Source organism: Papaver somniferum, chromosome 1 (genome assembly GCF_003573695.1).
Source record: "Papaver somniferum cultivar HN1 chromosome 1, ASM357369v1, whole genome shotgun sequence".
NCBI lineage: Eukaryota > Viridiplantae > Streptophyta > Magnoliopsida > Ranunculales > Papaveraceae > Papaver > Papaver somniferum.
The window spans coordinates 33,485,631-33,557,719 of NC_039358.1; the positions used below are offsets into that span (position 1 = coordinate 33,485,631).

General features: G+C 36.6%; 6 protein-coding genes across 7 annotated transcripts; 2 read left to right on the forward strand and 4 right to left on the reverse strand.

Moving 5' to 3' along the window:
- The first annotated feature begins 13,848 nt into the window (after positions 1 to 13,848).
- LOC113282718 (exopolygalacturonase-like) lies at positions 13,849 to 15,661 on the forward strand. Its single transcript, XM_026531778.1, has 4 exons — positions 13,849 to 14,415; positions 14,507 to 14,796; positions 14,882 to 15,107; positions 15,205 to 15,661. Exons 1-4 carry the CDS (start codon positions 13,930 to 13,932, stop codon positions 15,445 to 15,447), a joined length of 1,245 nt encoding a protein of 414 aa, XP_026387563.1. The 5' UTR covers positions 13,849 to 13,929; the 3' UTR covers positions 15,448 to 15,661.
- A 212-nt stretch (positions 15,662 to 15,873) lies between these two features.
- Positions 15,874 to 16,446, reverse strand: LOC113280625 (dirigent protein 2-like). The gene has a single exon (XM_026529250.1). It carries the CDS (start codon positions 16,444 to 16,446, stop codon positions 15,874 to 15,876), a length of 573 nt encoding a protein of 190 aa, XP_026385035.1.
- Positions 16,447 to 17,040: 594 nt separating this feature from the next.
- LOC113282725 (sphinganine C4-monooxygenase 1-like) lies at positions 17,041 to 19,964 on the reverse strand. Its single transcript, XM_026531792.1, has 2 exons — positions 19,392 to 19,964; positions 17,041 to 18,050 (listed from the first exon to the last, which is right to left on the reverse strand). The coding sequence occupies exons 1-2, from the start codon at positions 19,620 to 19,622 to the stop codon at positions 17,499 to 17,501; spliced, it is 783 nt and encodes a 260-aa protein (XP_026387577.1). The 5' UTR covers positions 19,623 to 19,964; the 3' UTR covers positions 17,041 to 17,498.
- A 1,289-nt stretch (positions 19,965 to 21,253) lies between these two features.
- LOC113282732 lies at positions 21,254 to 25,851 on the reverse strand. 2 transcript variants are annotated; one of them, XM_026531802.1, is made up of 3 exons: positions 25,688 to 25,851; positions 25,181 to 25,241; positions 21,254 to 23,967 (listed from the first exon to the last, which is right to left on the reverse strand). In XM_026531802.1, exon 3 carries the CDS (start codon positions 23,582 to 23,584, stop codon positions 21,674 to 21,676), a length of 1,911 nt encoding a protein of 636 aa, XP_026387587.1. In that variant the 5' UTR covers positions 23,585 to 23,967; positions 25,181 to 25,241; positions 25,688 to 25,851; the 3' UTR covers positions 21,254 to 21,673. The 2 variants fall into 2 exon arrangements, with proteins under 2 accessions (XP_026387587.1, XP_026387585.1); XM_026531800.1 differs by lacking the exon at positions 25,181 to 25,241.
- Positions 23,743 to 38,344, forward strand: LOC113280700. The gene is made up of 5 exons (XM_026529316.1): positions 23,743 to 23,809; positions 35,877 to 36,767; positions 37,052 to 37,541; positions 37,640 to 37,807; positions 37,960 to 38,344. Exons 1-5 carry the CDS (start codon positions 23,743 to 23,745, stop codon positions 38,342 to 38,344), a joined length of 2,001 nt encoding a protein of 666 aa, XP_026385101.1.
- Positions 38,345 to 39,041: 697 nt separating this feature from the next.
- On the reverse strand, positions 39,042 to 40,835 carry LOC113280789. Its single transcript, XM_026529395.1, has 4 exons — positions 40,773 to 40,835; positions 40,001 to 40,530; positions 39,698 to 39,902; positions 39,042 to 39,509 (listed from the first exon to the last, which is right to left on the reverse strand). Exons 1-4 carry the CDS (start codon positions 40,833 to 40,835, stop codon positions 39,042 to 39,044), a joined length of 1,266 nt encoding a protein of 421 aa, XP_026385180.1.
- Positions 40,836 to 72,089: the final 31,254 nt, after the last annotated feature.

Consider the following 72,089-nt stretch of genomic DNA (forward strand, 5'->3'; position numbering starts at 1 on the left):
ACTAGCATGGATGGAGTTTGCTCAATGGAACATTTAAGAGAAGTAGCTAATGTGCTATCAATAAAACTTGTTGTGCTACCTGAATCAATGAGAATGGATACCTTTCTCTTATGGAGTAGACCTAGAATCCTGATGGTGTCACCAGTTGCACTGCCTGTAAGAGCATGTAAAGATACCTCTATATCAGATTGGACTGGTGACTCGGTTTTTTCCTCAAAAACTTCCTCCTCCTCCTCAGTTTCTGTGGAATCAGTACTTTCAACTTGAAGCATAAATATCTTTTGTTTCCCTTTACAAAAGTGGCCTTGCTTGTACACCTCATCACAATTATAACACAACCCTTGTGCTCTTCTTCTATTCATTTTCTCCTGATTTAGGCGTTTAATAGTAGGAGAAGTACTGGTGGGTTTGGATTGGGAAGTGAAAAGTGACTTTGGGGTGGTAGGTACAGAGTTAGGTGAAGTTAGAATAGGCTTTGGTGGGAAAGTTGGGGATGAGTACTTCCTATTGGAGTGAAATGAATTGGTAAATGATCTAGTAAATGGCTTGGTAGCTGAAGCAGCAAGGTTAACTTTCTGTTATTGCAGTCTAGCTAGAGAAAAAGCTTCAGAAAGTGTAGCTGGTTGAAACATTGAAACAGACTTACCAATTTCTTCTTTGATACCACTAAGAAAGCTCATGACAAAATATGTTTCAGTAAGAGAAGGATTCATGTTAAGCATTAAGGCTTTCAATGATTCAAATTCCTCATAATAATCATCCACCGTTGAGCTTTGAATAAGTTTATTAAAACTACCCACAAAATTTTCTTCAATAAGATTTTTAAATTTAGCATACAAATGAAGAACTAGATCTGACCATGTAATACAAGGTCTATTAACTTGAAAATTTAAAAACCACTTCTCAGCTTTACCTTCCAAGTAGATTGCAACAATATTCACTTTCAGATGTTCCTCAATATTGTTGAGGTGAAAGTATCTTTCGCTCTTCTGAATCCATCCCCTTGGGTTATCTCCATCAAAGCGTGTAAAATCCAATTTAGGGACTCTGTGATGTTGAGGCGGAAAAAATTGGTGTTGGGTATGAAAGAAATTATGATCAGTATGAATATCATTGTGAGAACCACTGGCTCTCTCAGGGTTTGGTTGGGTTTGATGTTGTTCAAACAGCTTGAACAGTGAATCAAATTTCGATCTCATTGTATCAAATTTACTGTGAAGATTCGTGAGCTTAGATTTAATTATATCGTTAGCACCTTTGAGTTTCTCCACCTCTCATTCAACTTCTTTTAATATCATGATGAAAAAAAATTGGAGCAATTTGAGCTGAATCGAAACGGCTCTGATGTCAATTTTTGTGGTGTAACAACAAATAACAATCAGGATGAATTAGAAATGATGCTAATAGTAAGATAAATCTCAAATCCACAAGGGATTGAGACAAATCTTGTTCTGAAAGAACTCAGCCACAGGTTTTTTCTTATTGACTTTCTATCTCAGAAGATAATACTCTTCTCTTACAAATTAAATACCAATAATCGAACTCAGCCAAGGACCAATAGATTGGACACACGCGTCGCAATCTAGCTGGTTGACTAATTAACTAATCAAGTAATAAGGGAATCTAATGAAGGCACCCCTAAGAATTACTAGCAGCAGACCCTTCAGTGTGAGTGTAGCAGTCACATTGTGACACTAACTTCCTATATTGCCTAAGAGTTGCTTCAACTTAATTGAAGACTTTAAACCAATCTTCCTCCCACAGATAATCTTATATGTGATTTCCGTTCTGATCAAAGATCAAGGTGAGGTAGGAAATCGATTACAGTAGACAAAGTCTAGAAAACCTCAAAATTCGGTCTTATGACTCCCGAAGAGCGGCCTAGATTATTATTCACCTCACAAGTTGAAACTTATGGAATCACATAGTCTGAGACGAAGATACTTTGTGATTTCTATATATTGTTGTGATTACAGAACAGATTGACAAACAAATAATGAAAAGAGGGATAAATTGGTTATTAACACCTCTTGGATCGAAGAACCAAGCCAATTATCTGGGCAAAATAGCCGCAGCCAAAGATAAACACTTCATTAATTTTCAGATAACAACCAACAGAGTTTTCTTACAGCTTAAAAGAACAATTATTGGCCTAACCCTAAGCAATGGGTCACAAAAACGTGTCCATAATCAAGCGGCTAGTAATCATCCAGTAATAGAATTGTTAAATACACCCAAGACAACGCTAAAGGCAGACTAAAGAGATAGCCCCTATTATGCATACTGTGACATTACCTTCCCCTGAAAAACATCCTTGTCCTCAAGGATGAACTTTGGATAGTGAGTGTGAATGTTGGACGAGTGTTCCCATGTTGCATTCTCTGGGGAAGAATTAGTCCATTGAATCAATACCTGCTTTCTTTTTCTCTGAGCTATGTGCTTTTATGAATAGACTCTTTAGATGTTTCCATCTAATCAGATTGGTTCCTCAACTCCAACAACCAAGATGTTCCCATCCACTTAGATTGGTTAGTGCCGACCTTAATAAGCATAAATTTCTAGGTTCTGGAGTTTATTTATTGCAGCAAAAAGTTTCTTCCCCACCCTCAAACTTAAATCTAACATTGTCCTCAATGTTTATAATCAAAGAGCAATACCAAAAAGTAAAGTAACATGAGGAATCAGTAAAGAGAGAAGTCGGAAAGATAGTACCTGGGTGAAAAGAGAAATCAAAGACTAATATACAACATACAATCGCCTCGATGGTCAATCAAGGGTAAACAGGGTCCTCCAGAGGGACCTCCTCAACATCACCTGTAGGAAAGGGCTCTAAAAAGGGTTTCAACCTCTGACCGTTAAATTTCGAAGAACTACTACCATCCGGTGTCTCAATTTCAACAGCTCCATGAGGAAAGACAGTGCGACAATAAAAGGACCCATCCACCGAGAACGTAACTTCCCAGGGAAAAGATGCAAGCGGGTATCATACAGAAGAACTTTTTGACCTGGAGAAAATTACTTCCGTAAAATATTTCTATCATGCACAAGTTTCATTTTGTTCTTATACTCCTTCGCACTATCGTAAGCATTTATACGAATCTCGTCCAACTCATTGAGCTGGAGTTTCCTATGGGCTCCTGCCTTGTTAAGTGAAAAGTTTAGTTGCTTAACATCCCAATAAGCTCTATGTTCTAACTCAACAGGTAAATGACATGCCTTTCCATACACAAGCCGATAAGGAGACATTCCAATGGGGGTCTTAAACGCAGTACGGTAAGCCCATAAGGTATCAGTAAGCCTAGACGACCAGTCTTTCCGATTAGGATTAACTGTTTTCTTTAATATACGTTTTATATCCCTATTGGAAACCTCAACCTGACCACTAGTCTGAGGATGATACGGGGTAGCTACCTTATGTGTAATACCATATTTCTTCATCAGAAGCCTAAAAGGCCCATTACAAAAGTGCGACCCTCCATCACTAATTATAGCTCGCGGTGTACCAAAACGTGTAAGTATATTATTTTTCAAGAACTCAATCACAAACCTATGGTCGTTGGTTTTACACGCAACCGCCTCAATCCACTTAGAGACATAGTCTACAACGACAAGGATGTATAGGTTACCAAAAGAATTAGGAAACAAACCCATAAAGTCAATACCCCACACATCAAAGACCTCAACAATTAGAATCGGGTTCAAGTGCATCATGTTCCTACGGGAAATGGTTCCTAATTTCTGGCAACGTTCACAAGTAATACAGTAACTATGGGAGTATTTAAACAACGAAGGCCAATAGAATCCACACTGCAATATCTTAGCAGCAGTCTTCTTAGCACTAAAGTGACCCCACAAGCATGATCATGACAAAAGGAAATAATACTGGACTGGTCACTCTCAGGTATACATCTCCTAATAATATGGTCTGGACAATACTTAAACAAATAAGGATCATCCCAAAAGAAGTGCTTAACCTTGGCTAAAGACCTAGAACGATCTTGTTTACCCCAATGTTGGGGCATTTGACCAGTAACAAGATAATTCAATATATTCGCATACCAAGGTGCTTGGTAACAAAGAAAAGTTGTTCATCAGGAAAACTATCCCTTATAGGAAGGGAATCATCAGGGGAATCAACAACTAGCCTAGACAAGTGGTCTGCTACTACATTTTCGGCACCCTTTTTGTCTCTAATGTCTGGAGAGAACTCTTTCAACAAAAGGATCCACCTAACCAATCTAGGTTTCGTATCCCTCTTAGACAAAAGATATTTCAAAGCAGCATGATCAATATATATGACGATCTTAGAACCTAAGAGATAGGGTCTAAACTTGTCTAAGGCAAACACAATGGCTAACACTTCCTTCTCGGTAGTGGTATAGTTCAACTGGGCATCATTCAGAGTTTTCCTAGCATAGTAAATCACATGAAGTAATCTGTTTTCTCGCTGACCTAGCACAACACCAATAGCATAATCTGAAGCATCACACATGATCTCAAAGGGTAAGTTCCAGTTGGGTGCCTGGACTATGGGGGCGGTAGTGAGTAAAGTCTTAAGCTTCTCAAAAGCCTCTAAAAAATCATCATCAAAGACAAACTTAACATCTTTTGCAAGCAAGTTGCAAAGAGGTCTAGAAATCAAGCTAAAATCCTTAATGAATCGACGATAAAAACCTGCATGCCCTAAGAATGACCTAATATCTCTTACGGTTTTTGGGACCTTTAAAGTCTTGATAAGGTCAACTTTGGCTTTTTCTACCTCTATACCCTTAGAAGATATGATATGCCATAAAACAATTCCTGATCGAACCATGAAATGACATTTTTCCCAATTAAGCACTAAATTCTTTTCCTTACACCTAGTCAACACTAATGAGAAATGATGCAAGCACTCATCGAAAGACGAACCAAACACTGAAAAATCATCCATAAAGACCTCTAAAAACTTTTCTACCATATCGGAAAATATGTTCATCATGCAACGCTGAAAAGTCGCAGGGGCGTTACATAGCCCGAAAGGCATGCGTCTATACGCAAAGGTACCAAAGGGACAGGTAAAAGTAGTTTTTTCTTGGTCTTCTGGGGCAATAACGATCTGATTGTAGCCTGAGTAGCTATCTAGAAAACAGTAATGACTATGTCAAGCTAATCTCTCTAGGATTTGGTCGATAAAGGGAAGGGAAAAGTGGTCCATCCTAGTGACCTTGTTCAATTTCCTATAATCAATACAAACACGCCAACCCGTGGTCACTCGGGTCGGGATTAACTCATTGTTATCATTTTGGACTACAGTAATACCGGAATTTCTTGGGAACAACCTGAACGGGGCTGACCCACTTACTGTCTGAAATGGGGTAGATAATGCCTGCATCTAACAGATTAAGAACCTCGGTTCGAACTACTTCTTTCATATTAGGGTTTAGTCTTCGTTGCATATCCCTAGAAGGTTTGGTATCTTCCTATAAATAGATCTGATGCATACAAACAGTAGAACTTATACCCTTAATGTCTGCTATGGTCCACCCTAAAGATTCCTTGTTGTTTTGAAGGACGGTCACTAGCCTACTTTCCTGATCACTATCCAAGTCGGAAGCAACAATCACAGGTGAAGTCTCAGACGGGCCTAAAAACACATACTTCAGGGTATCTGGCAATGGTTTTAGGTCCAACTTAGGAGGCTCTTCTAACGAAGGAACTAGGGTAGACTTAGAAACTGGTAGTGGTTCGAACTTAGGTTTTCATCCGTTACTAGTTTCTGACAAATGGGTTGAATCTAACAAAGCATTCACATCATTAATCACATTATCATCATCGAAATCAATCCCAAAGTAAGCTAGGCATTTCTCTAACGGATCTTCTAACAAAGTGTTTGGTAATGACTCCTCGACTAATGTTCCTATCATGTTTACCTCTTCTATGCTCGAGTCATCTAGTTCAGAGGGTAGCTTACTAATATGAAAGACGTTCAGCTCAATAGTCATATTACCAAAATACAAATTCATAATACCAGTTCAATAATTAATGATCGCATTGGATGTTGCTAAAAATGGGCGACCTAAAATCACTCGTATCTAGTTCTCTAGGTCAGGGACAGGTTATGTATCTAGGATAACAAAATCCACTGGATAAATAAACTTGTCGAACTCAATAAGAACATCCTCGATCACACCACGATGAATTTTAACGGACCTATCAGCTAACTGAAGTGTCATCTGGGTAGGTTTCATATCACCAAGTCATAGCTTGAGGTACACATGGTATGGAAGTAAATTCACACTGGCTCCTAAGTCAAGCAAATCTTTCTCAACACGGTATTTACCTATTGTGCAAGAAATGGTAGGGGACCCTAGGTCTTTATATTTAGGAGTAGTGGTATTCTGAATAATGGAACTCACGTGACTAGCTAGGAAGGCTTTCTTTTGGACACTAAGCTTACGCTTTCGTGTAAACAAGTCCTTAAGAAACTTGGCATAAGCGGGAATCTGCTTAATTGCATCCAACAATGGTAGGTTGATAGTTACCTCCTTAAAAACCTCCAATATATCATTAAAGTTGGACTCCCTCTTAGTTGGAACTAGCAGCTGGGGGAACGGGGCTCTGGGAACAAAGCCGGGCTCAACAGGACCCTCATTGGTCTCTTTAGATACTCTATCAGTCTCCTCATTTTCTGGCTCAGAAGGGTGAACTACAGCATGTTCACTTTCAGGCATGGTGACCTTATTGTCAACTTTCTTCCCACTCCTAAGGGTTGTAACAGAATTCACATGATTGTACGATTTCCCTCCTTTTGGATTAGGATCAGTATGACTAGGGAACCTTCCATCTTCTCTCTCATTGAGAAACTTAGCTATTTGGCCAACTTGAAGTTCTAATTTAGCAAGAGACTGGGAATTATTCTTAAAATTCTGCTTGGTTTCCTCTTGAAAACTAACCTGGCTCTTTATTAACATTTCCTGGCTTTGTGATAACATATCCTGGCTCTTTTTTAATATACTAAGAGATTCCTCTAAGCTAGTCATTTTATTCTCAGAAGGGTTCTGGAACTGGGCTTGACCTGAAGAGTTCTTAGCATAACCAAAACCTGGGGGAGGCTGAGAATTACTAGACTGACCTTGATTCTGTCCCTTAGACCAAGAAAAATTATGATGGTTTCTCCAACCAGGATTGTAGGTCTTTGAGTATGGGTCAAACTTCTGACGGTTCTCAAACCTAGCATTGTTATAGACAGCATGGGCTTGCTCTTCACTGACCTGACCTTCCCAAAATGAGTTATCTGGCTCTATTCCACAACTATAGACTTGAGAGGCTTTATTGGGTTCAACAAGAGACCTATGTTTAGGCTGATTTAATTCCAAAGCTTCTAACCTTCTAGACAAAGCAGCTAACTTAGCATCTGACCCGAAGCTTGTATCTACTACATTGGTGCTACTGTTATTGACCAAGATTCTTTTAGGGGGTTCAACACAAGACTCCCATTGTTGGGATTTTTCAGCAATAGCTCCTAAGAAGGTAAAAGCATCATCAACATTTTTACTGGTGAACTCACCAGCGCACATAGACTCGACCATGGCTTTGGTCGAATAGTCTAAAACATTATAAATAATCTCTACAAGTTTCATCTTATCAAATCCATGGTGAGGACACTGGGATAGGAGATCATTGAATCTCTCTAAAAACCTATAAAGAGACTCTCCCAGCAGGATGCTGATGTGATTTTCAATTGAGTTGTAGTAAAAAGGTTCGTTGAGACTTGTGAAAGAAAAAGAATTTAGACTTAAAAATTAAAGAAAACTTAACTCAAAATTTGGTTTCAAGATATGAGAAAATAACCAAGACACTGATTCCACTATTACACGTGAATGAATGATGGTAAATAACCCAAAACTCTAATTATCTTTAAGTCCCTTATTTTCCTAACTCACAAATAATCAGGCAAATTCTCAAAAATTAATTGTATCCCCTAAGCATAGATTATCTAATCAAAGCATAACCTATCTAATTGAATCACAACTAATGAAAAAAATTATGCAAACAATTAAAAACTCTGCAAAAGCAGTGATTGAGTGAATTATAATTAAATATTAGAGAAATATAATACTTACCAAATTATTCATGCGTAAATAGATTCCTCATTGCCTTGGTTGTGAGAGAATTAGCACATCATCATGTTGGAAACACGCTCGAAATTCATTATTATTGCTCAAAAATGGTTTACAAATGATGAAAAGGGAGAAATATAATGAAAACCGGGTCTGTAACAATTATATGTGTTACAAACCAGAACGACACACAGTATGTGTCACTGATATTGTAGCAAATAAGTCTACCTCTGATGTACGACCCTCGGATGTGAGTCGTTATCACTGTAGAAAAACGACTGTCTTTACTGGTCTGTTCTTCGTGTTCTTCAGCTATGCAGCAGCAGAAATGGTGACTCTCTGCAACTTTCAATTTCTCGCCTCTGAGATGTTATAAATCCTCCCAATTCTCCCTCCTTTCTTCTTTGCTACCCCAAGACGCTATTTATACACAACAGGCGATGAAAATCTCTTGTAATAACTCGCAATAATTCTCCTTAACTCTGCCAGCCTCGGAGATATTTTTATTTCCTTTTTCTTCTTCTTCACGCGTCTGTTACTGTAAACTATCCTTATTTTTTTTCTACACGTTTCTGCTCTAGTTTGGCATAATCCAAGCACAAGCATTACACGTCTAAATCTTGCGTAATCCCGTGATATACTCCTGCAAAACTCGTGCTTCTCTGTTTTCTTCCATGCGTGATTCTAGCTTAAGTTAGACGAAACAAAACACATTACCATCCCTGTTTGGTACGTCCAAGTCAGCCCAGAAAATCCCAGCCATTGAATCTTTCTCTAACTCTTCCAAAATTCCAACCCTAAATGTTTCCGGTAACTGGACAAAATTCCGGTGAACTCCATGGAATTCTGTTCCCATCACCGGTGAGTATCCATCCCAGTTTTTTCCATTAAAATGACTATACCAAGCTTGTTTAGTGTTAAAAGGTCCAACCAAGCTGAATTTGGCGATTGAATCTCCACCAATCAGCTCCGAAAATCCAATCCTAATCTGTTGTTCGTGATTATCAACTTTTCCCGCCAAAAACGTTTTCAAACGAAGGAGAAAGGGTTGCCCCTTATCCAACAGTCGGGGGTGCGAATATCAGGTGTGTGCCCCTTAGTAATTGGGATGCCCCTTAACCACAGTAGGGGTCCGAATAACACGTGTTCTCCGGGGTGCTCCGAGCAACTTTTCGAGCCGAATTTTCCAACAATATTTATTTCCAAAAAATACCTACAAACACACAAAACACCATAATAAGGACAAAAATGAGCACTAACAATACAAAACATTAAGGACAAATTAGACACATAAATGCGTCTATCAGATGCTACGCACTTGATTCCCTTAGCTGATCTCACCCACAACCAAGAGTTGCTACGACCCAAAGTCGATGACTTTAATAAACAAATCTGTATCACGCAGAAAAGTCTATGATAATAGATAAATCTGTCTGCCACAGATAAACCTAAGAGTTTTGTTCCGTCTTTTGATAAAATCAAGGTGAACAGGAACCAATCGATAACTCGAACTTATATTCCCGAAGAACAACATAGAATTATCAATCACCTCACAATAATCTAAATCGTATGGTAGCGAAACTAGATATTGCGGAATCACAAACGATGAGACGAAGATGTTTGTAATTGTTTTTTATCTTGCCCTATCAGAGATATAATCTTAAGTCAATTATTCAATTTAACTTGTACGATAGAAAATGCCAAGATCAGATCGCTCAACTACAAGAGAAGTAGTTTCGTCTGGCTTCACAATCCCAATGAAGTCTTTCAGTCGTTAACCTACAGGGTCTCGAGAAGAAACCTAAGGTTAAAGGAGAACCGACTCTAGCAAAACCAACTAGTATCACACAGGAGGTGTGGGGATTAGTTTTTCCAGTTGCTAGATGTCTCCTTTATATAGTTTTCAAACCTGGGTTTGCAATCTAAGTTACCTTGGTAACAAAGCATTCAATATTCACCATTAGATGAAAAACCTGATTTAACCAATCTAATATCTTTCAACCATTAGATCAAAACTGAGCTTGTCACACACAAATGAAATGTATTTCATTTAGGTTTGAGTAATTGTACCTAAACGTGTACACTTAGTTGGTTCACAAATAGTTAACCAATGGTATCCATATGAGCACTTTCATATTAACCGTATTCATCTTCTTCAAAACTAGTTCAAATGACTTCAAAAGAAATAGTTGAAGATTTGTTCAATTGCTTAGGTCTTTATGAATAGACACAATTGAAACAAAATCGATTTGATTCACTTGAATCAATTCATGAACAATATAGCCAGGGTTTGCAAAGATTGCATTCCTTATTGATTTATTGTTTAAGTTCATGAACTTCCGATTTGATAAATATAACCAGCTTGGGTACGCGTACGGGTACGTGTACCATAGCTACCGGATTTGAGTTTAGAAACTCAGCAGAAATTTTCGGTCGAAAACTTTCGTGGGTACGCATACGGGTACGCGTACCTAAGGTGACTAGTTTAACAGTTTGCAAACTTACAAGCTCAGCAGAAATTTTTGGTTCGAAAACTTCCACTCTCCTTCACCAATACCGTATGCACACATGTGCACACACTTGGTTTCCGGCACATGGATTTATACACTAATGTGCGAACACACTATATATGCTTATATCCATAGTTGGTTACGTAATCTGAACTCTACATTTCAATCATTGAAACATTCTTCTATAATGTTATAACAGTCGTTATTCACAACTATCGTCATTAAAGTTATTTTCAAGATTGAAACGTCACCATGACTTTCGTCACGGGTTAAGATGAAAAGTGATTAAAGCGAAAGCTTACCAACACATATTTCGAGAAAAAAATAGGCGAGTAAACTCGGCTCGAAATAGCAAATGTGTATGTATGAAAACTATCATACTTATACGACTTTGACTCAAGAATAGGAGATAGAGAGATAGTCTTTTGAGTGATAAATAAGTTCAAGTCTCCACATACCTTTTAGTCGGATGAAGTTCCACTGGTTCCTTGAGTAGTTATTCGTCTTCGTAAGAGGATCGCCGTGGAGTCTGGAGCTCAACTACACTTAACTTTCCTAGTCCAAGACTTAGCTATAAGTAGTCTAGAAATCAAGACAAATAGTTTTGACAACTAAACTTGACAAGCATGCTTGAGATGGCAACGCATGCGAGTTCGACCGAGCAATGCTCTAACAATAAAGATAAAATAAATATTAATGTTGAAAATAAATGTAAAGTAAGATACAAGAAATTTTGTTAACGAGGAAACCTACAAGCTAGCAATCCTGGGACCTCCTCTAGTTTGAACACGCACTTTACTAAGCCGCTACAAACACTAGCCTAAGACTTCAGTCTGATATATAGTTAAGACACAATAAACACTCCAAGCTACTCTAGTGCAAGTTGCGCCCCTTGATTCTCTCAAGAATGTATGCTTTTTTTTTGGTAAGTTCTCAAGAATGTATGCACTTAATTACTCTATTTGATGTCCTTTACATCCCTAGGAGTTTCTCCATAGTCCTTCGTAAATGCCAGCGTCACCTTGCCTCAAACGCGATGCTCAAAGATTTCCTTTTGATACTACATCAAGGATAGAAATCACTTCCCTAATTTTAGGAGAATATAAATCCAAGACTAAGAATTATACTCTTCAAGACTTATAAAGATATCTAATCTTCTATCTACACAAGAAACAACTAGAACTTAATCTAGAATAAATTTATATGTTTAACACACAAACATGATTTCAATAAATAAGAGTTATACTCAGTCTAATTTGTGGTTTTCTATCAAATCTGGATTTGATATGTAAATTCTTGATTGCAGGGCCGTCTTTACCATTTTATAAGTTTGGCACGAGCTTTCAAATGTATGAATAATCCATTTATGCATGCTCACACCATCGTAAAGGAAAAAAAAATGGCCGAAGGGCTCCCATATTTTTTAGCATTTTTATCTTCCTTTTTTCTTTAAAAAAAAGCCTCGCATCAGAAAAGAAGAAACTTAGAATAGATAACAATTATTAAGCATCACAAATACATATACATTTTTGAAACTATCCTTCTTTCGAGATAGGTGAACCTGTGCTTCATGAATCCCAAGTCGAACCTTCAATCATGAAGATCTTTTAGGTTTGGAGGACAACTTTATAACAAAACACACTGGAATGTAGGGATTAAGTTTTCTGTGATGCTAATGTCTCCAATTTATAGTGATCATTCAAGGCTAGGTAAGTTAGGATCTAAGCGATGAATTTTTTTCAACCCAAGATAATTATTAGTGGCCTAAACCAAGTCGTTTTTAAAATTATTTCGCTGGAAGGGATTGGGCTTGTAATTAATTTTTTTTCATGGTTTGAAGTATTTTGACAGGTATAAGCCCAAGTAAATTCTTACGAAAAGAATTACTATAAAAGATAATTTCAAACTTTCGTGCAGAGAAAATAGACTTTCCAGCCAAAGAAATTAACTACGAATTAAAATTCGTAAGACTGTAGAAAGTTTTCCTTGGGATATGAAGAATAATGAATGAGCCTAAAGATATAAATGTTAAGGATTTGGCTCAGTAAGCTTTTAAGTTTATGGAATCACAGTTGAGTCTTTAGAGCAAAAGAAAGAAAATATAAATTATTATCCTTGTAAATTCGCGAACTCAAATAGGTAGTTCACGAACTCATATGCAAACAAAGTTACAGGAGAAATCAAAACTTGTTAGGCTCGTGAATTCACCGTAATAGGTTTGCAAACTCAAAGTGAAAATAATCTTATTTGAAAACATATACATATGTTAGGTTTGCAAATTCACCATGTTAGGTTCGAGAACTCAAATGCTTTTAAAGTCTCAATAAAATTCTCTTGTACTAGGTTCGCGGACTCACCGTAATGGATTCGAGAACTCAAAGTGATATTAAAGCTCATGAGAAGTTTTTCTTCATATGTTCGTGAACTCAAATGAGAAAACGTCCTTAGAGAATTTCTCTACAATAGGTTAGTGAACTCACCACAATAGGTTCGCGAACTAAAAGACCTTCTTTTCCTTTAGTTTTGAGTTCTATAAGCTTTTAAATAGATTCACAAAACTATTGACAAACTACACCAAATGATGGCATATTCTAGAAACAGGATACTCTATGGACAAAAGGGTACAAACTTGGTAGCGCCTAAAGAGATATCATGACTGAAAGTTATTGATGAACTACACCAAGCAATGGCATTTCAAGGCATCACGTTGCTGATCATCCAATAATTCCGATAATTTCTCACTAAGGAAAGCTTCAAGACCCCATGTACACATTTTGTCTATAGTGGTATTTCTCGTTTTCCTGATATATGATTTGGTCGCAGAGGCTTGAAACTTTTTTTTGGTGGTCTAATTAATACTTGTAATCAAATTTCAAGTTATGCTTCCCATGTCAAGAAATACATAGAGAAGGGCCTTAATTGTACCTCACTATGTATATGAATCAGCTTCTTGTTAGCTGAGGGCTTAAGGTAAGCTCCCAAACTAAATTAGGTCTTGTATAATTGACCATGGGCATGGATGAGAGAGTTTTGAGGAGAGGACTTCTATAATTAGGAACTAAATTTGGGCACGGTACAAAACAAGGGCAATTGTTAGGACATGGTGATAGCCATATTTAGGGGATATAACCAAATGTGTTCATTTATAGATTAACATGTGATAATTATAGGCGGATCCATTGTTAACCGAAAACAAAAAGTGAGAATTTATAAATGATCAAATTGATAGACAACAACGGTACTCACAAGATCTTTTTTTTTCCTTTTTGTGAGTTTTTCTTTATATTTTCTCATTTCAATTCTCGGGTTGCAGGGTCACAATGGCCAACGTTAGAATAAATGCCGCTGTGATTCTCTTGTTTCTACCTTTAGTTTTTTCTAACGTGGCCGACGCCTTAGGTTTTGGAAGTAAGCTGGGCGGCCCTCCTCCTACTGTTTTTAACGTTTTAAAATACGGTGCTGTGCCTAATGGTCACGACGATTGCGCCGAGGCATTTGTGCAAGCATGGCAGGCCGCATGCCACCATCCGGGAGGCAACGCCAGACTTCTTGTCCCAGCAGGACACTATAAACTTCTCCCAGTTGTATTCCAGGGGCCATGCACTACCTCACCCATTGTTGTTCAGGTGCAAGGAATTGTTACAGGATCAGATCAGGTAAGTGATTACGAAGAAAACCAATGGATCCTATTCGAAAATATTAACGGCTTGGTTCTTACCGGCGGAGGAACTTTTGATGGTAGCGGTGACAAAACATGGAAATACAACGACTGTCACGTGAATCCCGATTGCCAACTTCTTGCTGTTGTAAGTATACGTACATACCACAAAAATTCATTCCAAAAACGTATATGTTTTTTGCGGATATTTAATGCTCTCTCTTTTTTTTGCTTCAAAGGGGTTGAAATTCAGCCATGTAACCAAGGGAGTCGTTCGACAACTCAATTCTCTCAACCCTCAAGGATTTCACATGTCACTCTACAAATGCGATGATTTTAAGATACATAGCATGCACATTACTGCCCCAATGACTAGCCCTAACACTGATGGAATTCATGTCAGTACATCAAACAACATCAGAATTTCCAGAAGCATTATTGCAACTGGTGACGATTGCGTCTCCGTTGGCCAGGGTTCCACCAATGTGTCTGTCTCCAAAGTCACCTGTGGCCCAGGACATGGAATCAGGTAATAATCTGCGAAACCACAAAATCTCTTGTATCACTTGCTAATATCCGGATTCATCCAATTTATTAATTTTTTTTGTGAACAGCGTTGGAAGTCTTGGAAAACAACAAGATGAATTGGATGTGAGGGGTCTTATTGTGAGGAACTGTACTTTGAGTGGAACGGAAAACGGTCTTCGAATCAAAACCTGGCCTGCCTCACCTGCAATCAAGGCTTCTCACTTCATTTACCAAGATATAATCATGAACAATGTCAAGAACCCAATCATCATTGATCAGTGTTACGGAAGCAAGAAGAAGTGCGTTTCACAGGTATACACCGATCCGTCATTGACTTAATTAGTACAATATTTTTTACTGATTTGCTCGCAACATACTGAATTGTGTGTTTATGTTTATGACTGAACAGCCTTCTAAAGTGGCCGTTAGCGATGTTCACTTCATAAACGTTCATGGAACCTCAGTTTCAAATGTTGCTATAAACATTGGATGCAGCCCAATGGTTCCTTGCCAAAATGTAGACTTGTTCAACGTCAATTTGAAGTACACTGGTCCTGCTAACCATGGGTCAGAATCATCTTCCGTGTGTACAAACGCGAAAGTTGGTTTCCGAGGAATCAATTATCCTGCACTTTGCAAGGCTGTCGCTTAAAAAAAAGAAAAAAAAAACATGATATTTCATCATTTCTAGGCGGTGCTTAGTCCTCTACTGCTGGATTGCCATTGATGGTGTATTTTATGAGAAATGCTTGCTGCGTTGCCATTAATTAAATTTATAAGATAACTTAGAGAAAGTCGGTGTCTTTAACAATTACACAAAACATTGTAACTTATTACACAAGAAAAAACAGAAGCAAATTAATGATGTCAGGTGAGTAATTTTAAGTGTGCAAACATCAACTGCTAAGAAGAAACAATTCATGGAAGATTTGGATCTTCAGTAAGCCAATGGCCAAACATTTCTGACACATTCTCCAACGACTGGAACTAATATGGTTGCTACAGGGGTTACTAATCCGGTAATACGGATTGTTTTATTTTATATAGATTTGATAACCCCGTGTAGCAGCGTTGTGAATCAATAGTGAACAACATTACAACTATATTCAACGATAGCATTTTTACCACTAGCCCAGTATGTCTTTGCAGTTACAAACCCCCGGGCAAATTTGAAATACCCAGTTCCACCAACAATCGCAAATTCACGGTCTGTATTAGCGATCGGATTGCGAGTAAAAATATTGATGGTAGAACCATTAAACTTCTTGTTCCCTGTAAAAACAAGACTTAATCCCATGATCAAAGACAAATCTTTCTGTGCAGAAAATCCAAAAAGACCTTGAGCTCGACCGATAAGTCTGGAATTTGGGTCAGGTCCTACCGTTAATGGATCATCCGCCATGTACAATTCCCCGAAAAACGTCGATGAAGTATTTGATACTCCGGGTGCTTCGGCAATCTTGAAAGTGGTTGGATAATCGCCGGTGATGTTGTCGTGGAAGTAAAAATGTAACTTCGTCATCTTTTCTATACCCATTTTGTATGGAACAGTTTCACTGCACCAACTCTTTTTCTTACTAGCTTGTGCATGAGTCATGGATAAAACCATAACAACAAGAAGAACAAATGAGAAATACTTCATGACACCCATGATAATATTTTGATGATTTCTCTCTAGCTTTTCCTGAACTATTTGCAACTATCTGTTTCAAGTTTATATAGATAAACTGCTCATAGCTGGATGTACAGAAGAATAATTGATTTGAGAATGACTATTAAATTAAGAGCACTTGGGGACAACTACTAGTGAATAAGACTTGCATGATCACAGGGATATGTCAGATCAAGGAATTGGAAAAATGGTATAGTTGACCATAATTTAGAAATGGCCACGAGTGTTGCGTGTTAGAACTTTTAATTCAGAACTGTTATAGGATATGCCATGTTATGCGAGAAATTTGCTCCCATACTATAATTGAATTGCATTATTGTAGATGTCGACAAATTGAATCCAACTGAAACATGTGATTGATTTACTCGGCGAATACTCAGGAGTACAGTTTAGGACATCTTGCTGCATAACAGGACTTCATTAGCACACTTCACGAAACTAGGACCATAGGTTGGGGGAAGAGAACAGACTGCATAATCTATGGAAGACTTGCGGAACTAAAAATCTGGCAGGCAGGCTTACTAAAAAGAAAAAGGGAAAAAATAACTGCCAGAAAAATCTTGAAAGCAACAGTAAAGCACCTACCATGAATACATGAATAATTTTAATCTGACAATGTCCAGTAAGTCTTCAAAAGTTACACATTATCAAATCCATGAAAAGAAACGATTCTACATACACGAAACATAGATCAGAGGTAATGAAGAAGATACACAATTCCTTGGTGGTTGATGAAATACAATAGGCAACATACACAGGAAAAACCAGGAACGAAACAATGTTGTCAGGTGAATAAATTAATTGTTCAACATCAATTGCCAAACCTCAACTGCTACAAAGAACCAATTCTTAAAAGTTTTGGATCTCTGGAAAGTCGATGGCTGAACAAATATTCTAACATAGCGCAGCATAATCCGACTCGGGTCATGTCAATGAAGATTACTGGATCTTCTATTGAGCAGTATGCATTTTTCTGGTTGATGATACAATGACTGACCCTAAAAACATTCACAAATCAATGGTAAAGATCACTAATCTTTATAATCCTTGATTGGCCTTGCCTCGAAGCCTCCTTCTGGTCGCTTCACAAGATTGTAAGGCATGTGGGTCCCAAGTAGTTTATCCCAAATTGGGAAAAATGGTTGTGAATAATTAAATTTTGTTCCCTGTAATTGATGATGGATATCATGGTAAGCAGTGTTGTTCTGGAATAAAAGATGGAAGATGTTACCAGGCAGCCAGAGACCACAATGATCATCGACAGTTTTCACCACAGCAAGGCAGAAGAAGATCACAGCTGTCCGTGCAGTCATTCCCGAAATCAAGAATGAGAAGACCCCACCAAATGTGTCGAGCAAAAGCCCCTCTAGAGGGTGGTTATAAAGAGCCCCAATTGCATAGGGAACAACCAGTTTGTGATGTTGAGAGTGAACATGTCGATAGAGGAACTTGTTTTGGTGCATGTAGCGGTGTACAAAGTACTGCCATGTATCCATGACCAACATGGCCACAAAAATCTGCAAAAGCTGAATAGGAAGAGAGGGCTGAACCACAACTTCAGACGAGCTCAACATAGAGGTTATCTGTACAAAAAGAGCCAATTCAATGCAGGAGTACTATCAGAGCATGGGAAATATGAGGTACAACAATCAAATATTTACATCATAGACATATTTTCTAAGTGCAAATTTTTTGAGTGGACTCTGCAAGATTGGACATTTTCCTGACACCTAATAGTTTAATTTACATGATGTAGGATCAATTCGAACTCAAATATAGAGCTTCCTTCATAACAGTACTCTTTTCACATTTGAACTCCATGAGATATCAAGATAGCTTTAGTCACTAAGGAACTGGGATCTAGCTGAAATAAGTTCAACATATCAAACAACAACCTATCTACTCTGGATTAAGAGAAGAAACCCACCTTAACACTTTGTTGTGGGTTACCTTAAATAAGACCCCATGCAATGGAAATATGCACACCCCTGTCAAGGATCTATATATGCTGAGGTGACGGAGACATTTTCCTAATCGGTTAGTTATCACTTGGGGTTTGGGTTTGACATTATCAAAATAACTAGATCAACTAATAAATCAGTGGTGCTATCAGGTTACAAGAAAATATTGCGCATTTGACACTTCTGTCAGCAAATCACTAGTTCTGATATCAAATTCTAAATGGATATTTAGGATTTATATATTACTAAATCATACTACAGTTTAATCAAATAGGCATAACTGATTGCCTGATAGAGAATGGAACCAAATTGTTGTTTCCTGCTCAGATTTGACGATGGTTCACCCTAACTGAGAGACACAACCAATCTCACCCTAACACAGCAGTTGCAGTTTATGCAATTTGCACAATTTAATCTTCATATAGATATTGAAAACACATCAAATTCAAGCAAGCCACAGCCACATCGGCTTCTAGGTTTTCATTCATACTAGCTACTGCATTTTTGGTGCATTTGCAAGTCCCTTTTTTGCAAAAATATATGCTAAGGAAAATTTTTAAGGATCGGGCAAAGAGAGTGATGCTAGTGCAATCATCAGAGAGGAATTTATGCTGACAACCAATCATCAAACCCCAACAGCAAGTCCCAATACAATCAAGAAGACATAACTTGCAGCAATGGTCACCTAGAACTCGCATAACATACAGTACTTGCAATTGATAATTCTGACAACAAGATAATAAGGATATCCTAGCATGACCTTTACAACCACAAATCCATCATCATCTACCCTTCTTAACACATAGAAACAACCTTAAAAAAATTTAACCAAATCCCAAACTACAGAGTCAACCTAGTATCAGTATAAACTTGGGGTATCAAAATCTTAATGTATCCTCACCAATATATGCAGTAAAAATCAAAATTAGAGTAAATTTAGGGTTTGGAAATAGCAATACTAACCAAGAAGAGTACATGGGCAACAGTAGCTTGAGCAAGCTGTTGTAATAGAACACCTTTAATCACAGTAGAGAGTGCAACACAATTCTTCTCATCAGTCTCTTTTCTTGTATGTAAACGATATTGATCTAATGGTGGTAATAACTGATAAATCCCAGCATATATCCAATACAATACTATTGGTGCAAATGTACCCATTACTTCATCACTCAAATAATCTTCCCAAAATACCATCTTGCAGTAATCCAAATTCAATCAAAAAACCATAAAAAATGATACCTTTTTTTTTTTTTTCAAAATCGGTACAAAAGTCTACACCACTGTACTGCAGATGTAGATCTCAATTGCTTCATTTGTGACTTTGAATTCTGAAGAAACCCCAGAGCACAAAAACCCCTTTAGATCAGTCAAAATGGTGTTGATTTTAAGATGTCATTTATGGAAAGGAAAAAAATTGAAATTTTTGGAAATGAAAGTTTCTGATTTTTTTGTAAATTTTAGGGTTTGGGGCAGTTTATTTCTGTTGTTGTGTAAGAAAAGGGTAGAATTGGAAAAATGGTCTCATTTGTTGCTGCTTTTCTAGCTGTCTCTGAATATAGTGAACATTAGTAACAGTAGTGGTGTCTATGTCTCTGTACTCCAATTGCTAATAGCGGGTACTAATTTATTTGAGGTATACCAAATTTCACATCCTTTACCTTTAGAATGATACACCCCCAAGCAAATTATTACCCCCCTATTAGCATCCATGAGATTTCAATGGTGAATCTCCTGATTCTGCGCCAATTAGTCAGAGACAGATAAGTGCCACTAATTTGTGTTTGATCTTAAACTGTACACGCATCACCTTTGCTACCACTATTTAAGTTAACACTCTATTGACACCCCGCTTGAAAGTTGAGCAGTTGACCTTGCAGGGAAGTGGTGTTTTTGGTGGCTGACAGGTGAGGAGTAACGCCTAAGAGCCCTTGGGAGGGGTACACTACCTGGAAACAGCTGTGAATACCCTTCTCCGCCGGCGGAGGGACCTAAAATTTGTCATCAGTTGCAACATCCAACTCAACTACTGCTGCACCTAAAATGCAAAGCATGCAACAGTGATGCATCTGATTCAGCTTAAGATTTTTAGTTATGTACTCAATAAAGAGTTTACATGGAGCCGGTGTCGCTATAGTACGGTGGTCAAATTACTGGGTGATGATACCAGTGACCACCTGGGCCGGAATGACCAGATTATTGGACCCTTCAACAATGTTGAGCTTTAAAACCGTCGTTGTATCAGCATCTGGTGACATGCCCATCTTCGTGGTAAGCCGTATATATGGATTCTTGTTCATGTGTACGGGCCAGTCATCAGGGTCAACTTAGACGATGGTCATACCCTCAGCATGCGAACTTGTTACACCATCGGCTAAGCAGTGACTATGCGTATGCTACTTTAACGGTCGTGAATACGTAAACCTAACTAGAGTAGTGTACCTAACTCAATGCGCATGTGCCAAACTTATTTGCCTACGGGTTGTGCAAGGCTTGGGCAGGCAGGCGTAAAAACTATTGTCCTACTTTCTTTCAGGAGCTAACTTGATCTCCTACCCTACCTAGTACTTGCTACCGGAAAAGGGTTTTGGTCTTTGGTGTTTGGTACCAGTGACCACCTGAGCTCGAAACTCAAATAGCGCCAAATTCTGTACTGTTCAAAACAAATAGAGTTTACAAGGACAAAAGCTAATGACCATGGGGATTGCCAGAAAGAGCTAGAGAGAAGGAAGGCTTTTACAGAGATTAGGTTCTAACTTTCAGTTCTACAGTGGATTGGATTATGTATCACAAAATATTTAAACAGCAGAGAAAGCAGCAAAAGGCAATTAACTTGAAATCGAGTTGCAGTTGGAGCAACTCTTTTTTATTTACAGAAGATATGTACAGTTAACTTAAAACATTGACGAGAAACCAGAATAAACCCAATTACAATGAGAAATCCAAAATTCGAAAAGCTAATACTAATACAATGCTTAGAACAGAGTAGTATTCATGTTTTTTATGCTTCTCTCAATAATAATGAAATTGCAACATAAATAACCCCACACTAGATATTCTACAAGTGAACCCCTTGCACAGCATACATGATACAAATTACACAGAACACTAATGTGGGTCTATCTTGAATATCCAAAATAGACCTCCACCTGACTAACTAATAATACCCTTCTTTTGAAATGATATCTTAAAAATTGGGAAGCACACAAATATGCAGATAAAAATTTACATACCGGCGAGAATTTTCTTCATAGGTTCAGAACATTGTTAACATTCCCGCCGAGAAAAGACATGAGCCCGCCACCATGGACCCTTCCTTCTGGAATCCTTAGATTGATAAGGTTGTTGTTGTTCACACCAGCTCCATTGCCTCCTGAAGCACCACCCAAGAGACCTGGAGAGGATGATGACGACTTCATTGACAAAGGAACCAAGACCTGTGGCGGGATTAAAAGCTGTTGTTGTCTTTTTGCTGGCTTTTCTGCTGTATCCACACAATCAGAAACTGCACTCACGCCTGAAGATGAGCTGCTACCAAATGTAGAAACAGATACAAGACCACGAAAGAGTCCTGGACCAATCATGCCGCTCTTTCCTGAATCCTTATCCTGTACCAAACTGCCATGTGCTGCACAAAGCCCACTTTTCCCTCTTGCAAACTTCTCGCAAGCTCCTTGTCCCCACATGCACCTTTTCCCTCCACCGTGAGCCTTGCAGTAATCTGTACTCCCTTGAGCACTTTTACCGCAGTTATCGAACCGGCAACGTTTTCCACCGCCGTGTTTAACACAGCAATCAGTGCGGCCACGTGCACTCTTTGTACAGCCCGCAACAGCACACCGTTTTCCTCCACCATGGGCAACACAGTAATCAGTCCCCCCATGAACACTCTTCGGGCAGATACCACCACCATCATAAAGGCAGCGTTTTCCTCCACCGTGCCCTTTGCAGAGTGGTGTGCTCCCTTCAGCACCTTTTGTACACCCTTGAAATACACACCTCTTTCCCCCACCATGAGCCTTACAGTGCATGGTGCTACCTTGAGCCCCTTTGGTGCATCCAGGATGCTGGCACCGGCGGCCCCCACCATGAGAGATGCATAATCCAGCCTGACCCTCAGCACTGCGGGTACATCCTTCCACTTTGCATCTCTTGCCTCCACCATGCCTGATGCACAGACCTGACTTTCCCCTTGCTGCTTTGGTGCAACCCGAATGTCCACATCGTCTCCCACCTCCATGGGCTATGCAATAATCTGTCTTTCCTTCAGCACTTTTGGTGCAACCCAAAGTTTGGCACCTCCTTCCTCCCCCGTGAGCCTTGCAGTATGCAGTTCGGCTTTCAGCACCTTTGTTACATCCTGGTTTCTGACATCTCTGACCTCCTCCGTGTGCGATACAGAGACCGGAAGCACCACGTGCACCCTTTGAACACCCATCGTACTTACATTTCTTAGGATGGTTGCGCTGGTCCGAAGATGTTCTGGTAGTTGCAGACTCGGAGATTGTACCCATAGAGTAATCTGTTGTACCCGAGCGCTCAGGGCTCACTTGAGCTAGACAATGATGATGACTTTTCTTGGTTATCGGGCTAAGATCCAAAAATTTCTCAGTCTCCATCAAACTTCTACTGTTATCTAGCCTTGGAGCAAGGAGAAGAGATGGCATATAACCACCTGATTTCTTGGCCGAAGTGGAACCCTCGTCAACAATTGGAATAGAAGTTCTGTTCTCCCCAAAAGATATTTGGCTCACGAAGGGCGTGTTCAGATCATTCCATGCTGATATTGGATTTCCATGCACGCTGGAAACATCTCCACACTCTCTAGACAAGCCAAGTTTCAAGAGTCCAGGATCACCATTAGAAGCCAACCCTTCACCAAATATAATGGAAGATTCCTTGCTTTTGTTAACCCCCATAGAAAAATAATCACCAGAATATGAACTCGCTGTTGGACCTAGTCCAAGAACTAACCTACAAGTGTCATCAGGAACTTGGACAGAAAGAGCATCATTATTAGCGCAAGAGTTTGAAGACCTACTCATCTTGCTTGTGCTATAGCCAAGACAATCCAAGCGCAGAGCAGTATCACCACAGTGGTCACTCTGGCCAAGTTCACGATTGCTAGGAATGAAAAGACCTGACATGCTGTGTTGCATTTTGTATAGAATACGTATATGCAGTGAAAAACTAGAGGAAGTTTGATTTGAGAGCGCTAACAAACTAACACCGGATGAGAAAAAGAAGAGAAGATTTTAGCAGAAATATAGTGGAACTGGAAATTGAGAATACTGGGAAAAATCTAACAAAATATGACATGTCAGAGCCACTGCTTACGAAACCAGACGTGTCTGATCTGTCCATTGTTACTGAATCCAGTTCAGGTAAGATGAGAATCTGTTACCAGTGCACTTTAGTTCCTAAAATATCTGACCACATTCCTCGAATAGACGTTTATTAGAAGCATAACACTTTGACACGCAGAGAAAACCTGCAGAATATCAATTTCCACTTGCCGTACAATCCCTAAGCTTCATTAAACCTAACAGAAAGAGAACAATCAATAAGAACTTAGAATAAAATCAACTCAACTCATTTAACATTAGCTGTTTATGCTTAAGAGATTTGAGAATCGAAATAAAAATATATTTATCTAATAACAAGAGGGAGATGATGCTAATTCAACGACACAATCTGTAAAATTACTATTGTCCAGAATCATGTCAGCTTCTTGCAACAGTTAGTGATACAGCTAGATTATCAAAGACACAATTACCCCGAACATTAAAATCAACATTTATCCGACTACTGACAGGTGATTCCCCCACAATCAAAAAAGTCCTACACAGGCACACCAAGAAGGTTACTACAACTTATTGACTAGTGAAACAGACCTGCACAACCTACAAGAAACAAACCTACAACCTACAAGAACCAGACCTATAACCTGACATTTTTAGAGTTTATGCTCTAGTTGGATAACTCAATCCCTTAAATGAACAAAACTAGCAATAGATTCCCTAAATATGTCATATAAATTCAAAGATGCACGGCAGATCTATGAGGCACAAAACTATAGAATCATCATACACCCAGTAATCCACCGCTTCTACCACTCAATACAAAGTCGAACAATTAGACCATTCATTGAAAAATAACCACGGAAGCTAAACAACATTTCTACACCTCTTAGATATTTGATACATACACGGTGTTTTTCACCACCAGTATATGGTGTTTCTAACCACCTAATAAATTGAGCATGTATTAACAGTTTCAATAACTATGATAGCAAACTCAACCCACTTATCCCTCCAAAGAATTAAATGAAATTTCGCATCAAAAATCAGTAACTGATATTTTTTTTTCTTTTACTGTTTTCCTTCCGTACTACCAACTACTACTCTAATTTGTATTTCTTTCAGAAACCTACAAATCTGAATCTTAAAAAAGAAAAACAAATTCAACATAAAGGTTATTTGCATCTGAAAACAACAATATCCACCTCAGTTGATAAAAATCATGGATATATCCATTTCTCAAAATTAACTTGAGCCTCAAACACTTCATTAAACATATCATCATAAAAAAAAATATAAGAACACCTTACAATTTGAAAAAGAACATCCAATAAAGCCAACTTTAAAGCATCATACACTAAATTGAATTCAACGAAAAACCTGACACAAAAGCTAAATACAACTTTCATTAGACCTCTCCAAACCCCATAAATTAAATTTCTGTTAAAACCAAACCTTTCTCTCCTTCCTTGATAAGATCCCTTTGAGTATTTTGAGCCATTTACTGTAGTTTAACCTTGTTTCCAAAAATAACCTTCTGAGAAACACTCATTTTTCAGATCTGTAATTTAATCACACTTATATCTCTAACAAACCAATTACCAAAATAAAACCATTAAAATTTCTCTTCACCAATACAATTTCAGAGGAACCATTAAAATCTCTAACAGAGATTTTCATAACTCAACTAACATAATCTTAACAACTCAAGAAACAATACAATTTCAGAGGAATCAAACAAGAAACAAAAATCAAATCAATGAACAATACAACTAAAATAAAATCAAAGAATGGGAGAATAAAAGAACATATTCACAAAGCATAAAAGCATCATAATAAAAGAGAATATAACATGAAGAAAAAAAAAAAGTGAACCCTAAAAAATTACAAAAACCTTAATCTCTTCCATTAATGAAACAACACAACAAAAACTCTAACCGTAATATAACTCCAACCGCGTACCTGAAAAAACTGAATTGCGTCGCCATTTAAAGCAACTTTGTAAGAAGCTTAAAGAATCAGCAGAGAGTTACGAAAAAGGCAAGAAATCAATCAATCAGTGGAATGAATGATGCAGAGAGACAGACAGAGTAGAGAGAAATGAAAAAGGGAAATGAGAAGGATTAAAAAAGGATGGCAGAGAGGAAGAAACTATATATAAAAAGAAATTAAATCAAGGACTTCAGGTTTAATAAATGAAAATATCGAGGGTTTACGGTATAATTTTAGTAAAAATTAGTGTAGCTGACATTAGCTAACGCCGTCTTGTTTTTTCTTTAATCATTTATTGTACACGGCTTCGTTTGTTTTTCTGTGACGCGCTCAGCCGTTTGGACGTGGGGCCCGTACTGTGCGCGTGCTTGACAGGTTCTCGTTTTTAACTATCCCTAGGCGTTTTTGTTTCCGACCGGATGTTAAAATTCCGACAAGGTAAACTGTATGAAAGTTTGATTATTTGTTTCTTGGGATGACGTACCAAATTTTGTGGTGTTTACTCTACTGAAATTCAGCAACACTCGCTTGTCTTGTTTGGCATGCTGGTGTAGGTATTTGCAGGTCAGAATCTGAATTTGCACGCCTCAGATTGTCGACCCAACATTTGTACAAGTCCATACTTGGTCAGTATAAAAGAAAAATATTGTGCCATCAAACGAAATAACTAGCCTGACAATGTGTTGCCGGACTGTACGTAGTTTGTTAGAGGTAAATGCAAATAGGCATGCAAGGAGCAAAAATGAAAACACCCCGGAGAGACAAAATCCAAATGACCGCTATAAAAGTTATCAAATTTTATGGGGTTACCAGATAGATCTATTGATGAGGATTATTCTGTTTTATATGATGTAAATTTAAGCCATGCAGATATCGGAGCCATAAGCCAATGTTATAATTTAAGAGAGAAAACCTTCGAAGTTAAGAAAACCATTACAAAGCTTTAGGATTTGCATGTTTCTTCTTCTTGTTTGTTTTCTTCCCGAGACTTTTGTATACTAAGGCTTAGTCTTATGGGCTGGATATCTAGTTGCTAGAGTAGCCATCCACGTCAGCATGGGTAACCTTCTAAGTCCTATAGGATGGCTAATCTAACAGCTAGATTAGCAGCGGGACCACCATATAACGCCGAACCGTTCGGCGCTTTAAATCTCAGCCGTTAGATCAAAAACATTTCTCCCAGCGCTGAACGTTTCAGCGTTTAGACCACTTTTTGAGCGCCGAACGGTTCAGCGTTTCAATCTCGCTGATAGTTGGACTGCGAGCACCTGGTAGGAGAGAGAACTATCAACAATCACTGTTAACTTTTTTCTTATTTTTTGATTTGCAACACTTTTTGGCCAATCTAGCACTCCAATCTAGCCCGTAGGGGTTAGCCTAATGCCAATTGTTGTTGCTAGAGTAAGATTTTTGGTGTCAAACATATTTTGTCAAACCATAAGATAATTTATCGATAAAAGTTCGAGTAGATGTACAGTCGATGTATAATCAGTTTGATATCGTCTATTACAGAATCATGCGCAACACAAAATATTTAAATGCTTTAAAAGAAAAAAAAAATATGCAGTTGGATGGAGCACTCTATGCATATGTAAGCTAACTACAGAATTGCATTTAATAAATGAAACCCTGAAAATGGATGAATTAAAATGTATTAATCTGATTCCACTGAATAATGTTCAACACCCTTACAGAAGATGCAAAGGGTACCGCTAGATTCTATTTTATTTCATCTTTTTTCCCCTGTCGTACAAAAATGTCGAATTCATTGGAATCAGTCTACGCTACTCTGATAGGCTTTGCATTGTCATCACAGTTCTATTAAAAATCCAATTATAAATCGGTATAGGCTTTGTCACGAACAGTTCTATAATCGAAAACGATTATGATCATCGCTTGATCGGTAAACTACACGTCTATAACAGTCCCAAATATAAGCCAAGTCAAGCTACTTTGATATTTAGGATTATAACCCTAATTATCTCTCTTCTATTATTATGGATAAGTAAGTTTATTGATGTGCTCACGTATAAATGCTAGCTACATTATATCATTTTCGAAGAAAAGAAAAACGCCCTTACCGGACAATAATGTAAATGCAGTTCCATGCTACATCCTGACATCTTTTTTAGGCCTTTCTTTCACACGGTATTATTGCAATTTTAGAAGAGTCTTCGAGAATTTAATGTCACAATCGATATCGGAGGAATAAATAGGTGGTTGATCAAATGCGGAACCGTGGGAGAACTGGGAGCTAGTGTGCAAACCTAAAAAATCTCAGTGTTGCTAGCCATGCATGAACCCATTTTTCTTTGTGTTAATTGCTTACATTGATCACTCATCTTCCCGTGGTGTCGTACTCTAGTTACGTCGCTGTAGGTCAACTTTTTCTACGATTATGACACCCAGACTTAAAATTCAAATTTACTTTTCATAAGCTTCCATTTTTCTCTTTAATGGAAAGCTAAACTTATGTTGTTTGTTTCAGCGTTTTGTTGAATAAGAAGAGTTTCTGAGGCCCCAATTCATTCTCTTCCACTCGCTGTGGGTCTCAATTAACTTAAGAAATATCACCAACTAAATTAACCATCCATGACTATGACATTGCGTCTGCCCTTGGGTTGTTTCTTTTCTTCTTTTAATCATCCAAAAAACTATACAGGAATAGATGCATCATGCATGCATATGCATTGCCATTGCCCATATACGTTGGATGGATGGAGCTGCTAGGAGGTCCCAAAGTGATATATTCTTAAACTGTATGTACATGTGCAGCTATCCTTCTTTATGGTGCAAAACCAAAAGTAAAAAGGCTCCCCCTGCAACTTGCAAGTGGGAGAGTTTTGTAAAGCATAAACTGATAAAAGAAAGGATTCATTTTTGTTTATAGTACACTTTGTTTTGGCTTTCTATTAGGGTTGGAAGAAGATTAAAAAATAGTTCGATCTCTACTAGGTGTCAATGTTTTATTGAACTTTACGAAAAGCCAAGTAATTGAATAATAGAGTTTGTAAAGTTCTAAAGATTTCATATACAGAATGATATCGATTTTGTACATCAATAACTGCAATTCCCATGTGAAGTTGTGATTCTTGTGAAACTTAAAAGATCTTCAGGTGCTTTATTCGATCCCTGAGGTGTACCGAGGGCTTTGATTTTTGATGGTCCAGTAATCAACGACATTCACGTCCTAGATTCATGATGGTCTTAAAATAGTTCACGAAACAGATGGAATGCAGAGATTTTCCATGGATGCAGTAGCAAGTACTCTCTTATCTGTTGAAGAACGTGACTAAATGTCTGATCTCACGGGATGACGCGATGGATATTGTCTGCTCGTTTTGAGGCCTTGGCAGCTTTAGGTTGATGATCAGTTTTTTAGATATATCCTTTTGTGGTACAAACGATAGTCTTTAATGGCAACTGAAAGATGAAACTTAGCTTATATAAAGAAAACTCTCTTTATTGATGTTTAGAAAATCTCTCAAAACTAAACACAAGCTCTAATCTTGCTCATATGATCAACCACAACTTTGGTGATCATATATATATATATAGAACTATGAATTCCTTTTCCTAGTCCTATTACCTTATTACATGCCTTTCCTTTTCTTAGAACTAGATGACTTCTAATTCCCTTAGGATTACATCAATTTCCTAATCTTGTCCTAACCAGCTTGTTAGTGCTTCTATGTTGAAGTTTAACCAACATTCTCCCCGTTAAGCTTCAACCTTACCCGTGACATATCTTGTACTCCAATCAATTGTCTCATTTCTTCAAACTTGATCCGAGCTAATGCCTTTGTCAATATATCTGCTTTTCTGCTCAGTTCCTGGTATGTGTTCAACGTTGATGATCTCCTTCTCGATACATTCTCGTATGAAATGATACCTTTTGTGAATGTGTTTCGTCTTCCCATGAAACACTGGATTTTTAGTGAGCGCAATTGCAGACTTATTATCAATCTTGATGAGAAATTTTTCAGGTTCTCTTCCTTTGATTTCACCCAACAGTTCTTGAAGCCATACTGATTGTTTAGTTGCTTCTGTTGCAGCCATAAACTCAGCTTCACAGGATGAGAGGGCTACATTGTCTTGCTTCTGTGAACACCATGTAATAGGTGCTTCTCCTAGATAAAATATATGACCAGTTGTACTTTTTCCATCATCTTGGTCAATATTATGACTGCTGTCACTATACCCAACAATTCCTTTTGATCCTCCTCGACCATACTTCAATCCACAGCTGATTGTTCCTCTTAGATATCTCAATATCTGCTTTATTACATCACCATGAGACTTGCGTGGACTCTGCATATAACGGCTTGCTACTCCCACAGAGAAAGCCAAGTCTGGTCTTGTGTGTAACAAGTATCTAAGGCATCCAACATTTCTTCTATAACTCGTTGGATAAATCCCAGCTTCTTCTTGTGCCTTTTAAACTTTAAGTCCAAACTCCATTGGTATCTTAGTTGGATTACAAGTTTCAAGTCCTGCTTCTTTCAGAATTCTCCTTGCATAAGCTTCTTGTTTAATCTGAATCCCATCTACTCCTTGATGGACGTCTATGCCAAGGTAATAAGTGAGTTTTTCGAGGTCTGACATCTCAAACTTTGATGACGTTTCTCTCTTGAACTCATTGATCACCTTAAGGGAGTTTCCATTCAAAAATAGATCATCTATATAGACTGCAATCACAAGAAGCGTTCCCTTTTCTTCTCTTCTGTATACTGATGTTTCTTTAGAGCACTTAACAAATCTGATTTCTCTTAAGATTTGATCTAACTTTGTATTCCAGGCTCGAGGAGCTTGTCTTAGACCATATAGAGCTTTTGATAACTTATAAACCTTATGCTCTTGTCCTTTTACTTCAAAACCTTCTGGTTGTTCAACATACACATCTTCTCGCAATTCACCATGTAAGAATGCTGTCTTAACGTCTAAGTGGTGAATTTCCCATGAGTTTGATGCTGCTTCTGCTATTAAGAGACGAATTGTCTCTAGTCTAGCAACTGGTGCGAAAACTTCATCAAAGTCTATGCCTGATTCTTGAACGTATCCCTTAGCTACAAGTCTTGCCTTATATTTGTTGACAGTACCATCAGCATTCCGTTTTATTTTGAAGATCCACTTAAGACCAATCACTTTTACCCCACCTGGCTTATAAACTAGAAACCAAGTCTTGTTTCTGTTGATTGAAATAATTTCTTCTCTACATGCTTGTGTCCATTTAGTCGATACCTTTGCTTCCTGAAAATTCCTTGGTTCATCATTAACAGAAAGTAGCATAATCTCACATTCTTCTGCAGCTTGAAGAACATAATCCTCCAGATATTGTGGCTTTTGTATCTGTCTTGTTGATTTTCGCAGTGAAATGGGTTGAGTTATTTCATCGATCTCTTCTTCTTCTACTTCTACTTCTTCGTTATTCTCAGTGGTTTCATTATTCTCTTCTTCTTCTTGATTAACATCATTATTTCCGTTGGTATTGATGATTATGGGTCCTTCGCCTTCATCAATTACTTGACCCCATCTCATGTGAAACATTCCTGGATCCCTACTTTGTCCATCATTAGTTTCTTTCCAGTTCCAGTTTGCTTTTTCATCGAATACCACTCTGAATGTTGTTGCTTTTGGAAAACCTTGACGCGTTTGTTTCCCAACTAAACATGATTCACAGATCCTTGATTCATCGTTTATCTGTGGTATCCCTCGAACCATCTTGTTCTGAGACATAGTTTTTAAGGTTCTGAAACTTATGTGTCCTAACCTTGCGTGCCACTTCCATGTCTGATCTTCCAGTCTCATATTCAGACACAATGGCCTTCCAATCATGAGACTTATCTTGTAGAGTCTATTCTTTGAGCGTGAGACTCTAACTAAAAGTCTTCCACTTGGGTCATGAACTGTTAGATAATCTTGTCGCATTCTAACATCACATCCAACTTCTTTAGCTTGTCCTAAACTTAGAATGTTTCTTTGTAAGTTTGGGATGAAGTAGATGTTTGTGACAAGATTTTGTTCTCCGGTCTTGCTCTGAAATAGAATTGATCCTTTCCCTTCAATTTTTACAGAAGATCCATCCCCAAACTTCACTTGTCCTTTGATTTTATCATTGAGTTCAGAAAAGTAGTGTCTCTTACCAGTCATGTGATTGCTGGCTCCATTATCTAAATACCAGATTCCTTCTTCTCCATCCTTTGATTCGTAGTTCTTTGGTATTAGTTTCCCTTCGTTTAAGAATACAACTTCGTGCATGAAAAGAGTTGTATCTTCTTCCCTTGTTTCATTCTTGTTTGTTTCTTCCATCTTTTGTATTCTTTCAGGGCATACAGAGGAGAAGTGTCCTGGTTCATCACATTTGTAACAAATAATGTTTGATCTATCCTTCTTTTCTTTCCCTTGGTTTTGATCATTCTGACTTGTTATTCTATCTTGTGAGTTAAACCTTCCTCCCCTTCCTCGGCCTCTGTTTACTCTACCACATCTTCCACGACCTCTTCCTCTTGTCGCAGATTTTGTTGATAAGAGTTTCTGTACAAGAGTTTTCCTTGAGTTTCTCCATTGTTTTCTTCATCAAGGATTCTCTCTTCATATGCTTTCAATCTTCCAATTATATCTTCATAGCTAGTCTTCTTTAAATCTAAGACTTGTTCGAGAGAAGCTATGATATGAATATACTTGGATCTTGGTAAACTATTGAGAAACTTCTTTACCAGTTTATCTTCATTAATGGATTTTCCAAGTGACGCAGCTTTTGAGGCTATCTCTGATAGCTTTCCTGCAAAGCTATCAATAGTATCAGTGTCTTTCATCTTCACTCTTTCAATTTCAGACATTAAGGTTTGCAGACGGGCTTCTTTAACTCGATCATCTCCGAGATTACGTGCCTTTATTGCATTCCAAATTTTCTTTGAAGTTTCATGTTCACCAACTTGTAGAACAAGACATTCTGGTATTGCTTGAAAGAGTAATCCAATGGAAACATTGTTTTTGTCTGGGTCCAATGTACCAGGATCAATTGTTTCCCACACCTTGTAGATTTTCATCAGTACCTTCATTATCATGGCCCATACTGTATAGTTTGTGGCGTTGAGGATTGGAACTTGTATTGATGGTGGCGTGAACTTTTTTGCACCCACAATGATGGTTTCGTTTTCCATGGCTCAGAAACAAGCTCTGATACCAATTAATGGCAACTGCAAGATGAAACTTAGCTTATATAAAGACAACTCTCTTTATTGATGTTTAGAAAATCTCTCAAAACTAAACACAAGCTCTAATCTTGCTCTTATGATATACCACAACTTTGGTGATCATATATATATAGAACTATGAATTCCTTTTCCTAGTCCTATTACCTTATTACATGTCTTTCCTTTTATTAGAACTAGATGACTTCTAATTCCCTTACGATTACATCAATTTCCTAATCTTGTCCTAACCAGCTTGTTAGTGACTTCTATGTTGAAGTTTAACCAACAGTCTTCTGGTTTTGTTTTTTCATTATCTTCCCATCTGAAACGATGCTTCTCGTCCTTACAAATCACGACATTCTTACAATAGGTCAAGTCTGTTTCTTATGTTTCGCCAATAAAGAGTGGAAATATGGTTAAATGGCGCCCATCTACTTCTTTAAAAACGTACAAAACCATCCCCCACGCAGTTAACATCCGAATAGAACCAAAATGTCAATTTTCTTTCCACATTACGTGTGTCTGTAGCTTAAATCGTGATTGGCACAAACATCTTTTTTCTGAATGATCAAGTTGAATAATATGGCCGTTTGTTTTTTTTTTTGATTGATCGTTAATCAATTACAAGTCTATGCAAACATTGCCAAAACTATAAACTAGGAATTACCAATAGGTACTATTACAGTGATACTAATTAGTGGCAGGTCTACCCACTAAATCCCAGTAGCTAGTGGTCCATAATAAAAAGAAAACATAAAAATGGACCCAATTTTTTAATCCCAGGTCCTGTACACGTGCGGGACAAATCATGTGAAATTTTCAAATACCTAAACTACCCTTCTAATCCTACATATATTTAAGCAGCCTATTTCAAAGTTTCTAAAAAAAACCAGCGAATTCACATCCGGTTTCTGCTCTATTTCTTCTTCTCGCTTTTGGACTAGGGTTTTTGAAGATTTCTTTAGTGATTTTAACAGGTATGTTGCTTAATCTTTTCTATTTTCTTCTTTCTGCTACAGTTTCATGGATATTGGTTGTGTTCTATTTGTTTTTTATGAATCTTGTTCGTATTTATTAAGTTATTTGGTTAGATTGTTAAGTTTTTAGCTTATTTTATCTTTCGATTTGATTATCTTTTTGTTTTCTTTTCAAAATCAGGTTTGTTTTCACTTTCAGATCGTATTATCCAGCAGTACATATATGACATACTCATTGTTTCTGCTACAGTTTTTGAATCATGTTTAAGATTTGAATTTTGGATCATGGAGATTGGTTGTGTACTATTTGTTTTTTATGAATTTTGTTCGTATTTATTAAGTTATTTGGTTAGATTGTTAAGTTTTTAGCTTATTTTAGCTTTCGATTTGATTATCTTTCTGTTTTCTTTTCAAAATCAGGTTAGTTTTCACTTTCAGATCATATTATCCAGCAGTACATATATGACATACCCATTGTTTCTGCTACAGTTTTTGAATCATGTTTAAGATTTGAATTTTGGATCATGGAGATTGGTTGTGTTCTGTTTGTTTTTTATGAATCTTGTTCGTATGTATTAAGTTATTTGGTTAGATTGTTAAGTTTTTAGCTTATTTTAGCTTTCGATTTGATTATCTTTCTGTTTTCTTTTCAAAATCAGGTTTGTTTTCACTTTCAGATCGTATTATCCAGCAGTACATATATGACATACTCATTGTTTCTGCTACAGTTTTTGAATCATGTTTAAGATTTGAATTTTGGATCATGGAGATTGGTTGTGTTCTGTTTGTTTTTTATGAATCTTGTTCGTATTTATTCAGTTATTTGGTTAGATTGTTAAGTTTTTAGATTATTTTAGCTTTCGATTTGATTATCTTTCTGTTTTCTTTTCAAAATCAGGTTTGTTTTCACTTTCAGATCGTATTATCCAGCAGTACATATATGACATACTCATTGTTTGTGCTACAGTTTTTGAATCATTATAAGATTTGAATTTTGGATCATGGAGATTGGTTGTGTTCTGTTTTGTTTTTTATGAATCTTGTTCGTATTTATTAAGTTATTTGGTTAGATTGTTAAGTTTTTAGCTTATTTTAGCTTTCGATTTGATTATCTTTCTGTTTTCTTTTCAAAATCAGGTTTGTTTTCACTTTCAGATCGTATTATCCAGCAGTACATATATGACATACTCATTGTTTCTGCTACAGTTTTTGAATCATGTTTAAGATTTGAATTTTGGATCATGGTGATTGGTTGTGTTCTGTTTGTTTTTCATGAATCTTGTTCGTATTTATTCAGTTATTTGGTTAAGTTGTTAAGTTTTTAGCTTATTTTAGCTTTCGATTTGATTATCTTTCTGTTTTCTTTTCAAAATCAGGTTTGTTTTCACTTTCAGATCGTATTATCCAGCAGTACATATATGACATACTCATTGTTTCTGCTACAGTTTTTGAATCATGTTTAAGATTTGAATTTTGGATCATGGAGATTGGTTGTGTTCTGTTTGTTTTTTATGAATCTTGTTCGTATTTATTCAGTTATTTGGTTAGATTGTTAAGTTTTTAGATTATTTTAGCTTTCGATTTGATTATCTTTCTGTTTTCTTTTCAAAATCAGTTTTGTTCTCACTTTCAGATCGTATTATCCAGCAGTACATATATGACATACTCATTGTTTATGCTCTTAGATTCTGTTTCTTGCATAGATCTCTCACTTTTTTTAGTTTGACCCATCAGTACGTATGTAAAATACTGTATTTTAATACTGTTACATCTTTGTCACATTTGCAGGTTCAAAACATGTCTGAGCAGAGTGTTCCAATCCAAATACCTACTGCTATGCATACATTTATTATAAGCATCATCATTTTGCTCACCTGGTTAGTTTTAAGTCTAGTATTGATGACCTGAAATTTCTTATTTGTGAAAACTGGAGAACCTTGAACCCTTCTGAGATTATCATCACTTATGTTGAGAATGGTGTCAAAGTGCCTGTGATTGCTGACTTTCAACTTCATGGTCTCGCTGCCTTGCATTTTTCAAAGAAATCGGCGTTCCTTGAGCTGCATGTGGATTTTCTTTCTGCTGGTGGATGTAGTTCCTCTACATTCAGCGACGTCGACAACAATTCAGAACTGATTAGGGCAGATAGAGATAGTTATGAAACTGATGGAAAAGAAATTGTTAAACCTCTTCTGTCCGATGGGTGGGAGAATGTTTTTGATGATCCTAACAAGCTTTTTCGTGGTGGTGTTGATGATGTTCGGTTGGCCTATCAAAAGTATTGTTTGAAGACTGGGTATCGCGTAACAAAGGTGAAGAACGATCGTGAAAGGTTCACAATGAAATGCAGTAAAGTCCCATACACTTGGATGATCCATGCATATGTTATTGATTCTACTTGCGATGTTTTTAGGATAAAAAAGTATGTTGGGAGGCACACTTGTGGAGCTGGTGTGAAGTTGAGAAGTCCTAAAGTATCGAAGAAGCTGGTACACAACCTTATTCATGATCGTGTGATGCACAACCCACTTATCAAGCCTAGCGAAATTGAAGATTATATAAAAGTTGGTGCTGGTGAATATCACCATGCATATCATGGTTTGGAACGGTCACACCATGAAATTTTTGGGAATGATGTAAAGTCTTACTCTGATCTGGTTTGGTGGGTGACTTCATTGAAAGAAACAAATCCTGGCTCTTATGCGGATTTTCAGTTTAACGATGCAACTCAGACATTTGAAAGGTTATTCATTGGAATAGGCGCTTGTATTGAAGGTTATAGACTTTGTCGACCAATGATTTTTGTTGATGCAACTTTTCTGACCGGAAGATTTAGAGGTACCCTTATGGCTGCTACTTGTCTGAATGGGAATCAAGGCAAGTGCTCTTTGTTACGTTTTAATTGTTATTGTTTACAAGTTATTCACTGCCTTTAATCGTTGGAACTTTTTGAGTATACCATTTATGTACTGAAAAGTTATTGTGTCTAACACACACTAATTCATATATGTAAGCATAAGACCTTTTTTTTAGTACAATATGTCTATTATGTACTGGAAATTCTTAGTCTATTTTCCAGTACATAATATATGTTACGTCTATGAATATAGCAACATATTTAGTGAAAGTATATAATATATGTACTGTTTTTTTTTTTGCAGGTTTTTATCCGCTAGCCTTTGCATTGGTCCCAGGAGAGGATGTTGACAATTGGGATTGGTTTATGTGCAATCTTAGCAACATTGTTGATGACCGTCCTATCACCTTTATGTCTGATCATCATGAAGGATTGTTGAGGGCTATTCCTAAACACTTTCCTACTTCCCATCATGTCTATTGTTACTACCACTTGCAAGGAAACTTACCAATCAGGAAATCGGACGAGAAGTACAAAGAAGTTATGGCTTGTTTCAAAAAAGCAACTTATGCTCTCACACCAGCAAGATATGAAGAAGCACTAATGGAAATGGAGTTAATGGGAAGGCCTGGGGTTGCTGAGTATTTCCGAAATATGCCTAGGGAACATTGGTCCAGCGCGTTCTTCACTGGATGTAGATTTGGTCATACTACATCAAGCGTTGTTGAGTCCTTCAATAATTGGATTCGGAAAGACAAGAGGTTTCCTGCCTGCGCCCTCGTTGACATGATCAGGTTTGTGTGTGTGTGTTTTTTGTTGGTGTTTTCTTTGTTTTTGGTTCTTTTTTTTTGTTCAAAATTTATTACAGGTGTTCTTTTTGTTCCATTCATAGGTTACGCGTTATGGAGTTGATGAATGAACGTCGCGAAATGAGTCTTTTGATGGAACCAGAGAAGCTCACTCCTACCTACGAGGTGTTACTTAAAGAACATATTAAAATTGGCCGAGTTTGGAATGTTACTCAGTCATCTGCGTATGAGTATGAGATTCATTTGCCTAGGTTAGCTTTATCCCATAAAACAACTTTTACTGTACTATAGCATACATGTAGGAGTGAATCATATGTTTTGTTTTTTTGTATTTGTTTGCAGTGCTGAATATATGTATTGCTTTGAAGTTATTTGTGCTGAAAATCTTTTTACGCATCTGCAGGTCTCACACTGTTGATCTGCTGAACAAGACTTGCACCTGCCAAAGATGGTGTGTTTATGGTTTTCCATGCTCTCATGCTACAACAGCTATATCTGCCAAGGGTGATCGATACGTAGATTATATCGAAGACTACTTCAAAGTTACAAATTTTCAGCAGCTGTATTCAATTGCTATCAGACTAATCCCCAACTACAACAGGCCAGAGCAGTATCTGCCAGAGGATACTATTTTTCCACCCCATCCACGAGTTCCACCAGGTAGGCCTAAGGGAAATCGTATCAAGAATGCATGGGAGAAAGCTAGGAAGTCCGTCCGTTGTTCCAACTGTAAGAATAAAACTCACCACAACAAGGCAACGTGCACTGTCATTCCTTCATACCCATGAGTTTTAGATTTTCAGTTCTCCCTTATTAGTTCTATTGGTCACAATGCAAATTCTATTTTGCGCATCATTTTAAACACTTTTGTTCGCTTTTTTTAGAGTGCTGAAATTATGTACTGTTTGATATCTTTCTGGGACAAGGTACTTTGTGCTCATTTAAGACTCTTTTAATGGTACTTTGTACTGCATTATCCATTTTCAATATTATTGGTTTTTCAGGTTGATTTCCAAGTTTATTCAAGACTTTTTGAGCACAACTATTATGTATTGTGTGTTCAATTAAGACACACCAAACAAAGAGACCAGCTATGAGATTCATGTTCTCTCCCATCATGATTAACAAATTTAGAGAGTCATATTCTTCAATTGACTCTAATAGTTGGTCTATGTTACATAAGACACACCAAAACAATTCATACTATGGACTTTTACCATCCAACATGTCAACATTTTTATAAAGCCAAACAACTGTACATAGATTAAACACAAACACCATAGTTTCGATAACAATTGTTATCAAAATAAATAAGAACAATTACTAAACTTTGATATTGTCTAAAACAAACTAGCAAACTCTGAATATGTTCTCTATGATAACTTCTACTATGCATTCCTAATTCATATAAGCATTGTCTTAAAAACCTTTTGGAGCATGAATATTCCAGCTCTCCTCAGGAGGAGATGTTGCTGAGAGTATTTTTCATGCTAAAGAGATCCTCTTCTTATGTATTTTGTCCTTTAGTTCTTCTGGGTCTCCCAAGCTCATTCGCACTCCATCAATTACTTCCTCCTTTGCAACTTTCTTCATGATGTGCATGATATATATTGCACAATCTGGATAGTCTCCCTGTTGAGGTGTTGGGTAACTAATTATCTTTACTCTGCTTACAAGTGGAAGGCGCAGTCTCGACAAGCGTTCATTAATTACTAACAAGCAGTATTCTGCCATAAGATTAGCATTATCGAGACACTCGTTTTTGGATACAGCTTCCCAAGTGTTGTAGTGGAAGAATTCGCCTTTCTCGCATTCATACACAAGAAGCGTCCAATGCACGTTTTGGTGTGACATTGAAATAATAATCTTCCTGGTTCCTTCCTCCATATTCCTGATGGGTAAGAATACAGCAGTGTTTGCTGCTACTTGATGTACTGGGTCACTTAAATAAAACTGAAAAAGAATTAAATTTATCAGTGTAGTAAATATGTACTGAAAATTATAGTGTAAAACACATATATGAAAGCATAATATTTGTTACAACATCAAAAAAAATTGTTTCGTTTTAGTTTCGCAGATATGCTATGCCCTTTACAAAGACATGATGCATGTTGTTTATCAAGATAAATTGGAAAACATACCCAGCCTGTTGGATCAATGTGGAGTACTGGAATGTACTTTCTCTGTCCATTCACTGGTTGCTCATTATGATATGCTTTTTTCAGTTGGTATTGCCAGTAATTTATAAGATCTCCCTCTAAAGCCCTGTTATGTAGCAGATCTTCAAATGTCTCTGCAGATAATATGTGATGACCAATCACAGCAGGAGCTTTCCAAGCACTGTTGCTGCAAATTCAAATAATCCAAATCAATTATAAGTTTGATTCTAAACGAAGTACATAAAGTTTTGTTAAAATGAAAGGGACTATCCAAGAGAGACTCACATTGAGGTAGCTTTGTCAAAAAAAGGAGAGAGAAGCGCTCTTTGTTGTGAACTCAAATCCTTATAGAACGGAGATTTCCTTAGGCTCAACAACTTGCGTGCATTCTTCACTTTTTTAGTAAGTTCTTGCAGATTTGGATCACCTTTAGCTTTTCTCTTTCTCACATTCTCGCTATCCTTTTTCTGAACTTTCTCTGTTGGGCAATCTTTTCCAACTGGGTTTTCAGTTCTGGACTTTGTTTTTCGCCTTTTATGTCCCGACAGTCCTTTGCCACTAGCAAACTCAGGATCAACTCTTTTCTGCGGGTGGCTCCGAGTTACTGGCTTCTGAGGGGTGTATGTGATTTTTGGAGTAAGTTTCTTCTCCTTGGCTGAGATAGTCGGCTTTTTCTTCTCCTTGTCCATGACTGACGTAGTCGACTTCGCTATTGGTTTGACTTCATTACTCTTTGTAGCCAGCCTATCTTCGAGTCTCTTGGCAAGTGTTACGTCATCTTCCTCTGATGTTTGACTAACTCCAGGTTCGTTATCCTTCAATATACCATAAACGTAAAAAAAAATGAGAGACTAAAAAAGCAAAAAAAAAATGAACAGAATAGAACATATGTATTCTTGGATTCTTTTCAGTACAGAAGTTATGTACTTTTAGTTTCACTGAGTACATAACATATGTACTGTTGGTTTTTCCCATGTTATTGAACATATGTAACATAAGTGGTCCATTAAGTATTGATAAATTTGTTACTTTTCACTTTTTTGGTAATTATAATTACCTTCTGTAGCTCAGAAAGAAGTTGGAGAGTCTCAGCATATGCTTTAGCTTTTTCGGCGCTCATATTCTTCTTCAGTCGAGCTCTGCCTTTTCAGCATCTAAAACTGGATACTTCTGTTTGAGAATCGGCAGCATTAGTACATATGCTAAAAGCATCATTAAAAACAAAACATAAATTCATTAAACAGAAGTAGATTTAGGTACTTACAAGACTCTCTAATTTTTAGTAGGCTGTTGCTTTCTGTCATTCTTCATTTTTTCTTCCTTTCTACTTCATTGAATGGAATGGGATCCCAAGGTTTCCTTATTCCCTGCATTTGAAACAAATCAGACTACGACTATTTGACCAAAAATTGATATACGTACTGCTGGTTATATGTATCAGAAGGATATATGTACTAGGTTTAGAACATGTTCATACTTCTTGTTCAGGTTGCTGAAGATCAGCTTTCAAACGAGCTTTTTCAGCTGCAGCTAAAACAATTGCAGAGGCTTCATTAAGTGTAGGTGCAGTATCGATTTGAGCTTGCTCATCCGAGGGATCCGTTTGAGCTTGATCTGATGCTCCTCTAGCAGCTGGAGCTTCATTATGCGCAGGCGCAGCTGCAAGATGGATTTGAGGTGGATCAGGTGCACCTAGATCAATTGCAGGCTGCTGCACCTCTTCTCCATTTTGATCACTTGGTCCTAAACCCAAGTCAAAAGTTGGTCTTGAAACTGTGATGGAGGATCCAGATCTTTAGCATAAAATTTGTCGAAGATTTGAGAAGATTCCATTTTTTCCAAGCTTGGTAAACTACCAGTCGACGGGTACTCCAGACTAAGAATTCCTAAGGATGGATAAGGATCTCCCATAATTTCAGCTTGTAGATATTTTGAGTACTCATCGGTATAAATACCCTTCCCATGGATGGCCAGGTCAATCAGTTTCTCCATCGGCACGGTATGCAGTTCTTTGAGACTCGGCAGCTCACAAACCAAAGGCATAAACTGCATATTCGGCAACATTTCTTCAAGCGATGCACCCTACATAAATGCAATGCCAAACCGTATTATTTTATAGGATGACAAAGTATAAAATTGGTAACTAGTGTAACGTTCAATTCGCTCACCTGTCTATCTCTAAGAGAACCAATTTCCACTTCAATATTACCCAGAACTTGTGTCGCTGCTGTTTGTTGGAGTTCAGCCTTTTCAGTCTGTTATTCAACATAAGGTGATATGTTTTTAATCAGTATTGCAGATATGTACTTGTATGTTTTTTCAGTATAGTAGATATGTACTGACAAGTTTTAGTTTTTTACAAACTAAACTAATACTAGAAAGAATATAACTTACCTGTGATGGTTCTGGCATGCTCTTTTCCTCTTGCAGCTCTTTCACCTTTCGCTCCAAATCAGATCTAGCCCAAATTTTAAACTGTGAAACTTCAATATCGAACTGTGTGAGATTTTCTTCAGAGCCCCCCATAACAGGCATTGTTGGAGTAGCATTTCCCTGTTCATTCGACTTTTCTTGGGTATCATCTGGAATTTCCTGTTCATCCTCTGTTACCAAGGAGTAGTTGCTGATGGAACGGTGTCATCCAAATCATCATGCCCTTCTTCAGAGCTACTGCTAGATTCTTCTTCTCCCGAGTTTGGTTGTGGAGGTGGGTAAGCTCTGTGATATATATCATTCAAAAGCTCTTCTAGGATACTCACATCAATGGGGAGGCCGTCCTCTTTCCTGCTCTGTAACTCACACCATTTTTCTGCAATTGTCAGCCTCAAATCTTCATTCTTTACTTCCAAATCCTCGAATTTTTCTTGCCAATCTACTGTCAATGGCACTTCTTCAACTGGAAGCCTTTGAGCAATTTCATTCAACATTTCTTTTTCATACATAGTATATTCATCCTTAAATTCTTTAGAGAACTGGAAAAGTACATATAACGCACACATATAACCAGTTTTTGTATCAGTATAACATATATGTACTCAAATAAATAGTGCATATGACACACACACAATCATTTTGGTCAATCAGAAAACTGCTTTTCTGATAGTGTCCTACCTAAAACAAATCATTTAAGTATAATTATTTATGAAAACACAAATAATTATACTTAAATTCATCAACTTTAATCAGTTTTTTAGATATGTACTGGTGCATCATTGTTTCCTAAACCAAAACTACAAGAAGCATAATGAAATAAAACTTATCCTAGTAATATGTATTTTTTCTTAGGGACTTACTGTGTATTGCGAAGCCTCCATATCCTTTAGAAACTCAACAGATATTTCTTTGATGTTCCACCTTGCCGCTCTTGGAAGGTATCGATCATCTGGTAACGTCACTGGTTTCACCAAGTGAGTATGCTCCGCATACAACAACTATGACAAAAATAACATCAATAGAATCAAATACAGAAACTTAAATGACAGTAGAGTAAATATGTACTTGGAAAAAAAAAGCTTGTACTAGATGATCGATACCAACAAATAGACGACACAACCAGTGATGTCCTCGGGAGTGTTGTAGTTCTGATTGATTTTCTTCTCTAAGAAACTATGTATCAGGTCAGGCCAAGATACATTCTTTGACTTCTCAAGATCATCAACTAAACCAAAGTACTTTTCTTTGAGTTTATGAGCATCTTTTGTTGTAAAAAACAAAGTAATACACATAAACAGGCATAATAGCTTAACCATATCTTCAATTGTTTGTTCAGTTTCTACTCTTGGTATCCTGTACTCCATATCTTCATCATCTTCACTATCGGTTACTTGTTCATCATTGTCATCATCACTGTCTTCGCCACCTTCAGATTTACAATTCTTGATACCAGTACGCTTGAGCAGTTTCAAGATGGCATCTTGTAGCATTGGTCTTGTAACCGTGTTGCTATCACCAAAGTGTCTAATGTAGAATGGTTTCTGCCTCCATCCACCACCTACCATCAAAAAGGTGTCATCAGTTCTTCTTCCTGCCATTCTTGGCATTCCAAACATTACACCCATTTTTTCTGGTGTCGACGTGATAATGTGTGTTTCACCTCTTCTAACAAACTCAAATGTGAGCTCATTCTTGACTCGACCCCTTTTGTAACACTTCAAGTACTTTTTCACTGCACCTTCCAACTTTTCCCAATGACTTTCTGAGTACTTAGTGTGCCAGAACATCAAAAACATCTGTCCATAAGAAGATTCGGCTATCTTTTCCAATGTGGCTTCACTCAAAGTATATTTACTCGCCTTCATTCTGGCAACCAGGCTATGTAATGCTGTGAAACCAGACCTATACAACTTCCTAACAGATTTTGGCACAACCTTACCTGCAAAATTTAATTGGTTTTATTTCAGTACAACATTTATGGACTACACATTCATCATCTCAGAAACACAATCAATCACTATTGGCCTTATGTACTTCATATCCAAAGATCATTATCACATAAACAAAGAAACAGATGAATTTAGAGTACATAAACACTACAATGTTTCAGTTTTTTAGTTATGTACTGCCAATTATGTGCCAGAAACAATGTTACCCATTCTCTACTGGACTTATGTACTGCCAAAAAACAACCTAATTAAGAAAAAACCTCAGTATTTGATATATGTACTGGTGGCTCTATGTATCAGAAATAAAATGAAACACATTGCATATCACTTTTGATTCTTATTCTACAGTTTTATAGTTATGTACTGCCAATTCTAAGTGCTAGAAACACAAAGTAGAAGTTGCATGTAAACTCTGATAGGTTTTCATAAATTTTTAATCAGTACTTCAAATATGTACTGGTGGATCTATGTCCCAGAAACACAAAAAATATGCTGAAAGTGTTAGAAATAGTACCTTTTTTCTGAATTGGTGTGTTGTTACTCGGTTTTCTTCGTTTTCTTTTTAGTACATCTTGAGATTCATCGTTCGATGAACTTTTTGAAGTTTTTTTCTTCGATTTCCTCTTTGATTTTCGTCTTGAAATTCCTGATTCTTCTTCTGATGACCTAAGAGCAGTACTATCATCTCTTATTATTTCTTCTTCTCTGATTGTTCTTTTGATTTTTCTTGTAACCATTATTAGGTTTTTAGATTTTTCTCTGAATCAGACGTTGTTTTCAAAGGGAAATCGTATGATTGAGAATGAACTTTGAGATCTGTTTTGTTAGAATATGGATATCTCAAAATGATTGAGATTCTATTTGAATTTCTCTGTTAAGATTTCAGTTTCTCTGTGTAACGTTATAAACATTAATGATTTGATTTCAGTTTCTCTGTGTAACGTTATAAACATTAATGATTTTTCTGACCGTTTCAGCGGTTTTGTACGGGAATAGATAGTGGGTGCATTCTTCACACGTGGTAACTACTAGGGTAAGCTCGTCATTTTGCTCTTTTCAAAATATTATGGACCTAGTGATAAGTCGAAAACCCGGTTGGACCCTACTATAACTAAATATATGGGCTTAGGACCAAACAACAAATTTTCCAACAGTAAGTGTCCAACAGTCTACGCTGACGTATAAAAACATTATTGACTTTGTGTGGCCATTCGGGAAATTTAAGAACGTGTATGATCGAATTCTGGAGGAGTCACTGTCGCATTATTAATTAAGCCTCGATAATCAATAACCTATGTCGTAATAGAAAAGCAAACGAACAAGTAGACTACATGTGGGTGCAAAATACGGCGCACTCATTTGGTACGCAAAATAATCCCTCTAGCAGCAAGCGAGTGCGAACCCGAGTCACACTAAAAGTATGAAGATTTATGCGGCAGTGAAGAAATCGTGCGGTAATACAAATGTCCGAGCGACATTGACGCGCTCCAGATCCGAAAATAGGGGCTTTATTAGTTGTATTCCACTATGTAAACTCCTATAAAAGGAACCAACCACCAGTGTATGAGGGAGAAACTTTTTGGTGAACTGGGAATAGATATTTAGGAGAGAGGGAATTATTTGTTTCCCAAGTTAGGGTTTTCTCCTATCATTTTTGTATTTGTTCCAAGTTTTAATAAAAGATCTTAAGTATTTCATGATGGTTTCTTAGATTACTTGATAGATTATCTTTAGGGCGTGGTCGTAGGATTTCCTGCAACCACACTACACATCATAAAACCATCAGAAAAATGGCTTAGTAGTTTGACACTCGCCTCATATTTGGAGTTACGGTGCGATTCTTCTGCATAGTCACTCTCACCGTAAATACTTCAACCCGGACGGAATGGGGAAGTTCATGGTACTAATTTCCTTCAGGATTACTCAGGTACTCTAGCACCATGTTTGTTTTGTTTTTTATAGATCTGAATCACTTTGATTTGATTGAAATCGCTTGATTCATCTTGACCTGATTCAATATGTTTGTTTGTCGAGTCATCAGACTCAAAAATATGTGAATCAGTGGCTTGGTCTCATGATTTGAGAGCATTTTGTTACTTGACTTAAACAGACCCTGATTCGGGTTAGATCTGAATCAGATAGCGAGTCAAGGTTTAACTCAAAATAAATACTAACAGTCTGGCATCTGACTCGCGTTGAGTCCGGGGTTAACTTAGATCCAGACACCAAGTCAGATGCAAACAAACATGGTGTAAAAATCCATCTAGAGCCTCAAATTTGCAAAAATATTCATTTGAGATCCCCTTGGATATCTTGCTATCCGATTAACAACCCTACCTAATTTCCAATTAACATTCCGGGGCAACTAAAAATCTGTAGTGCTAATTACTCAAGAAATGATTATGCAACGACAGCTTCTTCATCATTTACTTTAGGAAGGACCACATGAGCACCAATGATATTATATCAGTCACTGTTTTGTGTGTGGAAAAACTTTGTTTATACATGAAGTGTGGCTAGCAGTTATTTGATAGTCCATCAAGTATTCCCTACTACCTTTTTGAAGAAAAGGACCGGTTGCTTGGCATTATTAGGAACACCATTTATTGGGCTAAGGGATCTATTATTTGCAGCCAAAAGGTGGCAATTTAGTTTGGTTCGACATTTTATCTCAACAGCGAAGGGGATTCAAACTCTTGAAGACCAGTAGCTAGGTTGCCGTAACAGATCATCAATCAGTGTACTAACCTAAAATTTGTTAACCGTTTAACTAGAGAAAGGTCACTTAATAACACCCGCCGGCCACCACCCACCAAAAACAAATCTCGAATCTCAGCGTGAGATGACGTAAACTTTGTTATTTCCGTCGTTGAATATTCCAGATTGTTAAGTAATCAGTTATTTAGTGTACCTAGAAATTATTCATAAAGAAAATACAGTGACGTAAGCTATCGCACTATTTTGGGTTAGACCATGGAGATAAGTTTGCAATGCCTAGTCCTTCCCAAGACCTATCAAAAACGATGAAACAACAAAAGCTTACGAATATAATTGGTGTTTGTTTTCTAAACATTGAATCTACACCACACCAGAATTTGAGGATCATCCTGTAGACCTTGTCAGGCCAACTTTATAAGTTAGATCCGAAATTATGCTGAATTCAGCAATATCTGTTAGGTCTGCATTCAATCGGACAGGAATTTTATGTTAAGGAAAATGCTCGCAGTTTATCAGAAATCAGCATGAACACAGTCAGCTCGAAATTCTTCAGTATCTTAATTTTTGACATTTTATTAAATAAGTCATGATGTGTAAATAAAAGACATTTTTACGGTGTCTTAGATGCATTTCGTTAGGATTACGCCGATTAGATTCGGAATCTTAAGTCTTAATGGAGGGATAAAACAAAGACGATCCTCTAGAGACAAGTTAAGATTTATTCACGTTACTAGCTTAGTGACAAAGACGGTGAGATTAGTGGGTTATTCCAAGACGAAAACAAGAAGAAAAAAGAATGGTCCCTCCCTCCTTCCCCTGATAGTCTATTAACAGACGATGCCAACAAGAACACCACAAAGTGTTAGTTTTTCTAGCTCTCAGCTCGGCTTGGCTGAGTATGGCTTAGATGGAGGAGAATCGGGTTCTGTGTCCCACCGGGGGAGTATCTAACCCTACTCGCTGCGTATGTCAGAGTAAGTCACGTGACATAGAAACTAGGTTTACGAAATGAATGAGATATTTTAGAGTTTCTGATTCGAAAAGGGGGAAAGATAACGGAATCTATAGACACCATGTCACCTAATTCTATGTCCTTCAAATATTACTCCATTATTTGTCACTATATGATTGAGACTAAATTTAATTAATTCTTTTCAAAAGGATGCACTAATCCAATATGATCGGCACTTGAAAATCCTGAAATGTCCTAGGGAAGATATTTCAATGCTTAGTTGAAGTCAGTTTGGGCACTACCTGCCGAATGTTTACAACTTTGTAGCTTGTTTGAATAGTAGAAGTAAAAAATTATAGAAATGAGAAATAAAATTATTTTGTTTGGAATATCAACCAATGGATTCCGAAATCTTTCTATATATAAATAAAGTTTATCTTCCGATGCTTTTGCCTTATCTATTGATTTATTTCCTATCTTCAATCGTCGTTTCGTCTTTAATCCTGACTGTTGACTGTTTAGTACCAAAAAAAAAAAATGTTGCCTGTGTTGACTGTTGAGTGGAAAAAACTTGTGCAAGGATAAGGGAGTGTGGGATTCATAGGACATGATTTAAGTTTACTGCCACAGAAAAGACAGTCCGCTTAACTGGAGTGTCCTCCTGAGAGTACTTATTAATTTTAACGGTTGTTTTGAGGGTACTGGTGGATTCATGGAACTTACTATTGCGCGACAAAATGGAAATGGAAAGGACTCAAAGGAGTTGATTGTTGTGGGGCACTTGTGTTGCAGCACTAGACGTTGATTTCTCATCTATTTATATGATTGGTTTGGATTTGGTTGATTTCTTATTTAAACCATAAACATTATTCGTACACTCCAAGAGCCAGTGACGACTCGACAACGCTATGTTATTGTGGGGACTGCTGACAAAATGATAATCAATGAAAAAAGAGAAGCATTTTCCATTGAAAGAAAAAAGATAAAGAGAAGAAGCATGAAGAAAATGTTTGAGGAAGAATGGTGTTTCTGTACGACATCGTTGAAAAGGATAAAGCAAACTCATATCTTATTCCGCACCATGAATAAACATGGTGTCTCGTACTCTCCCACCTTGTATAAGAGCGAAAAATGCTTCCTAGACTAAGTCTTATGGTGTGCTAATCTAACCGTTAGATTGGCAATCCACGTCAGGTAGGACAACCATCTAAGTTTTATGGGAGTGTTAATCTAGCATACTAATTTTATGGGAGTGCTAATCTTAAATTGCAGAATTGAATGTTTACCCTTCAAGTATTTGGGAATGGCTTTTGGGGCCAGCATGAAATAAACAAGCATATGGGAAGGGATTATAGAGGAATTTCAATCCAAGCTTGCAAAATGGAAAAGAAGATTTCTATCAAAAGTTGGAAGGATTGAATTAATCAATAGTGCTCTAGCAAGCCTTCCAGTTTACTTCATGTCTCTCATTGAGATGCCAGTTTCTATATAAAAGAGAATCATCAGGTGTATGAGAGATTTCTTATGGTTGGGAGAGAGCAAGCAAACCAAAGAAACTTGTGGGTTTGGGTATAAGGAATTTAAGAGCATCCAACAAAGCACTAATTGCTAAATGGAGTTGGAGATACACTCAAGAAAAAGAGGCCCCCTGGAGAAAAATAATTCAACACAAAACTAATACTGATAAAGATGATTTGTTTCCCAAAAACTACAATTCAACTTATGGGAAGGGATTCTGGAGAGGAATTGAACAAGGAAAAAGTTTGGTTCATTGGAATGCTGAGATACAAATAGGTGATGGAAAAGACACAAAGTTCTGGTTAGATCCCTGGAAATCTCAAACTCCTTTTTATATCACTCACAAAAAAGCTTTCAAGGCTACAACTAAGAAAGATTCAAAGGTTGCAGAAATGATCTCAAATGGTTCATGGAACTTTCAACCTTCTCAACAACTTAATGAAAAAGTCAAAGCAGAATTACAAATCTGTTTAGTTTGTTAGGAGATCCTCCCTCGTTATGGGATGAATCAGATTCAGTCAGCTATAATCTTGCTTCTAGTTACACATCTCAAGAAGGTTATAATTGGCTTATGAAGCAACAAGGGGGTAATGGTCCATATTACAAGCAGGTTTGGAATAAAAGGTACCACCTAAGGCTCGGCTACTAGTATGGTTATCAATTCAAAATGCCATTCCAACTATTGATAATCTCAATAAGAGAAGGAGTGAAATTCAAGAAACCAGTTGCTGCTTCTGCAATAAAGTTGATGAAGATGTGAACCACTCTTTGCTTCATTGCAATTTCTCCAAAAGCATATGGGAGCATTTTTCGCACTCTCTTGATCCAAGTTGGGGGCACAAACCTGAGTTCAATGGTCAAATCCAATGGTGGCACACTAGCAAGTTTAAAAATCTAGCAAAAAAGATTTGGTACATTCTTCCATTTGCGATTAGTTGGGCATTATGGAATGAAAGAAGCAGTAGACTGATGACACAGAAAAAAGACCGGAATAAGGACATGATGATTATTGAAATAAAAAGACTAATATTTCAGTGGAGGGAGCTTCATTCTTGGTTCAAAAATATCAGCTTTAGTGATTTGATACACAATTGGAATGCCGCTCTTTATAATGGCTAAATCTCAATTTGATATTGAGAACCAAGTTATGATCTTGTAATTTACTGCTTTACAGTTTGTCTTTCTTCTTTTAATAAAATTTTAACCTTGTCTTTCAAAAAAAAAAAAAAAGAATCTAGCATGCTAGTCACTGAATAAAACCGCACAAAGCGCTAAACCATTCATCGTTCCTGCTTTTCGCTGCACTAATCAATGCTTGACCAGTCAACTTGGTCAAAACGCTGGATCATTATCGTCAGGCGCTAAATTGTTCATCGTCGGATAAATCGACTTAAACTAACAAAATCTCGATCTTCTTCCTTCTTCCCCATTTTCTTTCATCCTCACCCAAAGTTTCTGAAAATGCATGCTTCCAAAAGAAGGGCTCGTGAGGTTAAAGCATCGAAGAGAGCAGATAAAAAATGGATAAGCTCATAAAACTTCTTGGAAAAGCACAAGCACAAAGGGTTGCCAAGTATGAAATAGAGGAAGAGTTCCTTAGGAAGAATATGGAAAACATTACAATCTTGGCACAAACCCAACAAAGAGAAGCGGATTTGAAGATCCTACGCCAAAATTTGAATGATATAGAGGATTGGGAGAAACCCCTTTACAAAAAATGGAGGAACGATATTTTGGTTCGTAATGGCTTAGAACCAATCCCCTAAATTAAAGTGATTTATGAGTAATAATTTAAGTTATTTAGAAGTTCATTTTTAAGTTTGAATTAGAGGTTAATTTAGAAGTAGAATATTAATCTCAATGTACTTTTTTAATTTTTAGAAGTAGAATTTTTAATTTCAATGTACTTTTTTAATTTTTAGAAGTAGAATTTTAATTCAATGTACTTTTTAAATTTTTAGAAGTAGAATTTTAATTTCAATGTACTTTTTAATTTCAAAAAACATTGTAACATTGTTTTGCAATATAATGAAAGAATTTCTTAGTTTGGCAAATTTTAAAATTTTGAATTAAAAAACCACTGAAACAAATTGTTAAACTTTTCAAAATTCAAAATTTGAAAACATAGCCATTGGTGGTGTAATAGGAGTGTGAGAAAACAAAAGAGTGATGGCGTAAAACAAAATTTAATTACTAAACTATTTATGGGTAGAAAAGTAAAAAAAAAGGTCAAGCGTTGAATGGTACAGCGCAAAGGTGTGGCGCGTTTCCATTCAGCGCCACAGCCTGGCGATGTACCATTCAGAGATACTTGGAATATTCTTGTTGGCGTTGTTTAGTTCTGTGAAAGGTGGTTTTTTCAGCGCTGAATCATTCAGCATAACTATCTAGCTGCTAGTTCACATGCTAGCAACTGGTAGGAGAGAGAACTAGTGTTAACAAATAGATAACACTTTTTTTTTGAATTGCAACACATTTCTGCTAATCTAGCAGCTCAATCTAACCTATAAGACTTACCCTTACCCCCCCCCCCCCACCCCGCATATATCCAAGATTGATAATATGGGATACCAAATTATTTGCGAGTGTACCAATCCCTTACCAAAATATATTTTGTCCTATATGCATATTGGTACACCCCCAAGCAATTTGGTATCCCTATTAGCAGCTTTGACATATCTCCCCCAAGTTTCCCCCACTCTCACATAACCTCTTAAAGTGACCCCTGTTTTCTCCATGAGGTGATGAAGCAACTGAAATTTGTGGGTTATGGTGGTGGTTCACCCCACCTATTGGGGGAGAAAGTTGGGGGTACATAACACTTCTGATATAAGAGTAACACTTTGTTTATTAGAGCAAGGACTATGGAGTGAGGGTTCTCATTCAAAATGAATGAGTTTCACTAGATTTGATCAAATTAGATGTTGTTATGGAGTGAGAACACCCACTCATTCATCAAAAATCACTCACATACGCATTCAAACGAATGAGTGGTCGACAGTCTTCACTGGGAGGCTGATCTTCTGCCTCCTAGGAAAAGCTTGAGCTAGGAGGCTAATCTTCTGCCTCCTGGAGAAAAACTTGTCCTGGGAGGCTGATCTTCTGCCTTCTGGAGATAAAAAACAAAAAAACATATTAAAATAACTAAAATCAGGTTGGGGAGGAACATAATCAGCCTCCTGGGTGATTTTTTTCTCCCTCAAGCGGCTGATGATCAGCCTCTTCAAGGAATTTTCTCTCCAAACGGTTGATCATGTCCCTCTTAGTGTGTATTTTAGCCTATTCCATGGTTGGAAACATACTCTTTCACTCAATCTCTCACTCAATATGATAATGAACGAGTGTTAAAAACACTCATTCCATAGCCCTTGCTCTTAGGATCAGATTCGGGAATATGAATCTGACTTCATTTTATATACAAACTATTTGAGCAAGATTACCATATCATACTACGATTAAACGTTTTTATACTTTTTATATTTATTTATTTTAATTTAAAAAAGAAGAGGCCATTCAAGACATATATATAAAAAAAAGTAATTACAAAGTAACGGCTGGGAGTTTAGCAACAAGCTGAGCACCCACACCTTTTTAAATAATAATACAAAGTCTATGAAAAATAGAACCACCTACTTTATTGTTGACACCATGACATACTAAGCAATTTTTCAATCTCTTTAAAAAAAACAAAAATGTCTTCTCCAAGTTCACAAAGAGTAGGGAAGACTAGAACCCCGAAACCATATCCATGAGCCGTGCATACACTACACCATTTTTTCCGGAATAGCAACAGCTGCGTGCAGTTGCAAAAGGGACTTACAACAGCAGCAAGCCGTTGCGAAACGTGACGTTGCATATTTTTTGCAACATCTCTTAATCCGTTGCGAAAAAAATTCTCAACCGTTTTCGGTTCACCCAGGTTTTTTTCCCGGCTTTGCAACGGTTTTGGCTGTTGCGAAAAGGTTTAGCAACAGCTGGTTGATGTTGCTATATTATTGTCGCAACTGCTCAGTTACGAAATTTAGAACCAAAAATGCTTAGAACGGCTAAACTTAGCCGGAACGGTTTTATTATTTTTGGTTCTAAATTTAGCAACAGTTTCCGGTCGTTGCTAAATTTTTGCAACATAAAAAAAAACCAAGTCAACTAGTCTTGACTTAGTCAAGAGTTCCCTGTAACAAATCCAGGCCAAACACTACTGAGAGACACATTGATTGCACACTAGACAATAAAGTCTTCCATTTGAACAATTTATTCATGCCAATAACATACAACCAATATACCCAATGAAGTTCAGTTTCTAAACTCAGGCCAAATCCAGGCAGAATACCAATGAGAGACACATTGAGTGCCACACTGAACAACAAAGTCTTCCATTTGAACAATATATTCAGGCAAATAACATACAATCAATACCCAATAAAGTGCAGTTTTAGAAGACATTTCTTAAGTTTCTGAAATGAGATTTACGGCTACAACTCATTCATCCCTTATCACATTCCATTACCTTACACTGTTGATCCTAAAAAAAAGATATCTATGTGAGATTTCTCATAGATATCTCACAATAAACTAAATCAAATACACAACCAGATTTCTCGAAAATAGACATAATAATTGAAGTGGAAACAAGTAGATTTGACAAAATTAAAACCCTAAATTAAACCTAAAATTTATGAAATCGAAACCATAAGAGAATCAGAAAGAGGAAATTATACCTAGATCGAAATAGAAGCACCCAAATCTCGCAGATATACTTCCAACTACAAAGATGGAACCATTAGTTAACAAGAACTGCAAAGATGAAATTGACCTAACTATAAACTCAATAAACAAAGTATTGTGTTGGTTCTGAATTAAATGACTCACATTTGCAGAGCTTCTATTTAATGTAGGGAGAGAGAGTTTTTCTTTAGAGAAGTTTTCAGATCTGGAAATAATGGAGGAAGAGAGAGTTTCAATGGAGTAAGTAAAGAAATTTTGTGGCTGAGAGTGAGTCGTACAGGTGAAAAGCGAGGGAGAATTCCTGCTCAGTGAAAAGTAGGGTTAGGTGAAAGTGAAAAAATGGGTTTAACCCAAGTTAAAAAAAAATCTATTCCCAGCACTTAAACTGATCGCACAGAATGATGCTGGTGTTACTCCGCACACAAGCGGTTGGCACATCGGGTATTTTCAACAGTTGCAATTCGCAACAACTAAGGAGCAGTTACAAATTTCGTAACTGCTTAAAGCAGTTGCGACTTTCAGAGCAGATGCAAAATCAGTTGCGAATTCGCAACTGCGTAAGAGTTGTTGTAAATTTTAGTTGCTATTTTGGAAAAATGGTGTAGTGATTTGTCCAAGTATTTGTTGCATTTGCGAGTAATGGCAGCGAAAATATCTTGTCTGGGCGTAAGATTGTAGCTACTAGTGAACGGTGAAACACCAATGACGTCGAAGCACACGTCTTTTCCGTTCTTCCAGTTATAGAAGAGGATATCCGCGGGCCTTAAATTGTTGTTCCCTGACAGAAAACCAAGAGCAACTTCTTTTCTAGCTGCGACCCCTGCCTTGTGACACATATCTGCCAAACCATCTTTAACCAAATCATGCCGGAATTTGATCCCCACTTCGCTCGCACAATGGAGAACATGATCCCATCTTTAATTTAATATAATAAATAATAATAGTGTATGGTAATTTTAATTATGATTTAACTTGTTTAAAGAGACCTTGGTGAAATTTTTGAGATTTCATTATCTATTTATCTGAATTTGTACGATAACAGAGTTTTTCTCGTAAATGCACTTTCTTAATAGAAAAAAAGAAGAAGAAAAGAACATACAATTATATGGTCTTTGTAACCATAAGTAGAAAATTTTAGGCCTCCAATATGATATGAACCACATCGGATCGGACGGAGGAAAAAAGAAAAGACAAAAAAAAAACATATCTCCTCTAGTCATCTAATTTCTTTTCTGTATAAAATCTTTTAAAGTTGTTTTGCTAAACAATGGGAAAAACCAATGAAGAAAGTCGCTTAATCCTTAATTACGTATATAATTGGGTTTGTCTCAATTATGCCAACTCTAATTCTTGTCATCACCATGGCCAGCACATTGAAAGTGAACAAACTTTTTCAATTTCTCCGTTAATCTTCCCCCGGCCCCCACAAGGATGAATATGTTTTTAATGATTGTCACTAGTAAACGCGTAATCAATTGCGTTTTAATACTTGTTTAACAAAATCAATGAATAAACTAAAGTAAAAAAGAAGCCTACGACTAACGTTAATCATCATCATCATTTGGCGACCGATCGAATGGTTAGATCGGTGTTTATCCGTCTATATCAGTGACTGTATCCATTCACATTATATTAGTTCTAGTAAAGTCTATTCTTAATTATTGTGTGAGCTTTTTCATAATGATTTTTAGACTCAATTATTAGAGTACTCTTTGTTGGGTTCTAATTCAACAATTTACTTCGATAAAATTGCGAAGAAAAAAAAAGAAAAAATAGTGTGACGCGAAAGGTTGATTTTTCCAATAATGTTGAATATTTCGATATGCATAATTGCCCGATGTAAACCTCATGAGAAGAAGAAGAACCAGAAGGACGAAAATACATTTTAGGTATCATGGAATCATTTGACATTTGATTAAACGTACTTAACAACTTCTTAATTAGTACTACATGAGAATATGTTAGAGTTTTCGAAACATACCTTTGAACGGTAATAGAGATATTGAATCTTTATATTCGAGTTGCTTCATATCAAGTGACATTTGAATTAGCCTTAAATTATAGGGTTAAGACGTGGGTTTAATAAACTAATTCAATCAGCTGAAAAATTGCACTAACAACGAAAGATAATGCTTATAGTACAATGATACAATATTAAAAAATTAAGTGTGACGTCCGCAAAATATTATTAATTTTGGATTACTATTTAATACGAATAATTAGTCGTTGTTGATGACGATGATGACGATCTCGGAATCATCTAATTATTGGTTTAGTTTTTTTTCTAATACATGATAGCTCTGTTAGGTGGAAGACACAACTACTCGTAGGTTCCAAGAAAAAATGCTAGTAATTGACAATTGATCATCTATTTTCCTTTGATATGAAAAAATGTTAACAGTTGTAATTACGATTGATTTGTTCAGTTAAAAAAAAATGTCAAGAGCTCTTTTTTTTCCATCCAATAGATAATGGTTTCATTTGGTTTAGGTGAGATACCTTATACCATAATTCCATTTTCTCCTTTAATCTGGATAGATTCTTTGAAAATGAAGAGTTGGTAGGGTTGAGAATCTCTAGCAACTGATGTCATCATGGAGGTGTAGCTTGTGAAACATGAGCCTTAATGGTTAACCTAAGGCCGGTTCCTATGGGTGGCTAACCCACCCGTTTGTCATGCCAGCTGGCCTGGCAAACTGGCCGCGCTACTATGGTAGAAAAGATAAGCGATCGAGTCTCAACCGTTCGGTTGATTTCATACCTCCAACGGTTCTTTCTTCACCGCTATAAAAATGGTAAAAAATCACACAAAAATTACACCAAATTTTTTACACAAAAAATTCTATTTTTATCTATCTTATCTTTTAAAATGGCAAAGTTTGAATCCCAACTTGATTTTTCTGGAGTAGTGCTTGAAGCCGCCCTTAATAAGATATGTGAAGGTTATAAAGAAATAGGTAAAAACCAAAGAAGTCTACAAGTTTTGGATATTAACCAAATCAAACCTCCAAGTAAGAAAAGACAAAGAAAAGTTCAAGGGAAGGGAAATTTGAAGGCAAAGAAGAAGATAAACAAAGGAGACTCTGTTCATGAGCGTATTGATTGGAAGTTTGGTGAAATGAAGAAGATAAACAAGATGAAGAACATCGTCCCAAATTTTTACTTTTAAAGTCTTTATTGTAAGTTATATCATTATCTAGATGAATGAAAGAGGCACTAATGTAAATTAAAATTCTAAACTTTTAATGAAAGATGCACTAGTTTTATATTTAATAATATCTTAAAATTAGAATTTGATACAAATGATAGGTGCATCATACAAATGATAGATGCATCATATTTGGGAAGCTAATCTAAACTGATCATATTTGGGCAACACCCTCAAGATAAGATAACAACCATCAAATTGAAAATCTTTTCCCACTCTGTTGTGCCATTCGAGCCGACACATTTGCTCCACATCAAATGTGTATTCTCCATTGTGTAGGTTTAGATAGCCTTCAGTAAGTGCAGCAACAAACAACTTCACATCCTTGCTGATTATTCCGAAGCGATGACACAATCCATTTGCATTTAGATTATTGAGGTTCAATGTTTCTTCTTGAAATCTATGAAATATGCGACTCCATACAATCTCTTGATGTTGATGTTGTCCATCATTGGCTATATCATGTATAACAAAAACATAATGCCTGCAAATGGATTCATCTTCAGCTATGCTAAATTTGCGAGCTCGAACTGACATATTGGATTTGTGGAGTAAAAGAATGGATATTGAAGAAATGGTGTGAGTTGAATGAAATTTGATATTGTATTTATAGGAGGATGAAATTGTGATCGTTATATGAGATGATATGAGCGGTCGAGTCTAGACCGCTGGCGGTTACTAAACCTGACGGTTTTCTCTACACCGAGCGCTCGACCGCTCGGTGGAAACTTTAACTGGTCTGGCTAAGTGGCAAATTTGCCACTTAGCCAGACTAGTTTGCTTGTTTGCCAGCTCCATAGTGGGTGCAAAACTGGCAACTCAATAGATTTTCCACACCCATAGGAACTGGCCTAAAGCAACTTTGAATTCTGCTTAGCAAATCATGAATACTCATTTGAAAATGGACTCCCGGATACCAGTTGCAGAGCTAGAAACTAGACTAAAAGGAAGCAAAATTCTTCTAAGAGTAGCAAGAAAGCAAAATGTGAAAACTACTACCACACCCATTTTCCAGTTTTTTCCTACTCTCAAACCCACAGACGTGAAAACTCACGGGCGCACCCATTATTGTCGACTAAATTATTCACAAACCCATATTTTCTAATATTCTATTTTTTTCTCTTCTTTCTCTCATTTTCTACTGTTCTTCTTCTTGTCTCTCTATCGACCTCAGTTCAAGGGAATCGAGCTTGATTTGGTGTGAATAATCTCTAGGAAGTTTAGTAGCTTGATGAATCGAGAGAAGGTGACGGTGTTGAAGTCGATTGAGCACTGGAAGAAGAAGAAAAAGGTAATCTAATTTAGGGTTTCGTAATTGATTGATATTTTGTGTGAAATCGATTTTAATCGATCAATTGTCAATGGGTTTGTTGTTAATTGAAGTAGAAATGGTTGTGAGAGGTTTAATTTGTGGTGTGAATTTGAAATGAATTTGAGTCTGTTATGATGCTCGATGTGATGAATTGAAGAGTTTTAGAAGCTGAGATTACAATGGAAGAACAAGGAATAATAGGTTTTTGTTGAGATTGATTGATTGATTGATTGGTTTCGAGATATCAAAGCAAGGGTCTCTGAGCTCGAGTTCTGGTGGATGTGAAGTTGAGTTTGAAAGAACTAGATGCTAAGAAGGATGGGTTTGTTTATTCCGAGAGGAACAAGAAGTTTTTGTTGCTGGTTGTTGTGATTACAGAGATGCAAGCTGCAGGAAACGAGCTTTGTTGGTGAATGAATGGCATGTGGTGTTGATGCTTTTCAATGGCTCATGTGATGTGTGTTGTGTGGGTATGAATTGAACTCAGTTGCAGGGAAGTGACTGGTGGAGCACCAACAACATGTAATGAATGTATGGGATTGAGAGGTTATGAATGCTAAGTTGCAGACTTTTCTCTTATGGTTTGAATTTGTTTTCTCTGTATTCTTTTTATCGAAAAGTTACTGACAGATTATGTTGTGGAATGCAAAACTTCATTTGCCGAAAAGATGGTAAGCTGTGTGGGTTCAAATGTAGTTGTAAAGACGATGCCTGCACCAACAACAAACAACAGAGGAATTGAGGATAATTTATTTTCTTTTATGAGTTGATTAGATGTATGTTTAGGACAGGTGAAGCTCTAGAATATGATGATGTTGATGCTGCAATGGCAGTGTCTGATGAGTTGCAACTGATTGCAGTGATGGGTCGGGTGCTGTTCGAGAAGAATTGAAGCTAAAATGAAATTGCAGGCACGAATTGTATTGTTTGTGCAGCTGAAATGGCTTCGTTGGTTGATGATACTCGGTACTGAGCTGTTGACTCTTGAGAAATGCAGCTGAATTGAAGGAAGTGTTGCTGGTGAGTTAGCTGTGGTTGAGAGAAAATAGTGGTGTTGTATGGCTGGTGTATGTGCTTCAGCAATGATGCTGTGATATCAGAGAAGAAGAGAAATTGGTGATGAATTGGTTACACGGTGGCAGTAAAGATGCAAGTAATGCAGCTGCTAGTGAAGGAATGTGAGTTGTGGTTGTGTGGTTGAACCAAGGAAGCGGAGACAAGAAAGAAAATAAGTGGAAGAAGGTTTTGCTGGTATTGAGATTCAATTGCAATTTAGGATTTTTCAGTCATGCTTTTGATCAAATTGCAATTTACTTGGATAGAACTTGAACTCAATTACAAATAGTGGAATTTGTTTTACATTAGGAAAGTATTTTGTATTCGTATAGTTGAATAATCTGTTATGCAGCTATGGAATTGGTTGCATAACCTGTTATGCATGTACAAAATTCGTTGCATAACTTGTTATGCAGTCCAGAAAACGGTTGCATAACACGTTATGCATCAACTTTTTCGTCACTATTAAAACCAACAAAAACAAAGACTGCATAACTTGTCATGCACCTAGAATAATTTCTGCATAACATGTTATGCAATCGTGAAAATTGATGCATAACATGTTAAGCATCCGAAAATATGGCTGCATAATGCATTATGCATCGAGAAAATTGTTGCACAATATTTTATGCATCGAGAAAATTGATGCATAACCTGTTATGCATCCGAAAATATGGTTGCATAATGCATTGTGCATCCATTTTTTATGTACGCACTAAAATCAACCAAAACAATGGCTACATAACTTGTTATAACGTTATGTAGATGCATAATTTGTTATGCAGTCGAGAAAATGGTTGCATAATTCGTTATGCGTCTGCAGAATGTGTTATGCATTTTTTTTGGTGGTTGCATAATGGTTATGTATCAAGTTTTCGAAAATTTTTCCTAAAATGATGATCACCTACGATTTTTTCGTGAAAAACAAAAATTTGATATTCTTGTTTGTACTCGTTGCGTACCTCTCTTAAAAAGATTTCCAACGATATAAAATTTGTAAAATTCCAAGGCGTGGATTTTTAGATATGTTATATCCAAGTTGCGTTGCCAATTATACCCCTGATGCATAACCCGTCATGCGGATGCATAATCTGTCATGCAGACATTTTTAATAATTTCATATAATTATGGGTGTCACGAAAATAATTATGGATTTCACGGTATCCAAAATTAATTGTGGGCAATGAGAATATTATTTATTTTGGATCTCCCCCTAATTTTCCCAAACAAAATTAGGCTTGTAGAAAATATTGGGCTTGTAAATTAGGCTTGGAAGCCGAGTGGAGAGGGGTCGCAACTGCACACTGTTGTTGCACTTTGGATCCGCCACTGAACACTATAAAGAATCTGCTCCATTCAGCACTAATTCCCTAGACCTTCTATCACAAAATTTAGCTACCTCATTCGGGAAGCGAATTTGGGTTTAATATATTCTTTGAATTAACTTGGTTTGCTTGGGAGGGAAATAAGAAGTACTTCAATTGAGAAAATTCCTCCAGTAAAAATTTAGTTTTTCTATTTTATTTTAAACCTGTCGGGTTTGAAATTGCGACCTCGAGATAAGAAGAAGAAAGGGAAGTTTTAGTTTTGGGTTGTTTTCATTTTTCGCCTATATGTTTTAGTCACATTCCCACAACGTCCAGCTTACAAATTTGGTTTGGGGGCTTTATCCTCAGGATTTGACATGCAGGCACGACTTACATGTACATGAGTTGTGGTGCAGCGTCGTGAAGGGCATCCTTGGAGATGGTGTTAGTGTTATGCATGCCATGTCAGGTTGGCATGGATGTTGTGTCACTAATTTTTTTTACCAGTTGGTTTTGAAGCCATTTTTTACCCCCGATCAACCGAATCCAATTTTACCAGTAGCTAAAAAGTTATGCTCCAAAAAAAAAAAAATATTGAAAATTTTAGTTGCCTTTTAGAATCGAAAGAAATTTATTAGTGAATTGCCAGTAATAACATATCGAAACCATGATACAAAACTTAATTGATTAATATATTTATTTTTTTGATCAATACAACAAATAGTACTTTAGATGTAGAAATTACAGTAAAAAATTTCATCCCACAAATTAAGATAGAGCTAAAGGTTAAAAAACATCAGAGATTATATGAAGCTGGACTAAAGAAAACCCCACCCACTAACCTAATGTTGATTAACTACATTCCCCCATTGCCTGAGAGGATCTTGATAACGCGTGCCTCTGAAATTAGGACCAGTCCAATACAACAGAGTTGCTTTCAATCTCCCGACAATATTTATTTCTAACTTTTTGTTGTTGCTCGAAGATCCTTTTGTTCCTTTCTTTCCAAATGACACAACAAACAACAAAAGGTATTTCCAAAGCACACAACTCTCTTTCAGTCATCCCCTGTATATGCTGGCCTTGAATCATATGTTTTATATCCATTCACATAACCTAATTTCTCCCGTACTCTAGCATAAAAGAATTTAAGAAAAGGTGATTGACCGACTCTAATTCTTCTTTAAACATGACACACTTGTTCTCTAAGGTTACACCTCTATGTACAAGATTATCTCTGAGTCACAAGAAAAATATGATGCAATAGCCATACAAAAAAGGATACCTTTGACTGGCTGAAAGAGATCCCGATCTTGTTGCTGGGAAAGTTGGGTTGTTGTCTAGATTTTTTATGGCATTGTAACAAGAGCGAACAGAAAAGATTAATACCTGCTAGTTGATGACAAAGTAGAGCAACTTCTTGTATTTCTGAATCAGTGATCCTTCTCCTTAGGTCAATGTCCCAAGCACCATCTTTATAAAAGTCAGCTACCCATCCTTTGTTTCCTCCTAAAAATTTCATACAACTCTGGGAACTTCAGGTAGAGAGGTGCATCCCAATTCCAAATATCCAGCCAAAATATGGTCCTAGTCCCACTATTAAGTATGCGGAGTTAACGTATGTGTATTTTATTTTATTACTATAAACAATTATAATGCGGAAATCAAAGTAAAAGATACAAGATTTTGTTAACGAGGAAACCGCAAATGCAGAAAAACCCCGGGACCTGGTCCAGTTATGAATACTCTCAGAATTAAGCCGCTATAAAAAATCTAATACCAACTTTTTATAGTTGAGACCAAGCAGACTACCCCTAGCTACTTAGTTCCCTCAGTATCCCTGCGCCTTCGACTTCTAGAGTCACGCACGTGAATAGCAAGTCCTTTGGATCGTATTCCAAACAGTAAAGGAAGAATTTGTTTGGTAACCATTCTAATCAATATTTCTAAAAATTTAGGTCAGTCATTGACAAAGGCTCTTATGTTTAATCTAATAAACTCCTTTGTCTGGTTAGATCAATCTAACTTAAACTACTGAAATAGTCAAGTATAGATTCACACTCAATCAAAATAAATCTCAAAGAGAAATATAGAGAATGCCGATCTCACGTAACTAATCAATCGAATAAATTTGATTCTAATTGGATCACAACCGATCAAGGTTTGTGCACACAAATTCACAAGATACGAAAACTAATAAGAAATCTTCTTCGTCTTCAAATCTTCTTTAATCTTCAATAACCTACACAATACCACTTGAATATCTTGTCATCAATCATGCACAGAATCGAGTCTGTTAATAATGGATTATCACAAGATGTCTTTAGATCTAACAACAATTCTAAAGATATCGTCGATACCCTGATCTAGTTTGAGTGAATCTTATATCAGAAAAGAAGATTCTCAAGAATAAACAAACTAGGTGCAATCAAAGTTTCAACAACCATTAGTCAATCAAATCAATCGAAAACTATTAACACTACAATTATCTAGTTTCCCACCAATGATACTCGTAGAGCTTCTTGATCCCACAGAAGTCTTTAAACGAGTGGCCGTAAGAGATTTCACCTAATTAGGATACTTTCCTCTCCGAATAGACGACTCCACCAGAAACAACAAGAAATGAAATTTTCCTGGATCTTAGGATAGTTTGCTAGAAATGAAAACTTAGGTATTTATAGACCAAGGATGTTTGGACACCAAGGAATTTCCAAAACCGAAGATATTCTCAAGATATGCAATGAATGGAAAATTCGGGTTTCCTAATACCAATAAATGCTTTTCCAATATTTCTGAAATCTCTCAATAGAAAATCTCCAATTAGTAAATGCACATTACTAATTTTTTTTCAAAAGAGATATGCATTAACTGCTGGTAATTAAAGCATATAAAACCAACAACCTTAATTAAAAGATTCTTAATTTATTTCGATACAGGATCACCTTGAGTACCAAGGAATATCTTTGAACAATAAATGATAAGAGTTACTGCTTGCGTTCAAAGTATGTTGACATCTTTTCACTACAAATCCTTATTTCATATTTATATGGATTTGCATTCTTGGAATCGGTTATACCACACTTCCAAACAAGTTTAGAATTGGTTTGCATGTTTTACAAGACTACTATGCAATTGATCAAATACCACATCACGTACATGGGTTCAATCGGTTCTACCAATCACTAGGATCGGTTATACCTAAATATGGAAACACTTGCTATCGGTCACACCAGTTACAAGGATCGGTTCCATCTACACATGGTATTACTTGCGATCGGTCACACCAGTTACCAGGACCGGTTACACCAATTACAAGGATCGGTCACACAACACTTATGATCCTTCATACCAATTACTAGGATCGGTCACACCAATTACAAGGATCGATCATACCATCACATGGTGATTACTTAGGATCGATTACACCAATTAACAAAAATCAGTCATACCAAACCATAAGTCAGGCATTATGATTAGTTATACCAAGATACATAACCTAAGTTAAGATCGGTTATACCATCTAACACATATTGGTCATCCAAAGATTTGCAATGAATAGCCGGACCAATAAGACTAATGATTTACCCTTCGATTCAGGAAACGAGTTCATGAATGTACTTCCTTTAAACAAATGTAAAACATTGTTTCCTAAGATGAAATCTTCATCATAACCCATTCACATAATCATAACAATATGTACAAGATTATGTCGATGTCATATCTACGAAGTTCAAAAAATAAGCGTTATACTTCGTAGTCTAATTCCTTAATACTATGATGATGCTATTAGATCATGTCACATCACTAGAGTATTATACAATATGCACAGTATATACAGCTTCGCAGTTATGTTTTCAATATAACATGACTTGAAAGATACATTAGGAATGAAACAGTTCAAGTCAATATTACTAACCCCAAGTGGAAGGATGACGTCGTCGTTGTAGTTCATTACTTCTTCGCATTCTTCAGGTCTTCGGAGTAATACTTGTATGTCTCAACATTCCTAGACTTTCTAGTCTAACCTAAACGAAGTTGACTCTAGTATTTAATCAAACGACTCTAGATGAGTTTTGATACTGAAATATGACAACCAAACTTTACATACCAACGCTTGGTTAGTTCAACTGAGCTATGCTCTAACACCCTCATTTTACTCTTTATCTTCTTAGCCACATCAGGGGGAATAGAGAATGCATGTATTAGACAGATAGCATAAGCTACTCTTAATCAGCACGACTTTCCCTCCGTAAGAAAGATAAAACCTCTTCCACCCCGTCTATATCTTGTTAATCGATTCCAGCACCGGATCCCAAATCTTCTTGCACCTATAGTGTACTTGAAAGGAAGAAGTGTAACCTAGAGACAATTGAACAACATGAATATATAGAAAATCACCTACACTTATAGTTGTACCATTAAACATGTTAATTCCCAAACCAGCAGAGATTTCAAAACACACTAGTAATCCTTTTATGTTGTGGATGTATTCTTTTTTGTCAGCGAAGAACAACAATCTGTCATATGCAAAAAGTAGATGTGACACGGTAGAACCTTGCTTGGTAATTCTAAACTATTAGGATCCGACACCGAATCTAGAGGATCCTAATACTAAATATAGATAAATTGATCGTTTGATTGGCGGTCAGCCGACATAATCCTTTGAATTGGGGACTAGCCACCAAGTAAGCAAAGCTTATTTATATTGATTGTATTGGTTTAATGATTAAACCCTAGAGCAAACTATGAATATATAGAGAACATGACTTGAGTCCTAAGCATGCAATACCAAATAAGGAAACATATAATTCAAATGACTAAACTCTTCTAATTGTTGTTGGTATCCCAACATCCCTAACCCCTTGAGACACAACTTGTCCTCAAGTTGGATCATAAGACTAAGCTAAAACATTAAACATATATAAAACATATCTAGCCAAAAAATAGAATTGGTATCCTAACATTCCAGGCTCCTTGAAATGCAACTTTTCCTCAAGTTGATTTATAACTCATCACGGAAACATCATCAAATTGTGCAACTGGCCAACTGCTAACCAAAATGGCTTCCATAAGCTTGATCCGTAAAACGGAATAACTAATCCAACTAAGTCCCAAGCTGGTCAACAACGTTATTACTGCAAGCTTAGGAACAAAATAATTCAACCTAGCATATATGCTTGCACCAGGCGTGACACATGCATGATTTTTGACTCCCGTATTTGACTGAGCTGGTGGGAATTAAACAGCCGAAGACTGTTCAGAAAAGTTTAGGGACAAAGCATTAATCGAAGAGAAACTAATAAAACATTTAAGCTCAAATGAATACTTTATTTAGAGATTACCAAAGTTTTTTACAGAATGTAACTGGCTTCACCTTCAACCCCCAGAGGTGGGTATTAGCTCTCCATTACAAAGAAAAGATAAATAAAAGAAGAAAATCCTGAACCCAATTTTTGTCGGCTCTTCCTTTTTCATAACCATTACCACATCATTGCCCCTATGAGAATGCGCCATGTATCGGGACAACACAAAATCCTCAAATAATAATGCGTCACGTGTCAAATAATATCTCATCATGAAGTCACCATTTTCTTTATTTGGAAAATTTATTATTCTTTATCTCCTTCTTTATTTTGTTTATTTTCTTCATTAAACAAAATATATTCAAATATCTTTTATCATAATTAATCTTTTACAATGGTCTCCACATTTCTACACACGTCGAGGCACACTTTTACTTGGCATGCTTATCACACTTCCATATCCAAATAATTGGCCCAATAAATCTTCATGTTCCCTTTTGGTCATAGCCCATTAAATCACTTCATTCCTCCATTTTACCAGTAGAATTCTGTATTTCAGTCCATCGAGTAAAACAAGTTTATTAGCGAAAAAATGAATCCTAGCTAATGTAATTATGAGTGAAAATGCGTCGCACTTACGTGCTTATCATGAGCACATTTTCATTTAGCCTTGATGTTATCATGATGACATCTGTTAGTGGCATTGGAGCCAAGGATAATGTTTAAAATACCACTAGGAAAACAAGTTTCTACCATTTACAGAGTTTCCATTCTACAGGTGTGCTTAACCACCTTTAATCCACTTAATACACCACCATGGGAAGCCTTTTCAGTAGCTCTTATCATTCCAAGCTTCTCATTGTAGTCAAACAATATTGTTAGAGCATTGCTCTGTCGAACTCACAAGTGTTTTTATCTCAAGCTTATTGTCAAAAATATATCTCGATTAATAGTTTACATTTAGTCAGGTCTCGAATTAGGATAGAAGTGTGTAGTTGAGAATCAGATATCACTGCGTTCTACCGTTTGAAGGCGAAGATCAACATGAGCTTTGGATAACTTCAACATCAAAAGGTAAGTGAAGACTGAACCATCTATATCTCAAGTTTTCACCTTTATATCTATGAGACATTGTCGCATGACTAAATTAGATAGAACATGCATAGTAGAAATTTTGAGTCAAAGTTTATCTTGAATGGTGTTCTCGAAATACGACTAATTAAGCTTAAGAACATTGGTTCATATTTGATGAATCTGGTTAAGCTTACGTCGTCAGGGTCTGATGATACAAATCCCAAACACATAAATGGTTCCATATCAGAATCCGAGTTGGAGCTTACCAGAAGTTTGAAAAAGACTGCTGAGATTATTGATTTTCAAGCTTCTAGAATCAGAAATCTTGAAAAAGAAAAGGCTCAGTATACTGATGAGCTTCAAAAGTGTCTAGATAGAGAAAGTGTTACATGATCAATTCTTTCACTGACGATATCAAAAGACTCATTCAAGAAACTAACATTTACCGAGAAAAGGTGTGTAGTCTTGAGGATACTGTCAATGAAGATGTGATACGAGAGAAACATCTAATTGAGACTCACTCATCAAAAATGAATTAACTTCGTTTTGAAAAAGAAAAAGTCGAATTTGATCTTCTCTTGGCTCAAGAACAGTTTAAATTCTTTAAGAAAAAAAAATTGTTCTTATTGAAAATTCTCAAGACCTGATGTTGTCTTTGAATCTTCAAAGGTATTTCCTAATATTGAGAATTCGATCTTAGATAAAGAAGCTGGTAAAAAATGTTTGCGTAAAAAACCAGTAACAAAGAGTACTTCTATTATGACTCTGATAACAGTTTCTGATAATCCATATGTTTGTTCACACTGTGGTAAAAGAGGTCATCTTGCATTGAAGTTTAGTATGAAGAAAGAGATAACAAAACTTACAAAATTGTTTACTTTTGCAATTGAATAAGTGAAAAATCTGTCAGCAACTTCAATAGATCTTAATTCCATAGAAAAAACTGAAAACTTATGAAAATAAATCCTCTCGGAATTTACATAAGTCCAAATACCCTCTCTCTGTAGTGCATAACAACACTTCTATTATCAGACTTCCTACTGATAAAGAGGGTATGTCCGGAAATTCTACCTCTAAGAGTTTTGTTCCTTGTAACTCCCAATTCTTGAGATGGATTTCACGAGGTCCTAGACCTTCTTCCTTGAAAAACTCTTCATATGAGAAGCGGTCAAGTGTCATTGACCAGTTCAAAAAATAGGAGAGCTCATCAAACTTCCTTTTAACAAAGGAAATAAGATCAGAATCTTTTATGAGAAAACGAACAAGAAAAAAGGAGAGAAAAAAAGAATCAACACATGAAAAACCTCAACGCCTCACCTTGTGATACATCTAGTGACTTTGTCTCACTTTGTTACCTAACGGTATATCATTAGTCCTTGAAACTAACTTGAGAGTTACAAGGAATGCCTCATATCAATATTGGTATGAATGATGAGGTTGCTCAAGTCTTGTGTAATTAGTTTTACGTCTCCTTCTACAAAAGAAACATATAATATTTTAGTCGAGCCCGACTCCTTAATGTTTTATTGATCTTTTGTCATTACCCTCGGAGGAATTAACAATTAATGATTCCTATGTTATAAATATGTACCCTCTGGAAATCATTATTTATTGAGCTAAGAATTTATTATCGACACTTAAAGAGATTGAATGCTATATAAGTAAAAACCACGTGTTGAAAACTCCTTATTCCTTCGTACTTGAACTCGGCACACGCACTGGTTTGCGTACTAGTTCACGTACCTATCTAGGGATAAGTTAGAGAGAGTCATTTATAAATAAGAACTAAGGATTCCTATTCGAACAAACAATTGAGTCCTATTTTTTCTTCTTCCTAAAAAATGGAAAGCTTAAAAAGACCTCATGAAATGATTGATTGATCTTGATGATGAAGATGTTACAGAATAACGAAGTGTGTTTCAAGGGTCACTTTTAAAAAAGATGCATGTGAAAAAAGAACAAAACTCCTGGGTTGCTTAGTCCATCAAGGATCTAACTCATTCTCAGAATGACTCAAATATTGAGATTGCAAATCTACAACTGCAAATAAACTATCTTATTGATGGTCAAACCAAAATTCTTGAAAAGCAAAAAATCTTGATACGAAACCATAAGAAGCTGATCTCTGAGGGCACAAAAGCTCGACAACTTGCTCGCATAGTCAATCGTAAGATTGGTGTCTTAACCCACAAACATTACCTCTCAATAGTTCAGCGAATTAAGGACATCAATGATATGTTTTATGATGGAGTTTTGGAAAGGTATGAAGAAATAGATGAAGTTTAAAGATTTTAAGTACTAGGAAACTTCTTGTAAGAATTTATTATTGTGTTTAAGAAGGATAACGAGGGTTTGGTATAACACATATTGTGATTACACAAGTTATTCCCATCGATTTTCAACTTGCATGTTTTTAGATTCATTTATTTAAATTTTGTAGTTGTTTGGAGATGAACTTGCAATATTTAATCATTATTGGTTTAATGTATTGCAAAGTCTTATGAGATGTATGTGTCTTTTACTTTATGTGAATTGAATTGATATCTCATATATGCTTAAAAATTAAATCTTTTATGTTTTCTGAACTCAAAATAGAACAAACTTTGTGACAATTTTTTGCAGTATTGATCTACTCGTGATTACACTTTTGTGTTATTACTGCACTATTTACTCCGTAAGATTTTCTTATGTTGAGTCATACCGATTAAAATTATATATTTGTTCGTAACTAGCGTTAAAATTGATTTATGTCGATGTTCACGATACAAGTCCATGTGATTTGTTAACGTCCGACAAAATCCTTCTTTTTCATTAAAGTAAGGTCACTCATGTTGTTCTCTTAGGAATAACATCAAATGAGGGAGAGTTCTTAAATGAACTTGTGCTTAATTGTTATATCTTTGTGGGGAGAGTGGATGTATAATTTATAGTAGATGCTTGTATCTTAAATCTCCTAGATGAGGGCCAAGTATTTTTTTACTTTGTGATATCATCTAAATTAAAGTTGATATATAATCTTTTTAAGTCTTGAAATATCTTTTGATTGAAATTCTTTACGATCCCATAATTTTCGTACCTTTGCCAATTTTTATTGACAAAAAGAGGAGCGTTAATTAGTAGTTTCGCACTACACATATATGGTTTACGGATCATTATGTAAGGGGGGAGTGAACCAATATCTATAGGTTACCTATTATGCAATTTTTTTTTTCGAATGATAAAGTTTATATTAATGAAAAACAAAAAGAACAAGCCAAGAAAGGCTTACAGAAGTAATAAAACTGTAGCCACATATACTACCGTACATAGTTTATATTAATGAAAAACGAAAAGAACAAGCCAAGAAAGGCTTACAGAAGTAATAAAACTGTAGCCACATATACTACCGTACACAATGCAGTACCTATCCTAAGACAACAGCTGAGATTACAGTGGTCAGAAAGAGCAGTAAAAGACGCAAGCCTGCCACACAGTTGAAACTGCCGTATAAAACAAAAGACATAACTAAGACTTCAATGATCAGAGTTACATGTGCAAAACCAACTCCCACACTGATGAAGAATATAATTTGATTGCAGTCTACAAACCTAAAGGTTTCCTTGTCACATCACCATAAAACCAGCGTTTGTTGGATTAAGACAATGATTTCACTAACTGCTCTTGGCCTCTCTCCAAATACTCGTATGTTTCTTTCCTTCCACAGGTTCCACCTTACAACGTACGGAAAAAGCCACCACATCTCCATGCACCTTCCTTTAAGTACATGCCAACCCCATGCTTCATAAAATTGGATAATAGTCGCAGGGATAGGCCAAGAAATATGAAAGGCTTTAATAAAGAAATCTCATACCTCAAAAGAGTAGATGCACTGTAGAGGAAAATGATCCGCTGTCTCATTCACCATAATATTACATAGTATAACACAACTAACGTTGTCTAAAAGGACTCCTCTGCGCGTTAGCATATCTCTTGTAGGAAGAGAATTATTGAAAACATCTCACAACATGAAACTGACTTTAGGTGGGACGTCTCTTCTCCATAGAAATTTTGCGAAAAAACAATCTGGCAATTCACCAACTAAATCATCATAACAAGCTTTTGAACTGAAATTGTCCAACAACTCTATTGAATCTTCCTCCTCTACCAAACTCGGTACATCTCCTAAATCTCTTCTCAATAAATCCCATTCCAATTGTTCATTTTCATTTAACTGTTTTGTATAGATTCCATGTCATTTCTTATCATCTCAGCAATGGAAGCGTTTTTATCCCTACAAGCTTTGAACACTACAGGAAACAAGTCCTTTAGACAACCATTTGTCACCCACTTATCATGCCAGAACCCGATCCCTCTTCCATCTTTAATGTGAACATTAATGAACTATTATATCTCTGGAACTATCTTTGTTACATTTCTCCAAAGACTCTTACACTGAGAAGTACCATCATCCATTGGCAAAACAATTTCTACTTTAGCTTTAGTATTTTGCTGCATGATTCTTCTCGACAATGATGTCTTCTGTTTCGAGAACCTCCATACCCACTTAGGTAATAAAGCCTTGTTGTTAAGTCTAAGACTCTTCACACCCAAATCTCTCTTACTCCTGTAGTTGCAGGAAATCCTACACTACACTCCTCACAAGATTTCATTAACACTCAACTCATTTTAAATTAACAATCTTAATTTTATTGATCAATCTTTGAACAATCTTACAAGAAAAGATAAAGGAATCAAGAATAACCACCGCTCTAGATTTTGTCTCTCCTATTTACTTGTTTCTCACTCAGAAAAGATCTCTCCCTCCTTTTCCTTTACAACT

Excerpts from the sequence above, each read along its gene's own strand:
- LOC113282718 (XM_026531778.1), top strand. The coding sequence starts at position 13,930 with ATGGCCAACGTTAGAATAAATGCCGCTGTGATTCTCTTGTTTCTACCT. Across the intron at positions 14,797-14,881 it reads GGCCCAGGACATGGAATCAG|CGTTGGAAGTCTTGGAAAAC; the intron begins GTAATAATCTGC and ends TTTTGTGAACAG. Across the intron at positions 15,108-15,204 it reads AGAAGAAGTGCGTTTCACAG|CCTTCTAAAGTGGCCGTTAG; the intron begins GTATACACCGAT and ends ATGACTGAACAG.
- LOC113280625 (XM_026529250.1), bottom strand. The coding sequence starts at position 16,446 with ATGGGTGTCATGAAGTATTTCTCATTTGTTCTTCTTGTTGTTATGGTT.
- LOC113282725 (XM_026531792.1), bottom strand. The coding sequence starts at position 19,622 with ATGGTATTTTGGGAAGATTATTTGAGTGATGAAGTAATGGGTACATTT. Across the intron at positions 18,051-19,391 it reads TTGCCCATGTACTCTTCTTG|ATAACCTCTATGTTGAGCTC; the intron begins GTTAGTATTGCT and ends CTTTTTGTACAG.
- LOC113282732 (XM_026531800.1), bottom strand. The coding sequence starts at position 23,584 with ATGCAACACAGCATGTCAGGTCTTTTCATTCCTAGCAATCGTGAACTT.
- LOC113280700 (XM_026529316.1), top strand. The coding sequence starts at position 23,743 with ATGTCAGAGCCACTGCTTACGAAACCAGACGTGTCTGATCTGTCCATT. Across the intron at positions 36,768-37,051 it reads TTGTCTGAATGGGAATCAAG|GTTTTTATCCGCTAGCCTTT; the intron begins GCAAGTGCTCTT and ends TTTTTTTTGCAG. Across the intron at positions 37,808-37,959 it reads TATGAGATTCATTTGCCTAG|GTCTCACACTGTTGATCTGC; the intron begins GTTAGCTTTATC and ends ACGCATCTGCAG.
- LOC113280789 (XM_026529395.1), bottom strand. The coding sequence starts at position 40,835 with ATGAGCGCCGAAAAAGCTAAAGCATATGCTGAGACTCTCCAACTTCTT. Across the intron at positions 39,903-40,000 it reads TTTGACAAAGCTACCTCAAT|CAACAGTGCTTGGAAAGCTC; the intron begins GTGAGTCTCTCT and ends TTGAATTTGCAG. Across the intron at positions 39,510-39,697 it reads ACATTGATCCAACAGGCTGG|TTTTATTTAAGTGACCCAGT; the intron begins GTATGTTTTCCA and ends ATTCTTTTTCAG.